At 40.0% G+C, this 72,089-nt stretch overlaps 1 protein-coding gene across 2 annotated transcripts; it reads left to right on the top strand.

The window, feature by feature from the left end:
- The first annotated feature begins 18,136 nt into the window (after window positions 1–18,136).
- LOC131225780 (COP9 signalosome complex subunit 4) lies at window positions 18,137–63,217 on the top strand. Of its 2 annotated transcripts, none has more exons than XM_058221377.1 (14): window positions 18,137–18,450; window positions 18,554–18,705; window positions 36,943–37,046; window positions 37,154–37,214; window positions 37,314–37,364; window positions 37,513–37,613; window positions 48,665–48,767; window positions 49,326–49,370; window positions 49,538–49,606; window positions 49,704–49,795; window positions 49,884–49,926; window positions 50,805–50,864; window positions 51,221–51,280; window positions 62,761–63,217. In XM_058221377.1, exons 1-14 carry the CDS (start codon window positions 18,321–18,323, stop codon window positions 62,833–62,835), a joined length of 1,146 nt encoding a protein of 381 aa, XP_058077360.1. In that variant the 5' UTR covers window positions 18,137–18,320; the 3' UTR covers window positions 62,836–63,217. The 2 variants fall into 2 exon arrangements, with proteins under 2 accessions (XP_058077360.1, XP_058077359.1); XM_058221376.1 differs by having other exon boundaries at window positions 18,142–18,450; window positions 37,314–37,406.
- Window positions 63,218–72,089: the final 8,872 nt, after the last annotated feature.

Here is a 72,089-nt window from a genome sequence, read left to right as displayed (position 1 = left end):
ATCTTTTGAATGACCATTTTATGCATGCTCCATGAGGTTTTAATGTGTATATGCACGCTTGTTACATTCCCTTGTTAGTATGTGCTTATTAATATATGTATGATTTATAAAGCTTTTCATATTTGTTCTTATTAGTATATATGTGATATTGGCTCTTTATCATTTATTGACAAAATTGGGGAGAAAATCAAGATCCCACCAAAACATGTGTGTGACTTTGTTTTGCAGGTTCACTTTATTATGGGGATTTAATGGACTCAGGGGGAGCATTGTAGTGTGTCCACATGTCATGTCACATATTTAATTTGAAATCATTATAATATTTGACATGTACTTTTTTAACTATATTGGTTTATCATTGGTGATGCACCATGATAGGGTCTAGTTTAATTTTGTCACATAATTAACAATGGGAAGATTGTTAGTGCCTCAGTTTATCAGTGACGTATGCTAGTGTGTCTTGAGTCGGTTGAGCCCCCATTAGAAGACATTGTAAGATAAAAGACTCGAAGACTTGTAGCATCAACGCTTGAAGACACAGGTAAACTTGAGATGCCTTGGTGAAACTAGCCCTAGACCCTTTAGTTCTAAAACAACCTACCTCTAGATGATACGTTCAAAATAGGAAAATAGTGTCTCTATTATTCTAAGCCTATAGCTTTAAAATGAACACACTTAGCTAGGCTCACAGAGGTTTAGATTTGCTGAGAACTAGAAAATAAATTCAGTAGAATTCTGAGAACTGTCGATCGAATCAACAGTCCATCGAATTGACAGGTCTTGTTGATTGAATTGACAATCCAATTAAGAACGACCAAAATTGTCCGGTGAGCAATCTGGACAATTCAGTGAATGTTTAATCGAATCGAAAGTCCAATTGATTCAATTGAACTAGTCCTTATGTGTCCATTAGAACTTTTTCTCTATAAAAAGAGCACTCAAACCTTTGAAAAAATGATTTAAAAGCCCTAGTATATCCCACTATTTCCCTTTACTCCTTGGTTATCACCTAAAGAGATTTTTTCTATCTTCTTTGTGTTTCATCACTCTAATGAGCATTCCAAACTCTATTTAAAGATGAACAGTGTACCTTGCATTCTCTAGAGATTAGACATCAACCTTATAGGTAAATATTCATATCTATCATCCATTAGAATGCTCATCTAGGCGAATTCCTAATTGCAACCAACTATCTGTTAGTTGTAGAAGATTCCACTTCCATTCCATCACTTGTCATCCTCATAAGTACAACATTGTAAGGTAGCCGATAATTAGAGCTGAAAGAGATCAACATCAAAGATTGAGAGAGAAAAGAGAGGTCACATCAAGATTATTCGAGTATCTCAAGACGTTATCAATGAGGCTCATCCAAGATGTGTAAGTTTTAACTAAAATCAATCAAGTTTGAAACCTAAACTCGAATAGGTCCTTGTGTAGGACTGTCTCTATCGAGAGTGTACGTAGGTCCTTGTGTAGGGCTGCATCAATTATTGATTAGCCTATAGAAAACTTTGTGAGTCTTCGAGGGAGGCACCGACATGGGTGCATACATGTAAGTTATTGTGAGCCTAAGAGCCTCCGATAGGAGCTTACATAGGTCCTTGTATAGGACACCTCCAATGGAAATATTCGTAGATTAGTTCTTTTGTAGGACTAAGCATCGGTTAGTGGTGAACCTGTTTAAAACCATCGTACAGGTTAACAATGAACCTATAGAAAACCATTGAGATAGTGACGTTTGGTACACTCAAGCTTGAGTGCGTTAGTCGAGAGTGGAATAAGCATTTAGCCAAACCACTATACATTATTAGTTTTACAATTTTTTGTGTGGATACAATTCTATTTATGCTTATGAATGATTTGTTTATGTTGTTGTATTTGATGTCTTAAATCGAGTCAGATACAGGTCTGTCGATGCCATCGACAACCTGTTTGATGACATCGAATAGTCCTCGATCCCATTGATGTTTTCTAGATTTTCTTCAGTTGGTCGCTGGACAAACTGGGCACTTTTTTCGATGCCATCGATAAGTGTTCGATAGCATCGACAAATTAGTTTCAATGCTATCAGTAGGTTTTTTATAGCATCGACAAATTCTGCGTAGATTTTACACAAAACTGTGAATTTGTGGGATTTGTTTTCGATTTTGTTTAGGATTCTTTCCAAAGCTATATATGGGTGTAAGCGGGATTGGGAGGTATTCTAAGAGTTTCTAAATAGTTCTAGGGTTTCAAAGGGTGTAGCAAGGGTGAGATTCGAGGTTGTTCGAATTGGATAAGCCTTCTCTCTTTGTAATATCTGCTTTCATAGTGCATTTTATATCTCTGTGTCGTGGTTTTTTTCCCGAAAAGGTTTTTCCACATTAAATCGTTGTGTTCTCTTTGTGTTTACTTGGTGCTTTTGGATTATTATCCTAGATTCATCTCCATGTGCTTCCGCGATCCCCCAACAAGTGGTATCAAAGCTAACGTTGGGGCACAGGCTTGAATCTGAAGGATTAATCTCAATGGGAAACACTAAGTATGATATTGAGAAGTACTCAGGGAAAAATAATTTTGAGTTATGGAAGGTTAAGATGATTAGTCTTTTAACTAAGCAAGGCAAAGATAGGGCTCTTGAGGAGCGATCACTATCTATGACTGACGAAGACTGGAATACTCTTAATAAAAACGACTTATCCTCTATCCGATTGTGTGTCACGGATGAGGTTCTCTATAACGTTCTGAGAGAGAAAACCGTAACGAGTTTGTAGGCAAAGCTAGAGGACTTTTATGCTAAAAAATCCATTAAGAATCGCCTACACTTGAAGCTGTAGTTATTCAAATTTCAGATAGTAGAAGGTGGAGATGTGGAGGCCTACATCAGTAGTTTTAATACATTGATTTACAAGTTGCTGGACATGGAGGAAGTGGTCAAAAATGAAGATCATGTATGTATGTCATTGAATTCTCTTCCGGCATCGTATAAGTCATTTAGAAACTCATTGTGCACTGGTAATAAGTCCATGAGTGTGGACACCGTTATCTCATCCCTTCAAGCAGGACAATATTGTCACATCTGATGAAGAGAAAAACATATGTGAGGTGTTATCTGTGTCTATGATCGGACACTTGCACGATGATCATAAAGACGAGTGGATCCTTGACATAGGAGCTTCATATCACATGACTCCTCATCGGAGTTGATTCGCCAGTTACAGAAAGTGCGATGGTGAATTGGTCTTTATAGGCAATGACCATGCTTGTAATGTTGTGGCTATTGGTACAGTGCGCATTAGTGTATATTGACTAATGTCAGGCACATTCCTGATATGAAGAAGAGTTTGATTTCTCTCGATGTACTCGAGCCTATAGGGTGCAAGTTCACCCGTGTTAATAGTGTCCTTAAAGTTTCAAAAGGGGCACTCATAGTTATGAGAGCGCAGAGGTACAAAAACTTTTACAGGTTGATTGGAAGCACTTCAGTAGGTGGAGTGACAATGACTATTGCGGATTCCATATCTGCACATATGTGGCATGCTCGTTTGGGCCACATGAGCGAGCAGGGCATGAAGGTACTTTTTGATCGATATTTGATTCCAGCTTTTAAAAATTATGATTTAGATATATGCGAGCATAATATATATGGTAAACAATCTAAATTATCTTTTAAATCTGGAAAATATGTATGTAAGGGGGTGCTTGATTATGTGTACTTTGACATATGAGGGTCATCGCCAGAGGTTTCCAATGGAGGGTCGTCATGGTTTGTTTCATTCATTGACAACTATTACTGGAAAGTTTGGGTTTACTTCATGAAATGTAAATCTGAAGTTTTCACCACATTCAAATAATGGAAGGCAATGGTGGAAAAATAGTTAAGGCAAAAAATAAAGGTTTTAAGGACGAATAATGGTGAAGAATTTACTTCTACTGAGTTTAATGAATATTGCAAAGATGAAGGGATCATTGGGCACAACACGATGCGCCACATGGCCGAACAAAATGGTGTAGTTGAACAGATGAATCAGACCCTCTTGGAAAGGGCCCGATGCATGTTAAGTAATACTGGGTTGAGAAAGGACCTATAGATTGAGGCCGTTAACATAGCTTGCTCTTTGGTGAACTGGTCTCCTTCTATGGTAATTGAATGTAAAATCCCAGAGGAAGTATGGAGTGGTCATATGATGGACTACTCAGATTTGTGCATATTTAGTTATAAGGCTTACTCTCATGTACCGTTAGTTGAGAGAGATAAGCTAGACCATAGAACCAAAATATACATCTTTGTTGGCTATGGTGTTGGTGTGAAGGTTACAGGTTCTTCGATATGGTCACACGCAAGGTCATCACTAGCTGTGACGTCAGATTCGATGAAAGCTCCCTATTCCGTAAGAATGATTAAGAGGAGCAAGATGAACCAGAGAAGTTGATCATAGACATCCAAATTGACATAGATGATACTCAAGCAAAGACAGATGCATAGACAGAGAGGTACAGGAGCAGGTGGAGCAGCCACCCCTAAGAGGAAACCCACCGCGTGATCGCAGGTTACTGGCAAGATACAGGGATGACTCTAATATCGGATATGCCTTCAATACAGATGAGGGAGACTCATCTGCTATTCAGGATGCTCTTAATGAGCCTAATGTAGAAAATTGGAAGGCGGCTATGGACAATGAGATGGACTTGTTGTACAAAAACCATACATGGTATCTGTCGGAGCTTCCACTGGACCGAAAAGCGATAGGATGTAAGTGGCTATTCAAAAGGAAACAGGATAGATATAAAACAAGGCTGATAGCAAAGGGTTTTACTCAAAGAGAAGGAATTGACTTCACAAAGATATTCACGCCGGTGGTTAAGCAGGTATCTATTAGATTCGTGTTGGCACTAGTTGCCCAATGCCATCTCGAACTGGAACAGATGGATGTCAAGACTGTATTCCTACACGAGGAATTAGAAGAGCAGATCTACATGAAGCAACCAGATAGCTACAAAGTTAAAGGGGCAAAGAACAAGATTTATAGGTTAATGAGGACATTGTACAGCCTAAAATAGTCGCCTAGGCAGTGGTATAAAAAATTTGATTCTTTCATGTTGAGTCAAAATTTTACTCAGAGTGAATATGATCACTGTGTCTATTACAAGACATTGAATGATGGCAAATTCATCATCCTACTATTGTATATTGATGATATGTTGATCGCCAATCATGATATGTCTGAAATCGACATACTGAAGACTCAGATACCAGGGACATTTGAGATGAAAGATTTGGGGGCTGCAAAGAGGGTTCTTAGCATAGATTGTCACGCCCTAAACCTGGGAACCGGGCTCACAAAATTCTCAATCACCGAATCCGGTGTCGACAGCCTCCGTAGTACTCCATTTTCAGCTCCCAGTGCCCATACACCAGATTCCGATCCTGGGATCCTACAAGGAGGATTTTCAGTGAAATTTTTTATAAAGAAGCATAACCACAAGTATACCCAAATCACAAGAACAACATCATCACCACATATCCACTAATATAAATATTAGAATACAGTATTGAAAGGGAAATACATAAATAACAAAATCTCTAAAACGATCTTCCACAAGCTCCTACCTCAACGCTGTTATGACCTAACGTCATCTGCATGCAACGGTCATGCATAAGCTTACTAACAAGCTTAGAGGGTGGTGCGTGTGTGCGTAATACATGTGCTAAGCACACAAATATCAGAGTAAGCGAAAATACTGGCAAGTCCATGAATACTATCAACCATAGCAAGGCTATGTGATGCAAGACATAGTATGTTAAATGTCATATGCTGAGGATGGAATGCAATGTGTAAATCCTGACAAATTCACGAATTCCATCAGCCTTATATAGGCCATGTAATGTAAAAACATAGTAAACCAAATGTCATATACATAGGATGCAATGCAATATACAATGCAAAAGAAATGACAAAGCTGGAGTGTGTAGTCGGGATGATAGTACGTGGTATCACAAGCTGTGGGGCTCATCACAGGGAACTTCTATCCAAACCAGTCTCATACCTAAATTTGGATAGCTAGACTCAATGTGGTAAACTCCTGATCTCAGGTTGGTCACGCACCTAACCGAAATCCTAGCCATTGTGAAGGTATACCTAATGATTCGGTTGTGCACCACTAGCCCGAGTGGATAATGAATGAATGAATGAATGAGTCAAGTGCTGAGTACATAACTCCTGCTCAGTAAATTCACATATACCACCACAACGCTTCCGATGTGGGAAAGGTTCTACCTCACTGTATGCACAGTAGCCTACCAGCACAGTAGCCTACCAGTACAGTAGCCTGCCAACCACTGGTAGCTCGCCCAGGCCCTTAGGCTCCACCCACATCAGTATCTGCCCACGTGTGCAACAATGACGAGGCATCACAATATCAGTACTGTACATCCTTGAGATATCACCGGGGTCTAGTACACTCCACACTGACTGCCGCCTCCCTAGCCACGCAACCAGCAAGAGGAAAGGACCTAACTATCCGCTTAATTAGTGGTCTGTCAATACCTACCAGGCTCGTCAATAGCGGACCCATTTACGAGTTGGTCATACTCAGCCTAGCTTATAGCCCCCTCACTCGGGCGGATAAAGTCACACCCCCTTCCAACCGACCATGACACAGTGGGAGCCGCGGCCTACTGGTATTCAGCACTCAGGTGCTCATGTATCCACTTGATCTAGACGTTGGAGCATCCCCTGGCCACGAAGGTTTAGAGATTTTCACCCACGGCCATCCAAAGTGGCCATATGCTTAGTCTCAAACATATCCAGTGTCCCACCTGGTCATCCATGATATGCCTATAAAGGCCACAGCCCTTGTGTCATTAAGGCGTACAGTGATCATGTAACACAAAATGCGAGATCCACAAGTGATACCATCCAGTCATGCATCAACCTGCGCGTACCGCGAGATCATGTGGGGAAACTCCGTCTCGCAAGGAGTCCCCTAAATAACTCAGCCCAACTGCAATGTTATGATCAAACACAAGGACATACAAGTGATGCGTATGAACATGTATCATGATATAATACTAAGCATGGCTCAGTGTGTCCTACTAGACTAAGTACACTAACATGATTATTAGATATAACAGGCGATGATCGGCCTTAACTGGTATGTGACTTACAAGAATAGGGGCTAAACGATACGCCTCACTAGACATATAGAAGTCTATATGGAATGGTTCATGTTAGACTATCATAACCTACTCAAGGTACTAGCATAACATATATCCTAAGGCAGGGTCCACTAAAAGGACGGTGGATCTAACCCATGCATCAAGGTAGTCTCCACACAGTGGATATACCAAATCTGATACCAGATATTCTTCCATCTACGGCAAGGGGTGATGATATACTCTCCTCCAGATAGCGGATGGCCTAGATAACACACTAACGCCAAGGGTGGACCTCACACTCATCTTAATAAGGAGATGGACGGTGTGGATGATATATACATATTACGAAGTTGTAACAAATGGGATACAAAGGTAGGATACATTTCTTGTGGTGAGTCAAGTGGGTATACAATGAGGTGAGTTCACAGGGTGAACTAAAAGCGTGAATAATTAGGCTTCCCCAATCTCTTATCATGAATAAACCAGGCTTCCTTATGGGGCCCGATACATACATAAAGTGGGCTTGGTAGAGTTCATACATCTAGGACAATGTGTCCTTTCAAGCAGATTGGGTAGCTCGCTTAACACCTAAGTGGGCTTTAGGTATGGTCACTAAACTTGGTCAGAACATGTATCTAAGTGGGACACATTGCTATGGAAGGCCCGATATGAACATAATGTGGGCTCCAAGGTTTGGACAATCCTACAGGGCATGGTGGGAAGCACCATTATCAATAAGGGCCCAACGGTTTGGGTTAGCCCAATGGGTATTATTAACATAAGTAGGGACCCAACGGTTTGGGTTAGTTCACTAGGGTATCACTAACATTAGTGGGAGCCCCATGGTTTGGGTTAGCCCACTAGGGTATCGGTGAAAATGGGTTTAACAATAGGCCCTAGAAAAGTTTACAATGGTGGACATTTAACCACCATTGTCCTAAGGTGTGGTTCATTTGAGATAGAAATCAGAATCACAATGGGGCCCTCAACCCTCCAAATATATAGAAAACATATAGACAGAGTGTGCACATCACTCATGCATGGTGGGCGTCACTCATCATAATTGGGCCTCCCACATTACAATGACCTTACACATCACAATGGGCCTCACACAGGGACCTCATATACATCACAATGGGCCTCATTACATGGGTCTCATATACATCACAATAGGCCTCACACACAGGCCTCATATACATCACAAGGGGTCTCATCACATGGGTCTCATATACATCACAATGGGCCTCACACACGGACCTCATATATATCACATAGGCCTCATATACATCACAATGGGCCTCACACACGGGCCTCATATACATCACAATTGGGCCTCACACACGGGCCTCATATACATCATAATGGGCCTCACATACATCAAGTGGGCCTCATCACATCACAGTGGGCCATACACGTGTAGCAGGTGGGCCTCACACGTGCAGCAGATGGGTCGCACCCGTGCAGCAGATGGGCCCTGCCCACTAGACGACGTGCATACAAAACAGATACATCAGGTGGGTCCCGTCCCAGCTGGATGGTGCAGATAAAATACATACATTACGGTAGATCCCACTGTCCTGTTGGACGGTTCGGATACAACATATACAGCATGGTAGATCCCATTGTCCTATGGACGGTGTGGATGAAACACAGCACGGTGGATCGGACGTCCCTTGTTGGACGGTGTGGATGCCACACGTGCAGAGGGTCCCACCATCCATTGCCGGACGGTGCGGATGAAATACATAAATCAAGGTGGGTCTCACCGTCCACGTGGCTGGACGGTGGATAAAACGCATACGTTAGGTGGGTCCCACCATCCTCTGCTGGATGGTGTGGGTACACCACATCATGGTGGGCCGCTGCAACTACTGGACAGTAGTCCAATAGCACCCCACGAATGGTGTGGGTAAAACAGATACATCAGGTGGGTCCACACGTGTGGCCCACCAGCTTGGATGCAAGCTGCTATTTGTATTTTCCTTCATTTGAGCCTGTCCAAACGGACAACCAGGGTGGGCCGGCTGGATGCAGCAGCAAGGTGGATCCCCAGTTTGGATAGCGGATGTGGTCCACTAAATGGACAGCGTGGACAAAATACTTACCTCATCAAGTGGGCCATCATACAAGGGAAAGAGAGAGAGAGAGAGAGAGAGAGAGAGAGAGACGTGTGGTGATGGAGGGAGCTCCACCACTATGAGCTCCTTTGAGTCGAGAGAGAGAGAGAGAGAGAGAGAGAGAGAGAGAGAGAGAGAGAGAGAGACATGTGGTGATGGAGGGAGCTCCGCCACTATGAGCTCCTTTGAGTCATATTACATTGATCAAGATGGGTCCCAAGAATATGTGGGCCCTTAAAACAGCAAATCAAGGTGGGGATACCATCCCCACCATGAAATCAAGGGTCAAGATGACCTCTGCATATTAATCATCAAATAAACATCATGTTGGGGTCCATGGGGAATGGCCCCATCATGGATTAAACATATGATTCATGGTGGGCCATTGGCCACACCTTGGGTCCAAAATAGAATCCATACCATCAATCGGTAGGCCCCACTTGGCGCACCACTAAAATTACAATCTAATCCTATAAAACACCCACTTATGGTCCTCTTCTTTAACTCCTTGGAATCCTTGGCTCCTAAGCTCTCTCTTTGATAGAGGATGATGAAGATTGAAGGGTTAAATGGTGAGATTTAGGGGTAGGAAAGTGGGCCTTGATCTTAAGTTCTTTCTCTCCTTAGAATTTTCTCTCTTAGTTGCTTAAGATTTGGGTAGAGAAATGGGATAGGATGGAGTGAAGGATGGGAGAGAGGGATGATGTTGTGTAAGAAGGATGGGTGGTTTAAGAGGAGTGACATGAGAGGCATGGGTTGTGTTGACTTTTGGGGGCATGAGGTGGCATGGGGTATGGGTTATCTTACATTGTTGGTAAGAGAGGGATGGGCTAGGTATGAGTTGTACTTGACTTATACTTAATTAATTGATGTGATAGATTGGGTAGAGATTCTCTCGGGATTCGCAATGTATGGCGTTTCCTTGAAATATATGCGAGCCCACTACTCCTAGTCCAGGTATCGCATCAGTGTGTAAGACGCGACATTGGAACCGTGGCAACGGCGCGGTCGCTAGGGTATAAGTCTCAGGTCGAGTCGACTCAAATGTACAAGATGCGACTTAGGGTCACGTGTAAATGTTGTATACAGGTTGCGGGTCGCTGGGATTCGACGGGGAGGATCGCGGGAGTCTAAGGAACAGTACGAACTAGGATACATGCCTTACATAGATATTCATAAAGACAGGAAGAGAAGCAGGTTTTAGTTATCATAGGTAGAATACTTTAAAAATGTGTTAATCAAGTATGGGATAGACCAAGTAAAGCCGGTGAGCATTCCCCACGTGGCTCACTTTAAGCTTTCCTCAGAACAATGTTCCAAAATAGATGAGGAAAAGCAGAATATGTCTATGTACCTTATTCAAATGCGGTTGCCAGTTTAATATATGTCATGGTCTGTACAAGATCAAATATTTCATAGGCAGTCGGTGTTGTGAGCATTAAATGTCAAACCCCGACAAGCAACATTGGGAAGTGGTGAAATGACTACTTCGATACATTTGAGGTACAAAAGACTACGTCTTAACTTTTGATAAGACAGGAGCAAAGTTGGTTGGGTATGTAGATTCAGACTACGCAAGTAGTGTGGATTCCAGAAAGTTGACGTTAGGTTACTCGTTTGTACTAGCGAGTTGAGCAATTAGTTGGATGTCGAAGCTTCAGTCTATGGTGACTCTTTCCACGACCGAAGCAAAGTATATGGTAGTGATGGAAGCATTTAAGGAAGTTGTTTACTTGAGAGGCATGATAAATCAGTTGGGGCTTCATCAGGAGGTCGTGCCAGTTAATTGTGACAGCGAAAGCGCTATAAATTTAGCTAAAAATTTTGTTTATCACTCTCATACTAAACACATTGATGTTCGTCACCACTTTATCCGACGGGTGCTTAAAGATGGTGAAATTACAATTTAGACCGTTGTAGTAAAAGTATGGAATAGTCCAAGAGTCCTAGAGGGGGGGTAAATAGGACTTATCAATTATTATGCTTATTTAAAACTTTTAATTGCCTAACTTAACCAATCCTTCAGTTTAAAGCAGGTAAGGTAATATAACTCTAAAGGCTTCCAAGCCAATAAAGGTTTCAATCACATAGGCTACTTAAGATATGTAAATTAAGTGACTAGCCTATAGCATAGTGAACATATGTGTGTGGAACATGTTACCTATTAATCTTAGACATTCATTTAATCATGTATAGATAATTAAGCATTCAAATCTTATACATAATTTAAACAGATGCAAAAATGACAATTCCAAACACAAGCATGTATAGTGGTTCGACTACTTGCCTACTCCACTCCTAGTGGACGCACTCTCTCCTAGAGTGTACCAGATTTCACTATAAATGATTTTAAATTAGGTTTACCATTAACCTTTACAGCCCTACACAAAAGACTCACAATTTATGCTTTACACACGAGCAAAGGTCCTACACTAAGAACCTACGTTTAGATCCTATGACCAAGGTCCCATACAAGGCACCTACGTTTAGGCCCACCAGCCAAGGTCCCACACAAGGCACCTATGTTTAAGCACACAGGCCAAGGTCCCACACAAGGCACCTAAACGAGTTTGTGGATAGCAAACTCTTAGCCTCAATCTTTCACAAGGAAAGAGGCTAACTTGTGGACTCTTAACATTGACACTTACTTGTCAGAATAAGTCCTCTTTTGTATCTTGTTTGGGTTGCTTAATCTTCGCTTTCTCGTACTTGAATTAGCTCCCTGATGCTCCCTTAATCACGATACTGTGATTTTCTGTTGTATCAGCTTCAAAATCAAGTACCTTGCATATGATGTTCCTATAAAGGTAACCAAAGTAATGGGAGTGGGTTGAATATCCTATCAAAGATTATGAATGGATTTCCTAAGAGATTCAACTAATGGATGTTCTAGAGTATCATGGAGATAAAGGATTTACCAATGGGTTTGGTCTCTATACTCTAAAATAGGCTAGAGATCATGTTCTTCATAATAGGAGTTTTGAATGCTCATTGAAGTGAGAAATCACAATGAAGGAACTTAAATCTCGTGTGGATAGAGTCCAGGATGAGTAGGATAAGCTTGGGATACACTAGAGACTCTGAAATGCTTAAGTCCATACTTTTCATAAAATTTCGGGTCTTATATTTATAGAAAAAAAAAGTCTCAACGGATCTATAACGGCTAGTTTTCGGATCACTCGGTGGTACCAAATTAGATCCTAAAGTTGCTGGATGAAAATTGTTACTTTCGGTGGCACCAAACATTGTACTTCGATAGGAGTGAATTACCTTTGATATGTTACTGGACTATTTTGAGCACTTTCGGTGGTACTGAAGGTGCCATTCGGTGGCACCTTATCCAACTGAATTGGGACAAATTTTTCTGTTTTAAATTCTTGTCCATTAAATCATTCAATAGCTTGGAACTTCCTAAAGCCAAGTCTAGAGGGGTAGAAAATATGAACTTAGAATGGCTTGAATAGATGATCTAAGTGGGTTTTCCCATTTAAGTTAGGATCATCTATAGGCAAGGTCAAGATTGTAGAAGCTTCTTTATACTTTAAACTTGTAGCTTGGGCTTCTGCTCTAGTTGCATCGCTGGTCTTCATTTGCCAAGGACCCATCCAACTACTTGACACAACTAGTCACGTGATTGACAAACATGTGTGCATGATGAGTGCACTAACAGAAGGGGGTGTGACTCTGGAGAAGATTCACACCAGCGTGAATCTGGTGGACATGCTCACCAAGGTCGTTCCTAAAGAAAAGTTCAAGTTCTGTGCAACTTCTTTGGATTTGGCGATGGCGTAAAAGGAAGACAATGTGCACGAGAAGTGTCGATGGAGCTATGATGCAAGGCAGAGATAAGAAGAGTGGACAAGAAGCTACACATGTAATGTTTGACATAATAGTTGTAATAAGCATGTTTAAATATATACTTTGCACGAAAATGATGAAATTCCAAGTCTCGAATGGGCCATAAGCACAAGATCACATCCGAGTGACTAGCCAACGATATTTATCCATTGATTTACATGGACAATGTTTGGACAACATAAATCATCATATTAAAGTAATTATAGTGATGCAATTGATAATCTGATTGTTTTGGGATATCATCAGTGGGTCATGTGCCTAATAGATTAATAGCCCAGTGACACACATGTTACACATGCAACTCTTGGAATGATTTTAGATGTAATCCAAGCTTTCACCTTGGATTTTAAACCCTTAGTTACTTTAGGGCTTGTTTGGTAGCATGGATTTGGAATCCCTTGGGATTCAGAAACCCCTAGATTTGGAATCCTCCCATTGTGTTAGGCACCTGGAATTTAGAATCCCCTCTAATTCAAAAGTAGCTATGTATGATATATTTACATGGGTTTGAATTTAATTACTAAATCAACTTTAATATCTCTAATTAGTGTATGCATGTAATGTTTGACACAATGGTTGTAACAAGCCCATTGAAATATATAAGTTTGCCTGAAAATGATGAAATTTCAAGTCTCGAATGGGCCACAAGCACAAATTCACATCCGAGTGACTAGCCAACGATTTTTATCCATTGATTTACATGGACAATGTTTAGACAGCGCAAATCATCATATTAAAATAATTATAGTGATGTAATTGATAATCTGTTTGTTTGCAATATCATCAATGGGCCATGTGCCTAATATATTGATGTAGAGTGGGTTGCGAACAATTTCATGGCTAAGATGGATCAAAAAAGGCCTGGCGACGACAAAGTGATCCAAACCGTCAGACCTTAGATCGGGCGTATCTCGCAATCCAGAATGAGTTATCGGCGTAAAATATATGATTTTGGGGTAGAACGAGATACTTTAGCCACCCAACCCTACATTGCCGGGTTACGCAAGCCGAATTTGTGAAATACCCCCGCATCGATTGTCATTTCCTTATTTTAATTCCGCTTTTACTATAAATAATAAGTTTTAGTTTGATTATAACTCTTCATCCATTGGGCTTTAGGAGTTGCGCCCAACGTGAAAAAAGCTTAGAATAATTAGGAGAACAGCTTGGTGAAGCCAAATAGGACACTTACTATTTTAGGCTGAAAACCTTGCACACTAGTAGACATTACGACCATCTATTTACTATTTATAGTAAGTTGCGAATTGTAGGAGTTTTAGTTATAGTTTGCTTCTGATTTCTCTCTCATTGCTTGGTATCCCTATTTAAAAGGTTATGAACTCGTTTATTTCATTCATCAATCAAATTACAAATTTATTAGAATTTATTTCTATTCTTCTTGTTTTCTTTCCTCGTGAATTCGAGAAGCCTCTGTGAGGAGTCCAGAGAAGCTCTGTGGATTCGGAGTAATTATCCTTGAGGAAGACGGTGATCAACCTCATCACGTTCATCCTTGCGTCATAGATTAATAGCTTAGTGACACACATGTTACACATGCAATCTTAGAAAGGATTCTTGATGTAATCCAAGCTTTTACCTTGGATTTTAAAACCCCTCTTTGAGGGGATTTAAAACCCCCTGGATTTGAAACCCCTAGTTACTTTAGAGCCTATTTGGTTGTGTGGATTTAGAACCCCTTGGGATTCAGAACCCCCTAGATTTGAAATCCCCTAGATCTAGAATAATCCCATTATGTTTGACATCCAGAATTTAGAATCCCCTCTGATCCAAAAGTAGTTATACGTAGTATATTTACAAGGGTTTGAATTTAATTACTAAATCAACTTTAATATTTCTAATTAGTGTATGTATGTAATGTTTGACACAATGGTTGTAACAAGCTCGTTGAAATATATATTTTGCTTAAAAATGATGAAATTCCAAGTCGCACAAGATCACATCCAAGTGACTAACCAATAATTTTTAACTATTGATTTACATGGATAATGTTTGGATGGTGCAGATTATCGTATCAAAGTAATTATAGTGATGCAATTTATAATCTAATTGTTTTGGGATATCATCAGTGGGCCATGTGCCCAATAGATTAATAGTCTAGTGACACAAGTGTTACACATGCAACTCTTGGAAGGATTTTAGATGTGATATAAGCTTCACCGTGGATTTTAAACTCCCTCTTTGAAGAGATTTGAAATCCCTTCAAAACAGTCAAAATCCATGGTGCCAAACGACCCCATATGGTGCCAAACATACAAGGGGATTTGAAATCCCCCCAAACCCACCCAAATCCATGGTGCCAAAGAACCCCTTATGGTAAGGGCATATTTGGGAGCGTGGATTTGGAACCCTTGGATTCGAAATCGTTGTGTTTGGCACCGTAAAATGGGAATCAACTTTAATCCAAAACTGGTTATATATGTTATATTTACAAGGGTTTGAATTTAATTACTAAATCAACTTTAAGATTTCTAATTAGTGAACTAATGTCATGTTTGACACATTGGCTGTAATAAGCCCATTAAAATATATGCTTTGCTTGAAAACGATGAAATTCCAAGTCTCTGATGGGCCACAAGCATAAGATCATGTACGAGTGACTAACCAACGATTTTTAATCGTTGATTTACGTGGAAAATGTTTGAATGACATTGATCATCATATTAAAGTAATTATAGTGATGCAATTGATAATTTAATTGTTTTGGGATATCATTAGTGGGCCATGTTCCCAATAGAAAAATAGCCTAGTGACACATGTTCCACGTGTAACTTGTGGAAGGATTTTAGATGTAATTCAAGCTTTCACCGTGGATTTCAAACCTCCTCTTTGAGATGATTTGAAACCCCCGTTACTTTATAGTGCCAAAAACTGGGGGATTTGAAATCCCCTTAAATCCCCTTCAAATTTTGCAAATCTATGATGCCAAACTACCCTTAAGAGTGGATATGATAAAAAATTTATGTAAATTAAAAAATGATGTTATAATTAAGTGAGTTATTAAAAGTGAAAATTCAATTTCTACTAGTGATAATTCACCTGATTATACACATAAGCCTAATTGTTTTGTTAATTATGAAAATTATTGTCAGTTTTTAAGAAATAAAAAATAATAAAAATTGAATTTTTGTTACCTTGCTTTGGCTCAACTTTCAAGGTGTAGTTGACTTGCTGACATTTAGCAGCTCCTAAGTATTAAAAAAGGAGTGGAAATTGAATTACCTACTGTTTACTCGGATCCCCGTACATATTGAATCCTTGCCCATTGCAAGGACACATGGGAACTTTCAATAATAAAAAAGGAAGTGGAAATTAGATTTCTGCTGCTTGTTCCATGTGACATTTGGATCTACTTCACTTTTAGAATCATGTCTTAAAATCAGCGGGCAAAACAAATGAACAGCACAGAGGTACAAAATATACATCAAAGTGGGCCATGGTCAGGGCCACACCATCTCGGCACAATCCGCTCCAGACACTTATCCACCAAGGTTAGTGGATCCTTACTATAGGTTCCATTGTGATGTATTTGTCTTACATTTACTCTTTTAATTTGTTTTTTTCCAACTAATTTCATAAGGTAATCCAAAAAACTAGAGCAGATCTAAACATCAGGTGGACTACACTAAAGAAAACAGCTGTGTTTAACCATTAAAAATTTCTTCGGGCACAAAAGTTTTGAATCAAGCTGATATTCGTGTAGTCCCCTCATCTAGGACAGTGTGACCTTATAAATAGGTTGAATGGCAAATAAACATTCCAGTGGTTACCAAGAAGTTTTGAATGATGAGCCTTCAACCAGGGCTGTTTCTCGTGGTGCGGTCCACCTAATATTTGATATTTGGATCAGCTGAATGTCCGGCTCATGCCACAAAATGAGCTGGTGAAACGGATCGACGGAATGGATATAAGACACGTACATCACGTTGGCTTGGCCCCACAGCAACGGATTCACCGAAGCCGCGTCCATCCGCTCCCCTCTTATCAGTAATATGTCACGATGGGGACCATCTGTAACAACGGCGCAGGATCACCACATGGAGGGACACGGATTACGTCCTACCCAGCCCGTGTCCAGCTGGGAATGGGCAGCAGCTTTGAGTGGCCACCGTGATGTATGGGTCTTATCCACACCGTCCATCCATTTTGTCATATTATTTTAGTTTAAAAAAAAATATAAGGCAAATCCAAGGCTCAAGTGAACCACACCACAGGAAGCAGTGGTGATAATAATTCTCATAATTGAGACTTTCACGGCCCACCGTGATGTTTATTTCCCATCCAACCTATTTATAAAGTTAAGTAGAGCTGGATGAAGATATATCACAAATATCAGCACCATCCAATACTTATGTGGCACCAAGAAGTTTTCAACGGTAAGAGTTTAATCCCCATTGTGTAGTCCACTTCAACCTTGGCTCTGCCTCTATTTTTCTATCTTATGCCCTAGAATAATACGAAAAATGGATGGCCAGTAGGGATAATACACACACATCCAGGTGGCACTCGAAGTTGCTGCCGGACGCGGATTGCGTACTACTGCACCCACCCCTAGCTCCGAACGGGCAGTTCTGTGGGCGGGTCCACCGTGATGTATATGTACATTCAAGCCATCGATCCCTTTTCTCTGATTATTTTAAGGCATGAGCATAAAATTGAGGCAGATCCAACGCTCAATGGACCACACCAAATAATAAGCTTGGTTGTATTTAAATGCACAAAGATTAATTGTCAGTTGCATTAAATGCAAGAGTTATCTGTGGTGTAGTCAATTTGACCGTTGGATCTGCCTCATTTTTGTTATGATTTCTTAAAATAATCTGAGAAAAGGGATTGACGGCTTGGATGTACAGATACATCACGGTGGGCCCGCCCACAGAACTGCTCGTTCGGAGCTAGGGACGGGTGGCGGTAGTACGCAATCCGCGTCCGCTGCTGCCCGTTCCCAGCTGGAGACGGGCGGGGGTAGGACGCAATCCGCGGTCCGGGGCCGAAGAGGAGCAAGCCTCCCTAGCAATTTGCATACTCGCATCTTCAAAACAGAACACTAATAAGAACTGGGAGAGGGAGAGGGAGAGAGAGAGGAACTGAGAGAGAGAGAGAGAGAGAGAGGAACTGCGCAAACCTCTCTTTCTTCTCCAAAACTAGGGTTTCAGATCCCAAAACGAAAAGGCAAAGCAGCAGCAGTAATGGAGAGTGCACTGGCTAGCGCCGCATCGATCACAGACCAAAGGCAAAAGATCGAACAGTACAAGCTCATCCTCTCCTCTGTCCTTGCTTCCAATGACATCAGTCAACCCAAGAAATTCATCGACCACAGTAAAACTCCATGATCCCCACCTTTTTCCTGGAGATCAGATTCCGTTACTCTTCGGTTTCGATTGTGTTTCATTCATTTTTTTTTTTGGTAAAATTCATGCAGTGGTGTCGGACGACGTTCCTTTGGTGGTCTCACGGCAGCTGCTACAGACGTTCGCTCAGGAATTGGGAAGGCTGGAGCCTGACACGCAAAAGGAGATTGCCCATTATGCCCTAGCTCAGATTCAGCCCCGAGTTGTTTCGTTTGAAGAACAGGTCCAGTCCCCCAAAGTCTCTCTCTCAGTTTCACTTTTTGAGAAGGAGAAAATAATAGAAAAAAAATAACAGTTAGAATGATATCTTGGGAGTAATTTATCTGGCGTTGGGTACTTTCTGAATATATCTATAACTATATCTATATGATCATAATCATCATCATCTAAGCTTTATCCTAACTAATTGGGTCAGCTACATGAATCCTGTTCCGCCATTCCACTCTATCATGGGCCATTTCGTCAGTTAATCCATATTTAAATCCATATAATATAAGAAAACCAAAATAGTTTTTCACGTTTATTATATTTTGAATAATGAATTTTCTGTAATATGTGATGAAACTGCCGTTATTTTCAGCCATGTAGGTTAAGATTGTAAATTTGATATATCAAGCACTCAATCTTCACACATATGGCACATGTTACAAAAATTTAAACCATCTGCATGTTAGGCCCAACATTGTATGGGATGTAGCCTGGAAATCACACTGATTGGAAAATTAAAGTCTAATATTGGTTATTGAATTTGGGTCCTTGACCATTTTCATTTCAACCATCAATTTGATGGCCACCAACTGGATAGTTAGGATAATCTAACCATAGTGGTTTCCATAGCATGCTTTGTCCACAATGGGGCCCACAATCTGATTGGTTTTGATTGACATCAAATCGTGCCTCGTGTACCATGGATAACTCACCATCATCTAAGAAATGGTGGAGAACCATCGGAGTTCCTTGGTGACCTCTACACGTTAAGAGAAAACTTTGATACAATAGCACAATGTGATGCTACATATGCATGTGTACTATACTTCGAATAGTTATGATTGCCATAGCAATGTTATTTGGAGCTGTGATCCATCTACAACTGGGCCATGTTTTAGGCTATTGATTGACTTAGACATATCCTCCAGTAATTTAAGAGGTTTTCCAAGCCCACACATGTGCATAGCCTTGCATGCCGGAACATGTGCTAGTATGACACATGCGTGAAATACTAAAGTGGTTTATCAGGTCAGCCAGTTTGTGGAGATCTTCTAGACAAAAACATTAGGTAACTCATAAGGTGTGCCCTACTATATATTTTCTAAATAAACAAATTAGGCAAATCTACTCATCAGGTGGCCACGAAGCATATGAAACCAACCATCATCATCTAAGCCTCTTCGCAATTAATTAGGGTTGGCTACATGATTCTTGTTCCACCATTCCACTCTATGAGGGCCATACCTTCAGTTAGACCATAGGTTTATCAAGCCTTTTTTAACTACCTCCATGTCCTTTTGGGCCTTCCTCTTGCCCTTTTAGAGCCTTTAACTTGTACCAACTCACTCCTAATTGGCGCAGTTCTTAGTCTCTATTGCACATGACCTACTAGCTAAGTCTACTTTCCCTCATCTTATTACCTATTGGTTCCGCTCATAAGTTCTATTGGTTCCGCTCATAAGTTCTCTTGAATGAATTCGGTTCTAGTTCTTTCTTTCCTGTCTTGCCCCTCATCCATCTCAACATTGTTAGTTCAAATACAATCATTCTATGAACATGTTGTTCCTTAACTGCCCAAGATTTTGTCCCCTAAATCATGGCTGGTTTTATAGCAATCATATAAAACTTCCCTTTCTGTTGAGTGGTACTTGACAAGACAATCACATAAAAGTCTAGAGGCACATCTTCATTTCTTCCACACAGCTTGAATACTATGAACGACATCCTTCTCAATCTCTCCGCTCCAATGAATTACTGACCCAACGTATCAAAAGTGGTCATTTTGGGAAACTACTTGGCCAACAATGTGAACTAATTTCTCGTTTTCACTCCTATTATTACTGAAATTGCACTCCATATGCTCCTAAAATTGCCAGGCACATTGTTTCCTATCATTTAAATATTGTTGGTGGAAAGTTATAAGCATTTCAAAATATGACTTACTTCTAAAATCGTGTTAAGAGTTTGACCCACACTTGTTGGATAGTTTTGGTTATGTGTCCACTCTCTACACATCGTGTATAGAATCCTTCCCCTTCTCTTTATGCATTGCACATTCCTTGCCAAGTCACATTCAAATGCACATGCATTTTCCTAGTAGTTATAATGTCTTTGAACTTGGATTCATCATGGTGTGATGTGGATGTGTGGAGGCGATTGATTTTATTGATAGAAGGCTAGGAAGGATGCACAAGTGGATTGAATTGTAATCCGCTTGTTGCGGTTAAGGTTAAATTTAAGAAAAAGTACCATTTCAAGTATATGGCTGAAAGATGAAGCCATGACTTCCATAGTTTCTATCTTGGGATGCAAAATGGGTCATATTCCGATGGTATATTTGGGGTTATTGATTGGGGGCAACCCAAATGCAAATTCTTTTTTGGACCCAAGGATTTGTTATGGGCTTCACATTTGTTCGAATGGAGAAGATGGAGGAGGTGAACCAGGCTGTTGCTTCGTTAAATGGCAGAGCGTTTGGGGGAAGAAAGCTATTTGTAAAGTAAGCGCGATATGGATCAGAGGTGGTTAATAGGACATCCACTGAAAAGAAAGAAAGGGTGTAGGTGTTGTGAGGGACCTCAGGAAGAGAGAAGGTGTAGGTGTTTCGGATAAAATAGGGGGAAGGGAGCCTTGGAGAAGGTGAGGGTGCTACCAGGAAGCATGGGGGGAAGGTGAGCAATGGAGAGGGTGACAGTGCTGCCAGGAACAATGGGGGGGAAGGTGAGCAATGGAGAGGGTGAATGTTGGTTGACGGTCTAGAGGTGAGGGTCCGTTCGGAAGACCTAGAAGGCCTTATAGTGGAGCTTGGTAGCTACTGTCAAGAAGGGTGCTTCCATGGATGATTAGGGGAATGGCTTGCTAGATGTTGTAGTTTGGAGAACGAAGATTGGATCCTCAAGCCTCTTAATAAGTCCAAGATTTGGATCTCTCTACAGCCAAATGAAAATCTAGACAGAATCAACCGTACGAGCCATTTGTTCAAGGGCATGCTATTTACATTTGCAAGTGGCTTGAGTGGTTGGACTTCGATTGTGAAGACATTTAGATTTAGTTTCATATTACGTGGCAAACGCGTAGCAACCCCTACTTCACCTACCTAATTAGAGGGCTACCCAAGACGAAGTGACTAATGCTCAATTTGGAGTGGCCTCTTCGGACATTTCACCACATATCCTTCATCATGCTATGTTTGGAATGACTCCAGTTGAGCTTAGGCCATGCATCTGATGTTGGTATCCTTGCAGGGAGTAGATGATGTCTTGGAGGATTTCTCACCACAAAGCCTGCAGTTGGGTCAAGTCAACGACAGGGAAGTGGTGGTTAGTGATGTGTGTGCACCTCGGCTGTTGGGATGGGGGTTGACGACAAGCTGGTGTCAGAGAGTGGGACATGTGTCCTTGGTGTGGCTCGAGGCTAAACTCCATCTCCATTGTGCGAGCTCTTTCTCTCATGTTACGTGTGTGGGCAATTCTTTTAAGTCATCACACATGCTTGGCATCTCCCCTTTTATTTGCCATCTGTGTCTAACCTTCGCACCCTTCTCTCATTGCGGGCTTGGTTCACTATGTTAAGGAGCTGGGAGATGGTTTGGATCTATGGCTGATACCAACGGCTTTTGGCTCTTATCAGGCTTCTCTAGCCGGTGGCATTCCCCCCTTTATGGATCGCTCATTGTCTTTTGGAGCAACTGCCGATCGTGATTTTCCTAGGGTTAGAGACTTCTGACATAGAGAAGTGTGTTGATTTGGTAGCTCAAGATCTATTTCTTAATAGGGGAGCCATGACGGAGATTTTGGATACTTCTCTACTTCAATTAGCTTTTGGAGGAGGTGGGGGTTTGAGCGAAGGTTCAAAGTTGGTAGCTCCAATTGGTGGTTTGTTTGCATAATTAGAAGGGGGCTACATGTCGATGGCCCAAGGATGCAGGTGGATTAAAGACGCCATTGGGTATATCGGGAAGGTGGTTGGAGTCTCTTTTGGTGACCATGAAGAGGATTTCATTGCTTGTTGTTTATATATATTGCTTGTTTATATATATAAATTTTTCAATTTCAATTTGTGGAAGGAGGCAACCGTAAATCCCAGGCATAGTTGTCAGCCATGGAGATCTCCCAAGGGCCAAAGGGAATTGGATAGACTTGTTTGTTTGGTGAATTATGAAGTATGGTCTTCTTCCAATGTTGGGAAGCTAGGAAGAGGGGCAAGGATGGTGAATCAATGAAGACACTTCGAACGTGAGGGGGTTGGCCCACATGAAGAAGAGGTTCCAAATTAGGGATATTTGTATGCGTTTTAAGGCTTAGCTTGTTGTGATGTAGGAGATAGAGATTCAATGCATGGATAAAGGCTTAGTTGACTAAGTTTGGGGTGGTAAGTGAAGGGACTAGGTGGCTCTGGATGCAATGGGAGCTACGGGAGGGATTGCGGTAATTAGGATGCAAAGGCTTGCGTGAAATAGATTGGTGGGTTGGGCAGAACTCGATTTCATTTGTGTTAAAGGAGGTAGATTTTGTGTGGAAGTGGGTTTGCACAACAATTTATGGTCCAAATTAGCTAGATTAGTGTGCCAGGCTTTGGGAGGAGCTGGACTCCATTTATAAAAGATGGAAGGTCCCTTGGTGTTAAGCAGGAGAATTCAATGTTATTAGATTTTCCTTTGAGAAGTCTAATGGGGGCAAAATTATGTGTAGCATGAAGGAATTCTTAGAGTGGGTTATTAGAAGTGAGATTATGGATATTCAGATGGGTAGGGTTAAATTCACTTGGTCTAATGGGCTAGATAGAGTTATCAAGTCTAAGCTAGATATATTCCTGGTGTCTCAAGACTATGGAAAATATCTTTTTGTTTAGCAAAGGGGTCTTCCGAGACCATTATCTGATCATTGCTTGATTCTTTTGGAGATCTAGGACGAGGACTGGAATATGAGGTTGTTTAAATTCGAATTATTGTGGTTGGAGGTTGAGGGTTTCCCTAGTTTGGTCAAGGAGTGGTGACACTCCTTTTTGATCGAGGGCCATGTGGTTTTCAAGTTATTCTAAAAGTTTAAGCTCCTCAAAGGGTAGATTAACAAATGGAATGAAGAGGTGTCCAAGTTATTGCTTCACTATAGGAATCAGCTGAAAGAGGAAGAGATCAAGTGGAGGCAATGCTCTAAAGCCATATGGCTTGAAGAGGGTATAAAAACACGAAGTTCTTCCGTGACATCATGAGTGCGCAGGCTAGGGCAAATAGGACTTGGTGCGTCTTAATTGACAACACTAGTGTTGAAGAGAAGTTAGAAGTGTGTGGTTTTTTTTTTTTCCCAAAATATTGCAAGAATTTATTAGAAGCACTAAGAAGCTAAAAAGCACAACAAGACACAAAGAAAAAGAAAACAACAAAACAAAAGAAAACAACAACAAGAAAAAGCAAAATGAAGTAGAACAAAAACAAAAACAAAAACAAAAACCTAGCTCAACTATACAACAAACATAAAAAACCTAGCAAAACTATACAACTCGAGATTAGGCAGAACCCAACTATAGAACTCAGGCTAAGGTGGAACCCAAGCCATACCAACATTAAAAGGGAAGAGCAGGAGAATTTGAGTCCGTGAGGCTAGACACCCAATTGACGACATCACGAGAGATTAATGTCAACATCTTGTGGCCATTATGCTCTCTCCAAATCTCCTGTAAGACAGCCAAGATGAGTAGGCTCTACGATGCTTTAAAGAGAGATAAGGTAGTGGATGCGTTAAAGAGAGATAAGGCCCCAGGTTCAGATGTCTTTCTCTTAGCATTTATTAGGTATTCTAGAGGTTGGTTAAAGGTGACTTCCTTAGCTTTATGTGTGTGTGCGCGCGCATGTGCGTCCGCGGGCGTGCGTGCGTGCTTATGTGGAGTGCTTGGAGGATTTTAGGCCCATCAATCTTATTGGGTGGTTCTATAAAATTCTAGCCAAAATTTTGGCGTTTAGATTCCGTTGGTTTTATCTAAGGTTATTTCTATTACCCAAGGTGTTTATTCTCATTAGGTAGATCTTGGATAGCATGCTGATAGGCCATGAATGCACTGACTTGAAGCATAGGGAAGGGAAAAAGGGAATTGTCTACAAGCTCGATTTTGAGAAGGCCTGGGATCATGTCACTTAGGACTTCCTCGACTACACACTGGGACGACTAGTTTGCGGGCAAAAGTGGAGGAAATAGACGTTAGTTTGCATTCGATTTGCCATGATTTTTGGTTTTTGGTGTTGGTCAACGGATCTCTAAAAGGCTTCTTTAAGGCCTGGAGAAGCCTTCGTCAGGGGACCTGTTTTTGCCCTATTTTTTGGTGGCGGCGACAAAGGCCATTAGTAGGATGTGGGACAAGGGGTGATCCACGGGTCTTATCAGTGGCTTTAAGATGGTGAATTCTAAGTTTCAGAATAACACTTCGGTTTGCTGATGATACTATCCCCTTTTGTGATGTCTATGAGGGGATGATGGACAATTTGAGTAAGGTCTTGAGATGTTTTGGGGTGGTCTCGGGGTTGAAAGTAAACATCCTTAAGAGCAAGTTATTGGGGTCATTCGTATGCCGAAGGAGAAGGTTCCGGATTCATTGAGGTGTTTGGATGCCGCACAAGCTCGTTTCCTTCTTTTTGTCTTGGTCTCCCTCTCCGTATTAGCAGGCTGACGAAACATTTGTGGGATAAGGTTGTTGGAAGGATAGAGAGAAAGTTATTGAGATGGAAGAGTCGTCATCTTCAATGAGAGGTAGGTTAACTCTTATCAAAGCGGCATTGTCTAACATGCCACTCTATTTGGTCTCTTTTCAAATTCTCAAAGTCTATTTTGGGAAGATTGGAGAAATTGAGAAGGGATTTTTTGTGGCAAGGATCTGAGGCTAATCATATGTTTCATATGCTTAGTTGGGATGAGGTGTGCAACCCTTTTGAGGAGGGGGGGAGTAGGAGTTGGGAAACTAGAGCCTATGAATCTTGCTTTGCTTGGCAAGTGGTTGTGGATGTTTGGATTTGAAGATAGTAGATTATGTAGAGAAGTCACTTCAAATACATGGTCAAGGTGGGGTTGATGGTGGACTAAAAGAGTCTTCTCTATATAAGGCCTCTACAGCATGGAAAGGAGTTGCTAGTGTGGCTTGTAAGTTCAAGGAGGGCATCGGTTTCCTTCTTGGGGATGGGAGTAGGTTTTGGTTTTGGGAGGACAATAGGCTGCTGCTTTGTGCTGAGTTCTCAAGGCTCGCCAGATTATGCTTGGAAAATAATCTTCTCATCGATTGTGTTTTCTGGCTCTGATGTTGATGCGGTTTGGGCTCCCCCATGCCGAAGAAATTTGATTGATGAGGAAGCGGAGGAGTATATTATGTTTTTGGCTCATCTTCTCTATCGGGGTCCATCTTCGGGCAATTGTGACGCCTTGATGTTGGAAAAGGAAGCATCAGGAAGGTTCTTGATCTGGTCCTTCTATCAGTTTATTATTAAATATTCCTCTAGGAATCGCGGTGTTCACACTTATTTCTTATGACACAATGGGGCCCTTCCCAAGGTGGCGGCTTTCACTTGGTTGTTGGGTAGAAAGAAGGTTTTCACTATGGATAACCTCCAATAGAGGGGAATGGTGATCCCAAACATTTGTGCTGTGCATGCTTGATGAGGAATTGATCAACAATCTCTTCATCCACTGCTTGTTCACCAGAGGGTGTGGGTGCACTTTTTCAAAGCCTTCCAAATGTCATTGGTGATGCCGGGTTCTGTTGACAATCTTCTCCTAGCATGGCATGGGGGAGGGGTGGGGGGAAAGGACAGGACGCTTTGGAGGCTTGCCCTTTTGTCTAGTTTCTGGGCATTGTGGGGGGAAAGGAATAACATGTGCTTTTGAAATTAGGGAGGGATAGTATTAGATGTCTTTTGTAGGGCTAGTTTGATGTTTTAAGTTGGGTGTCTTGTCCTCATGCCCATATGGGGTCTCCTTTGTCCTTTGTGTGTGTGTGTGTGTGTGTGTGTGTGTGTGTGAAGATTGGGAAATATCACATGCATTGCATTAAGTATCGTTGTTTTTGGGAAACATTGGAAATTAATCTAATTTTTCAATGAAACTTCAGTAAATGTTGAAAAAAGATATTATTACACACTTCGAACTCAAAGATCACAAAAAACAGGCACACATAATAAGTTTCCTTTGTATAGGGTCCTAGACTATGCACTAACTTGCAAAAGTGATGCAACTGTATTCAAAATTAGTTCAATGTACTAAATACATAGTACTAATATTTCTATAATTCATTAGCACATTCACTATGTGAAAATACTTGCACTAAATCTGTCCTACAATGTATGTTGCATTTTTTTTATTTTAAAAAAATATATTTTTTAAAATATTAAATATTTTTTTTTAATTTTTTGAAAATAAATAAATGAGTATGACTGATGTTAACATTAGCATATACTCATAAATATATAAATATTAAGCACAAATAACATTGGATCAATCTATGATTTTTTACTTAAAAATACAAAACTTCCAAAAAGTTCGTCAATCTGTAAATCAGTCTCGAAGCACTCAAGTAGATTTTTCTACACTTCAATTGCAAGTTGAACGGGTGAAATAAAAAAGAAATTTGGATTTTTCCAATATTTCCCTCTTTTCCTCAAATTCGAAAGTTGATGTTAAAATTCATAATTGAGCATGTAAAACATATAAAATCATAGATAGCTAACTTCATTCCACTGGTTACAAGCTATTTAAACAAGGGAAAATAGTCAAATAAGCAAAACTCAGCAATTAGGTTTTGGGAACCGCACACATCTTGATTTCCATACCCAAATCCCATTGTTGCTCCACACAAATTAAAGGAATTGGTCGAAATTCCCTTAGGAATGTAATCACAACAAACTTTTCTTTTTAGAGAAAATTGTTTTTTTTTTTTTTTTTTTTGGATTTTGGTGATTTTTCATTTTTTTTGTATGGGGGCTGACGCAAGAGCGATATTGTCGATACATATCGCATGTATCAACGATGCCTAGTAACTTAGAACAATGATATTTTCAAAATATTACAATGTATTGATATATCATTGAAGCATTGCGATATTTTCCAAAAAATTGACCGATGCCAAGAATTTTGACACCTTCAACTCAGTTTTGTATTGCTTTTGTGTGATACCAATAGTGTTGGCTTGATACTATCGATATTTAAATCGCTACTTTTAGAGGAAGAATCATTTTAATTAATGTACTTTATCGAACATTCCATCATATTATCTCTCTTTTCAAGTTGCTGGCCTCTATCATCAAAATAAATAAATAAATAAATGAGAAGATTCAAAGAGATTTTCTTTAGAATGGTAGAGACGAGGGTCAGATGTTTCATTGGAATGAGGGTAGTCTAGGTTTGGGGAGGCTAAAAGAAAAAGAAAAATAAGAAAATAAAACTGGTCCTTGCTTGGGAAATGGTGGAGAGTTAGGGAAGAACCAGAGGCCTTATGATAGCAAATATCCGTGTCAGATTCTGAAGAGATATTTGGCTCGGGGAGACGTCATTGGATGTATTTCTCTTCTTTGTTCGCTCTACCCTTAAATAGGGAGTGCTGTGAACTTGATACGTAATTTGAATGAAATTGAGATAGGTGATTTTACCACCACTATGGAGACCTTTCATGTGGTAAATCTTGACAGTTGGAAACTCAAGAAGTGTTTTGCTAGTGTTCCTTTTTTTTTCCTGCCAAATAGTTGATGGAAAAGCAATCTGTGACAATGGTGGCACTCATCAGCCCTGCACTTTTATTTGGAAAGTGCTCAACTGCCCATCCCCCAGAGAGTTTAGGCCTTGTCGTGGATTGCCATTGCAAACTGCAAATTTGGAAAGAAGAAGAGAAGATGGGAATATGGATTGGAGATTCGTATCTCCCCCTCCCAAATAGTTGTATTGATAAAGAAAAGGTTACTGGGAATAATAACCCTAGATTACATAGATAAGAACAATCCTAATTAAATCTAAATTGGAGGATATCTTTAAGTATGGTACGCTACAGTTGCACAAAAGTTGGTGTTTACCAATGTCTTAAATATGGTGCACTGCAGGTGCACAAGGGTGGGTACACTAACACTCCCACTAAGCTGGTGCATGGATATCAGACATGCCGAGCTTGTCATTGATGGTCTTCAGACATATGGATGAGGCCTTGATGAAGATTTCTGCTAATCAAGGTGTCCCGTATCGGTATCGGTTGGCGTAACGGTGACCTCCAAAACCGATACGGATACGGGGGCGTAACGGTGATACGGGGGCGTAACGGCCCGTAACGGTGCAAAATTTTTTTTTTGTCAAAAAAATATGAAAAAATATGGATTAAATCCGGAATATTCTAAGCATTCCAAATATGCATTCATTTATAAATTGGAACATGTTTATGGTGGTGTAACGGTCCACTCTTTGGTGAGAAGTTGTATCGGACTGTCTGATGAATTTATGAACCAGATAACCTGAATTTGACTACAAAATTCATATATTTAATTTTCTAACTATCTACTATTAATGATAGATATATTAGAATGAATGTAATATGAAAATATCTTACATTTAGGTGTTTGCAATTATTTTTGAGGGCCAAAATTCATGCGTAAATAGAAAAAAATATAAAAAAAAAATATAAAATGGCACCCCAAATATATAAAATGCACATTAACATGTTCTACTATGATTAACACATCATATGACATCATTAAAACAGCAAAAGAATCATTAAAAAATGATTTTTCGAATATTCAAAAAAAGGGCCGAAAAAAATGCGTAAATAGAAAAAAATATAAAAAAAATATAAAATGGCACCCCAAATATGTAAAATGCACATTAACATGTTCTACTATGATTAACACATCATATGACATCATTAAAACAGCAAAAGAATCATTAAAAAATGATTTTTCGAATATTCAAAAAAAGGGCCGAAAAAAATGCGTAAATAGAAAAAATAAAAAATAAAAAATAAAATGGCACCCCAAATCTGTAAAATGCATATTAACATGTTCTACTATGATTAACACATCATATGGCGTCATTAAAACAGCAAAAGAATCATTAAAAAATGATTTTTCGAATTTTCAAAAAAAGGGCCAAAATAAATGCGTAAATAGAAAAAAATATAAAAAATATATAAAATGGCACCCCAAATCTGTAAAATGCACATTAACATGTTCTACTATGATTAACACATCATATGATGTCATTAAAACAGCAAAAGAATCATTAAAAAATGATTTTTCAAATTTTCAAAAAAAGGGCCAAAATAAATGCGTAAATAGAAAAAAATATAAAATGGCACCCCAAATCTGTAAACTGCACATTAACATGTTCTACTATGATTAACACATCAAATGGCATGATTAAAACAGCAAAACAACCATTAAAATTTGATTTTTCGAATTTTAAAAAAAGGGGCCAAAATTCATGCGTAAATAGAAAAAAATATTAAAAAATTATTAAATGGCACCCCAAATCTGTAAAATGTACATTAACATGTTCTACTATGATTAACACATCATATGACATGATTAAAACAGCAAAACATATTAAAAAAAGTATAAATACCTATTTTTGATGAATTTCTGAAAAATGACCCACCGAGCTTTGATTCAAAAAAATCTGTGATATAATGTATTTTTATCTCAAATACCTAGCTAAGGTTGGTCGAAATTAGTAGTAGAAGGAGTGAAAAACAGTTTGGAAGCAAGAGGTTTCCAAAAAACAGCAATAAATGAGCTAAAAATGAAAAAAAAAAAGTTACCGTTACGGGCCCGTAACGGCCCGTTACGGCCGTTACACCCCGTAACGGGCCCGTATCGGCCGATACGGGTACAAAAAATCGTATCGGCCGATACGGCCCCGAAACGGGTAACGGTTCGCACCGTTACCGTTACGTATCGGCCGATACGGCCGATACGTAACCGATTTGGCACACCCTGCTGCTAATTGATCTTGAGAGCGAACAAATGGCACATGAATAAACTTGGTGGTTAATTTTTCCTGAATGAAGTGGTACTCGACTTCAATATGCTTTGTTCGTTCATGGAATACTGATGCAAGGTGTTTGGCTGCTTGATTATCACAAGCAGATGAATCAGGGAGGATGTGGTGAATCCTATATCCTAAGAATGGATTGCACTCATATTAATTCACAAGCCACGTGAGCCATGGTATGATATTAAGCTCCAGTAGAGGAGCAAGCAACAATAGACTGCTTCTTGCTTTTCAAAGTAACCAGATTTCCACCTACAAATGTGCAATAGCTTGTAGTAGAACATTGATCAGTGGAAGAGTTGGCCCAGTCATTGTTGTAAAAGCCACTGATATTTAGGTAGGTACTTGTGCTTCGAATAGAGAAGACTACGACCAGGAGTAGCCTTTAAATAATGGAAAAATTCGATAGACCACTTCAAGATGATGTTGGCACCGTCTGTGCATAAACTGGCTTGCAATTCCAACAGCATAAAAGATGTTTGGATGGGTAAAACTGAGATAAATTAAATGATCCATTAGGTGACAATACATGCCTAGATTATCAATTTCATTTGATTGTCGCTTTTGCACCTTATGATTTACTTCAATAATTATATAAATTGGACGGGCCCCAAGTAAGCCAGCTTATGAAAGAAGATCTAGTACATACTTTCGTTGCGATAAAAAGATTCCATTTTTTGAGCAAGCAACCTCGATTCCTAGGAAATATTTCAGTAGCCCTAAATCCTTTCAAATGACAAAGCCGAGAATTTCTTAACATGCTCTATCTCAATTGTGCTTTTGGTAGTTAAAAATAATACCATTAACATACATGACAAGGATTGTCGTGTTGCCATACATATGTTTTACAAACACAATGCTCAAAGGCACACTTTTTGAATTGATGTTAGAAATCATATTGCAAACCTTTCGAAACCAAGCACAGGGTGATTGTTTGAGACCTTCAAAGCTTTCCTAAGTTGGTAGATTTAGCTAGTCTCCCCCTTCGACTGAAAATTGGGAGGAAGGGCCGTATATCCTTTGTGATAATCATCGTGACGGAACGTGTTTTTGACATCAAGTTGATGTAAAGGCCAATTTTAATTACTTGCCATAGATGAGAAAGTGGACTGAGTTTAATTTTGCTACCCTGGTCCATACTTTTGTGTGAATCGCTTAGTAGCAAGACATGCCTTGTATCTGTCAATGGATGCATCTACTTTGTATTTGATAGAAGATACGCATTTGCACCCAACAATGTATTTGTCTGGTGGGAGAGTGACCAAGTCTCACATTTTTTGTTTCTTAACAGCAAACATCTCTTCAACCATGGCTACTTTCCATTTAGGGTCACTCAGGGCATCTGCAATCTTGGTAGGGATAGACACAGAAGATATAGATGAAAGTTATGACTGATAAGAACGAGATAGGGATTTGTAGGGTCATACTTATCAATGGGATGATGAGTACAAGACCGAGTTCCTTTACTAAGAGCAATTGGGAGATTTGCTTGTTTTGGTTTTAACGTTGAAGATGGGTGGTGTTCGGGAAGAGTTGGATTTTTCTTTCAGCTAGAATAGACCTCGAGTTTGTTGGTTGGAGCAGAACTTAGGACCTCTTCAATGTGAGAATATCTATGACTGGAGAAGGGAGGGGTGCAGTTAGAGATGTTGTAGCATATAGTGAATTGAAATAAGAGCCATCTTCAAAGAATGTAATGTTGTTAGAAATGTATCTTTTCCGAGTCATAGGGCATTAGCATTTATACCCCTTTTGAGAGTTAGAATATCCTAAAAACGCATACTTCATTGACCGTGGTCCAGGGTTTTTTCGAAATGGTACAAGAATGTGAAGAAAGTAAGTGCACCCAAATGCCTTTGGTGGAAGAATAAATAGAGACGCGTGGGGTTGTAAGACTCGTTGAGGGTATTTACCTTGTACTACATCAGTAGGAATTCGATTGATTATATACGTAGTAAGAAAAATAGCTTCATACCCAATATACTTTAGGTACTAACGTGCCTATCAATAATGACCGGGAGACCTCCAGTAATTGTTATTATTATTATTATTATTTTTATTTTTATTTTTATTTTTTAATGTTCAATTGTGCCATTTTTTAGTGTCATATACCGTTAGGATTATTGAAATTCTGCACCATGGTCAGCCAAATACTTCTGTAACTCATGTTGTAAGTATTCTCGAGCATCAATAGATCAAAAGATTATAATTTTATCATCATATTGGGTAAAAACCATCTATAATCAATGGAACTTTTACATGACTTTTTAACAAATAAACTCAAGTACAATGTGAAAAATCGTCAATAAATAATAAAAATATTTAAAGCCAAATATGGAGACAAGCAGAGTAAGTCCCCACACATCTGAGTGAATAAGTTGAAATGGATGCATTGTTTTGTACTACTTAAAGGAAAGGTAGTCGTACAATGTTTGAACAATTGAGGTGTTTCACATTGTAAATTCTCACTTTTATTGAACTTTCCAGGAAACAAAAGAGAAAAGAATTGTAATGATAAATGACCTAGACGGGTGTGCCAAAGAGTCACTTGATTTTTATTATTCACATTGGACGTAGAAATGTGAGTAGAACTAGGTCTTTCTTGATTAAGAAGATAAGGCCCTCGATCTTCACGACCACCAGGTCCACCACCAATCATTTTCTTCATTGCTAGTTCCTGGATAACACAATGTGATGGGTAAAAAAATCACACATCAATTCAATTATTTGGTTAGGGCACTTACACAAAGTAAATTAGATGGAAACGTGTGAACATAACCTACATATTAGATGGACAAGGAATCAAAGATGCAAAAAGTTCCCCCTTTTCAGAGCATTATAAAGGGAGTCATCAACCAATCTAATATATCTAGAAATAAGGGACTAGGAAATATACCCATTGGTCCTACCTGTCATGTGGTCAAATGCTCCTGAATCAATGATCCAAGATGTCTCAGGAATTTGATTCATAGATGCAAAATTACTTGATTGCCCTTTTTGGTTAGTAGCGGAAAGAGAGGCTTGAAGTGCAACCACTTGTTGTTGATGATCACTACTAGTTTTCTCCCTATGGTATCCATCATTATTGGCAGAAGTCCCTTCTCTAGTGCTCATGTTGGCAAAAGTCTATGACCGGAGGTCCTTTGGATGAAGATTAGGACGAAGAATCCAACAATGATCTTTTGAATATAGTCTTTTGCCACAATGATTAATTGGAGCTTATCTTTGTCCAAGTTTCCTTGTTCAGTTCCTTGCTCTTTAATGGATTTTGATTTTTTTTTTTTTTTTGTCAAGGATGCCCATTCTGAAAGGGCAGAGTGAGAAGCATTCTGTTGTCTAGCTTTGGCATGTATGTAATTATATACAAATTCTAAGGAAGATAGGGATTCTCTTCCAAGAATTTATATCCATTGTGGTTTGAAGTCCGAATGGAGGCCAGCTAGAAATTTAAAAATCTAGAGTTGTCTAATTTTTCAAATCTTCTAAGTATAGAATAGTTGTTTGACAATTATCCAATTCTTCCCATTTTGATTCAGGTTAGCAAAATATTCTTCCATTGTTCCATCACCCTATTGAAGATTGTTGATGTCGGTGTAAAGTTAATAGAGATGGGCTAAGTGTTCCTGTTGGGAGTACATTTTGGCTAAAAAATCCTAGACATCTTTAGCGGTCCTTAAGAGATAGAGACCTCGACTAATTTTGGGTTGCATGGAATTGAGTAACCAGGACATAACTAGCCAATTTTTACCTTCCCATTTATCATAAGTGGGATCATCAGGTATGGGTTGTTTCTTGGTCCCTGTAATGTGTCCGAACCTTTTTCGAGCTGCAATATACATTCGTATTGCTTGGGACCACTCCATATGATTTGTGATTAGAGGTACCAAAAGAGGCGAGCAACTGCTGTCCCTAAGGCGGAACAACGATCAACTACTGAAAGAGGTGGCCCAGGGTCAGGGATATCGTCTGACCTCTTATTTTGGGCCCTAGAAGAACTCTCTGGAGACTGGCTGATGCATGAAAGAAGATTCTGGTAGCTATTTTTGGCTCTAGGGACTATGGCAGCAATCGGGGGTACACGAGGTAGATTCGGTGGTGGATGGAGGTCTGCACGTCAGATCTGGCAGTGAAGGTTGTTCTGACAGTAATTGATGGTCCACATGCAGATCCGTCAATGGCTGGAGGTCCACTTGTCAGAGACGATGACGCTAGGGTCCCCTGGGCTTATATCTGATGACGAAGATGTTGTCAATGGTCGAATCCAGTGACACAGGAAGCAGCGGGGTTCAGATGACAGTGACGACAACGTCAGAGCTTAAATCCGAGGGAAAACACGTTGGAAAACCTGCTGGAAGTAGAATCCGGCAATATTAGAGGTTTCTAGACTTGGATCCAGTGCCAGAAAAAGTGGAATCAATGACAGTTAAGGGCTGCCGAGAGGTCCAGTAGAGAATACACACTTTCAAATCCAAAGCAAGAGCTCAAGGATTCATTGGATCCAAGAGGAAGCCCTGTATGATGATGATGGGAGAAAATCATCCCTCTTTCATTGTCATAAATAAATTTGGGAAGGCAGGCAGAGTTGGATGACTCAAATCAGAAGAAAAGTGACGGAGCAAGAGTAATGAGAGAGATTAGAGAAAGGAGGGGAGATTACAGAATATGGCATCGGATACGCTCCGATACCATGTGAAATTGGCAAGAAGAAGAGGAGAAGATGGGAAAGTGGATTGGAGAATAGTATCTCCCTCTTTCCCAAATCCCTTGTAGTTGTATTTATAATAAGAGAAGCTTACAAGGAATGAGAACCCTAGATTACATCGATAAGAACAATCCTAATCAAAACTAACTCAGAGGGTATCTATAAGTATGGAAACCTGCAGATGTACACAAGTCTGTGTACCAATATCTTAAATATGGTGCACCGTTGTACAGAGGGCTGTGCACACCAACACAAGCAAAATCCTTGCAATTGATAATCTCACCAAAGGCATGTTTCAATCCTGAATATGTTTGTCAAGTGCAGAAACATAGGGGACCACCTCTTCTTGCATTGTTCGCTAGCTAGGGAAGTTTGGATCCATTTTTGGCAGCTTTTCAGGATTCAGTGGGTTATTGGTAGTTCTATTCCTTAGGTTATTACAGGCTGGCCAGCCAGGTTGTTTTCAAAGCGCCAAAATCTTTTGTGGATGCTGGTCCTTTTCACGATCCTTTGGGGGTATTTGGAGAGAAATTCGAGAATATTAGAATAGGAAAGCTCTGCCTATGGGCTCTATTGCACGAGCCATTGGCTCTGCTTTTGGGTGGGCCTTACTGTTGCTGGATTTCAATGGGATTGTCATGTTGATGCTCGAGAGAGACTGGGTCTCTATTGTATTCGGATGATTGGTGCGCCTGTGTCATTTTGGTCACCCTGTTCCTTTTTATTTTTCTTTGCTGTGTCGCTGTTCTTTTGTTGTCTTTTGGGCAGGGTGACAGGAAGAGCACTGTTAGTCCCTGCTTGTATCGCTTCTCTTTGGGTTAATGGATTTTAGCATCTTTAGAAAACAAGTGGATTGAATTGAAAAAAAGAAGGAAAAAAAAAGGCGTTTCATTGTATCTGTAACAAGAAGTAGCCCACAAATTACTGTTATTTTTAATTGTTGTTGGAAGCCAATCCCTCAACATCAATGCTAATGGAATCATTGGTTATTTCGACTATGTAGATTAATAATCTCTCGATTTGATAGTGATATATCATTGTTGTAGCAAAAGTTTCTTTTGTGATGGTGATACCAAGCTCCCAACTGCCCATTCCTTGGAAAACTGGTCCACCTCTCTCGATCCCAGACCACTCGGCTGGCAGGCTCCATTTTGGGTGCACCATGCAAAAATTCTCCTCTGTTTGACATTCTCAACTGTCTGATTGGTGTGCAAGTTGACAATCTAGAAACTGTCACAAACAGTGGGAAAAAATAATTCCAATGATTGCTCGAGGAAGATTTTTCAATGGGGGAGTTACTGAGGAATGACAATTTGTGATGGGGCCCAATGTATGAACTGTTAAGACTACACAAAGGCATGACTGTATGTAAAGTCGTATAGTTCTTGGCCTTTAGAATGTTATTTTGCTTGGTTGAGCCCTGCCTATTTCCTCCTTTAATTTAAACAATTACATGCCTCTACCTAGGAACTTACTATCTACTCCTCAAAAATAAAAATAAAAATAAAATAAAATAAAAAGATCTTACTCTCTATCCCCACACTTGCAGGTGTTAGTCATCCGAGAGAAGCTTGCTGAGCTGTATGAATCCGAGCAACAATGGTCAAAAGCAGCACAGATGCTTAGTGGCATTGATCTAGACTCAGGAATCAGGTCTGATAGTAAGCTTCTCAGTTTGGGCTTCTTGCAATACTGTGTTATAGTTTATTGCGTCCTTTTCACTATGTATTTATGCAAGTGGTTTTATATTCTATCATCAGAATGATGGATGAGACGTACAAACTGTCCAAATGCGTCCAAATCGCACGCCTCTACCTCGAGGTACTTCAACTGTATCATGCAACGAGATTTTCTCTGGACATTGATGAAGTTTCTAGCTTGGCAGTCATGCTGATCATTTCTTCTTGCTTCACCCAACAGGATGATGATGCTGTAAATGCAGAAGTTTTCATCAATAAAGCTTCGTTTTTGGTGAGCAATAGTCAGCAAGAAGTATTGAATTTACAATACAAGGTGAAGTTTTTCATACTGTTGGCGGCTAGAAACCCATTAAAGTGCTGAAATCATTGGAATTAAGTCTGTTATTAAATTATCTCTTTTTTCTTTATTTTTTTTTCAGGTTTGTTATGCAAGGATCTTAGACTTAAAGCGGAAGTTTCTGGAAGCTGCACTTCGTTACTATGACATTTCTCAGATTGAGAAGCGGCAAATTGGAGATGAGTATGTATACCAGGACGATTTTGCTTTCATGCCCATGTAGTCATTCTATAGGAGGTTTTGAAGTGTTCTTGGGATTAGGGATGGTTATGCAATCTTTCATACCTCTTACCTCTTTCTAGTCTCTAAAGTTTTCTTGAGTTATGAACAACCATTGTGTGGCAAGGTTCTTTTTATTTTACATGGATGATATCACTAAGTCTACTGCATAGTTCCAATCCCTCCTCACATAGCGTGCCTTTCACTCGTGAAACTTCCCTAGCTAAAGCCTGCAGTTTATGATGTTAATGTTAATTAGGAGGTTTGCTTCAGTGAGGAGTTTGGGATGTTTAGACTAGCTATCAAATTGGCCCCTTGTATATGATGTAGGACATAAAATTATCCATGGAGTGCAAGAAATCAAGTTTGTAATTATGCCAATATTAAACAGTCACAAAATTCCACATCCTACATACTATCAAACATTCAAGAAGGGGAATCTATGGGGGTCCAAGCCTACACAATCATTAGGGCTGGATCAAATGAAATTATAAGCCAAACAAGCCTAAAAGAGTGTAAGAATCACGCATTCTTGCATATGATTGTTCCCAACTCAAGAGATTCCCTAAGTTTCAATTTGGGGGAAAATCTAGGGTTTGAAAATTGGGGAAAATTGAGATTTGGGACCCTTTTGGGTTATGGATTAATGGGGGATCCTATGGGGAGGTTTTAAGCCAAAAAAAGGAAAGAAACAGAGGAGAAAAGAGGACCTGGGATGGGCCACAGAAATTGGACAACAGGTTGACCTTGATGCACGTGTGTGACTGGACGTTTGTACGTGTGTGGGGCCAACAAAATCGGGAAAGGACTCCTAGGCTAGGATCGGCCAGGGTTGGGTTGTTTCCATACCAAAAATCACTTTGATCCGGCACATGGTTTATGCATAGTACTTCGCCGAAGTTTCAGCCTCGTAGATGTGCCGAAATCTGAAAACCTTCTTGTGCACGCTGTAGGAGAGGATTTTGAAGCAAAAATTGGTGAATCTGATGGTAGATGAGGTGTTGAGGATGATGGATGAGATACAGAATAAGATGGTTATGATTTAGAGTAGGTATGGCTTCGCACCACGGTAGTTAACCCTTCGAGGAAAGGAGGGCTTCACACCTAATTTGATCTTTCAACTCAATGTGAGAGAGAGGAAGAAACACAAATTTTTTTAAATTCATAATATCACGAGTCTATACATGGGATTGCTTTATTTATAAGAAAACCCTAAATCCAAAAAGACAACTACACTTTGCACCATGTGTGCGCACTAATACCAAAACTAAAATAAATAAAATAACTAATCCAAGCAATCAAAGCCGTTCATGATGTTTCTAATAATAAAAATAATCAAAACTCAAAATCCTAAATCATCTAAAGTAGTGGGCCACGATCATGAGATCCGATGGTAGGATCTATGTGATGATCGGGTCCACTCCAATGCTCCATAACGCAGCCCCCTAATTATGAGGTCCTCCAAAGATGTCGTTGTCGATCCAAATCGAAAGTGGGGCCCCCCTCCTCGAATACGTGCGTAGTGCATGATGTCCCCATCAACTCTCCCTGGTTGTGAAGGTTTCGCCACTGATGAAATAAAGCTCCTGAATCGCTCTAAGATGTTTGGATCAAGTCTCTGAAGCTACTCCTCAGTGAGTCACGTATTGTCTAAAGCTGAGCGTGATTTCCACTTGAAAAGGAACTTTTGAAAACCGCCGTCCATCATCGATACAATCTGATGGTCTAGAATATCCTCTATTTCCTCTCTGGATGTGAGAAGGGCGGGTATAGGAGGTAGAGGCTGGGAAGATGGGTCGGGAAGAGGTCATGAGTCAAGGGAAATGTCTGAGGAACTGTGACGGTTAGGTAAAAGGCTGGACAATGTGTCAGTGGTCCCCTGAAATGAAACTAGATCCTCCACATTGAATATGGAACTAATTCCCATAGAAGGTGGAAGATCTACCACATACGCATTGGGACTGTTTCATTTTATAATTTTGAATGTTCCAGTGCTACGCCCATGTAATTTCTGAACGGTTCCCTGAGGATACCGTTCTGGCCTGATGCGGACCATCACAGTCCCCTACATTGAATTCCTTGAATCGTTTATGTTGGTCTGCAGAAGTATTGTTTATTATTAGAATTGATCCTTCGCCTAGTTTCTTGATGCAATGAATGAATATGATGTGCAAAGGACTCTGTAGACTGATTGCGTATAGTACAGGGACAAGATCAATAGGCTTTCTAGGTTTATAACTAGTAACGACTTCAAAAGGACTTAAACCTGTGGATCTATTGATAGAACTATTATATGCAAATTCGGCGATAGGTAGTGCAATGCCCCACGTCCTGGTGTGCTCCCTCACTAAACACCTGAGCAAATTTCCTAGGCTCCTATTGACTACCTCAGTCTGACCATTAGTTTGAGGGTGGTAGGCAGAAGAAAATTGGAGCCTAGTACTCATCATATGCCATAATGTCTTCCAAAATTAACTCATGAACTGCACGTCACGTCAGACACTATGGTTTTGGGTAACCTATGAAGTTTGATAACCTCACTAAAGAACAATTTGGCAACATGGGATGCGTTAGAGGTCTTTGAACAAGGGATGAAGTGGGCCATTTTAGAAAAACGGTCCACGACAACAAATATGGAATCGTGTTTTCGAATAATCATAGGGAGCCCAAGCACGAAGTCTATATTGATGTCCTGCCAAGGGCCGAATGGAACTAACAAAGATGTGTATAGCCCCGTATTCTTCTTTTTCTGCTTTGCTAGTTGACAAGTACGACATTGCCTTATAATTTTGGCCATGTCTCGCTTGAGACTTGGCCAATAGAATCTATCCTTCACTAGGGCAATGGTCTTGTCTTGACCAAAATGACCTGCGACCCCTCCTGAATGTAACTCTCAAACATGAAAATCGCAGAGGGAGGTGCGATGTATGCACAAACGGTCGCTCCTAAACAAATATCCGTTCAATATCAAATACTCACTGCTAGCTCTTGATGGACTCTCTAACAACGATGCGTACACAACTCCAAAATCTGGGCACTTAGAATAATCCTCTCTGACATGCTCGAGCCCCATGACTTCGACACTCATGGAATTGAGTAACGCGACTTGACGACTCAACGCGTCAGCAAGCTTATTCTCTACACCGGCGTTGTGCTTAAGCACAAAAGTGTACTCTTGAAAGAACTAGACCCACTTGGCTTGCTTAGGGTTTAATTTCTTCTAAGAGTTCAGATATCTCAAGGCCTCGTGATCTGAGAACATGACAAATTCTTGTGGCAATAGATAATGACGCCAGTGGCGCAACGACTGCACTACTACATAGAATTCTTTGTCATAGGTGGAGTATTTTTGCTTCGCCTCATTCAGTTTCTCACTGAAAAAGGCGACATGGTGCCATTCCTAAGTATTCCTATGCCAACTCCTGACGCGTCGCATGTGACCTCAAAAACTTTCGAAAAATTTAGGAGTCGTGTGATTGGAGCCTCGGTCATCTTGGCCTTTATCTCCTTGAAGGTCTTCGAGGCTGCCTTTGTCCATCGAAACTCTTTTTTTTTTTTTTTTTAAATGCAATCTGTGACGAGTGATATAATAGAACTGAAGCCTCGAATGAACCGCCTATAGAAGGTGTCCAAGCCGTAAAAGCTACGCACCTCGTGAATACTGCTCGGTTTAGGCTAATTGATAATGGCTTTGACCTTCTCGGAATCCGTCGACACACCCTCAGATGAGACAATAAAACCTAAGAAGATAACACTGCTAGACAAATGCACATTTCTTTAGGTTGGCATATAATTTTTCGGCTATCCCACAAACCAGCCTTAAATGGTTGAGGTGTTGTTCCTTGGTCATGCTATAAATCAGGATATCATCAAAGTAGACGACTAGGAACTTCCCAATGAAGGGCCTCAACACCCGGGTCATCACACGCATGAAGGTACTCGGGGCATTAGTCAGCCTAAAAGGCACGACTAGCTTCTCGTATAGCCCATCCTTTGTCTTGAAGGCCGTCTTCCACTTGTTGCCAGAGCATATACGGATTTGGTGATAACCACTTTTGAGGTCAATTTTCGAGAAGATAGTAGCGTTAGCCATCATATCCAACATGTCATCGAGACGCAGTATGGGAAACCGATACTTGATTGTGATTTTGTTGATAGCCCTACTATCAACACATCCTCCATGTGCCATCCTTCTTAGGTGTAAGAAGGGCGGGCACGACATATGGGCTCATGCTCTCTCGAATGAAATCCTTTTCTAGGATCAACTTGCTTCTTTAACTCTGCATGCTCTTTCGGGTTCATTCTGTAACGAGGGAGGTTTGGTAGAGTTGCCCCAGGAAATCAATGGCGTGCTGTATATCCCTTATAGGGGGAAGCTCATCCGGTAGATCATCAGGAAAGACATCACGAAACTCATCCACCACCGGAATAGCCTCAGTGGGTAACTCTACACTTGCCTCTGGTGCACTCTCGCTAGCCATAAGGGCATACACTATCGAGTCGGACTCAGACTCTCGCTTAAAGTCTTTGGCATTTAGAATATGGAGAGGCTTAGAGTTGGACTTCGATTCCTTCAATTCCTTCGAGCCGCTCGTACCACTCTTTGTGGTGGATTGCTTTCCAGTTGTGTTCTTCGGTGGGAGAGGATTTAACTTGACTTTCTTGCCCTCAAACCAGAATGTACACACATTCGAACGACCAAATATGGTGACATCCCTCTTATAGAGGCAGAGCTTACCTAAAATGATGCAGCCAACATCCATAGGAACAACATCACACTAGAGTGTCTTTATATGATCCAAACTGAATATGAACAAGACAACAGTGCGAGACTGGAATAGAAGTCTCATCAACCCAAGACACTCTATAGGGTTGAGGATGAGCTATTGGAGGCTCCCTCAACCTTTCTTTCTTTCGCTCCACAGTAGCTCAAAACCTCTTTGCTTGGCCCACAAGCTTCATCTTAGTAAATCGGACTCGGTGAGCATTCGACATGTCGTACCACTCAAAATAGTAGTCCATATCCACCAACCTATCTAAAAAAGCTTTAGGGTCCAAGTGACTATTAAACGTACGGGCCTCTACCCTAACTCCTTTGAGGAGTTGCGCATCTGGGTCATAATGATCACGATGCCCCTTGCAGGATGGGTGCACAGGTGCGCGCACATTACCATTTCTTTAGCTACTCCCATTCCCTTGTCTATCCTCTTGACCACCTGCCTGAGATTGGGTATCTTCCCCAACAGCGGGGTTTGCCCGGGTGGAGGTCTCAACTTGATGGTCGTGTGCATCTAATTGGTCCAAGCGAGTATTAACCTGCTGCGAGGATGTCTTGATGCTTGCATCCATGGCGTCCAACTTTTGGGTAATTTTCCTAAGAGACTCGGTAAGCTGCTCGGTGTTCATGATGTGGTGCAAACCAAAGCCGCGTCTAGTATGTGTGGGCATGCACTACACAACTCAAGGGGTCCTAAGATGCAACTATACGCGCCTAGACTCTACTATATGCACCCTAATGACATTAGATGAACCTATAAGATGCTATATGATCGAAATTCCGCCACTCTACAAAAATCCAGCAATATAGTTGTCAAAATAAATGGACAACAGAAAATTCAGCAATGTGAATTGCTAACTTTCTGATAATAGAAATTTCAGCAGCCTATGTCATGAATTATGGATCTCTAAATAGCCCTAAATGAATGGGTGTGGTGCGTAGTAAAATAAATACGAACTAACTCCTAATCATGCAATGTATTCCCCTATGACAGACCATGCTCTGATACCAAAATTTGATGCAGAACATGAAATTAACCATGGAGTGTAAGAAATCAAGTTTGTGATTATGCCAATATTAAATAGTCACAAAATTTCACATCCTACATACTATCAAACATTCAAGAAGAGGAATCTATGGGGGTCCAAGCCTACACAATCATTAGGGCTGGATCAAATAAAGTTATTAGCTAAACAAGTCCAAAGGAGTGTAAGAATCACCCATTCTTGCATAGGATTGTTCCCGACTATAGAGATTCACTAAGCTTCAATTTGGGGGAAAATCTAGGGTTTGAAAATTGGGAAAAATTGAGATTTGGGACCCTTTTAGGTTATGGATTGATGGGGGATCCTATGGGGAGGTTTTAAGCCAAAAAAAAAAAAAAAAGAAAAAAAAAGAAAAGAAGGAAAGAAACAAAGGGGAAAAGAGGACCTGGGATGGGCCACGCACGCTGGACAACAGGTTGGCCTGGATGCACGTGTGTGACTGGACGCCCGTATGTGTGTGGGGCCCACAAAATCGGGAAAGGACTCCTAGGCTAGGATCGGCCAGGGGTGGGTTGTTTCCATACCAAAAATCACTTCGATCCGGCACATGGTTTATGCGAGTACTCTGCTGAAGTTTCAGCTTCGTAGATGTGCTAGAATCTGAAAACCTTCTTGTGCACCGCTGTAGGAGAGGATTTTGATGTGAAAATTGGTGAATCTGATGGTGGATGTGGTGTTGAGGATGATGGATGAGATACGGAAGAAGATGGCGATGATTTGGAGCGGGTGTGGCTTCGCACCACGGTAGTTAACCCTTCAAGGAATGAAGGTCTTCGCACCCAATTTGATCATTCAACTCAATGCGAGAGAGAGAGGAAGAAGCGCATGATTTTTGTTTTTATTTATTCATAATATCATGAGAGTCCATACATGGGATTGCTTTATTTATAAGAAAATCCTAAATTCAAAAAGACAAAATTACCCTTGCGCCATGTGCACGCACTAATACCAAAACTAAAATAAATAAAATAACTAATCTAAGAAATCAAAGCCGTTCATGATGTTTCTAATAATAAAAATAATCAAACCTCAAAATCCTAAATCATCTAAAGTAGTGGGCCACGATCATGAGATCTAATGGTAGGATCTATGTGATGAACGGGTCCACTCTAATTCTCCATAACGCAGCCCCTTAATTATGAGGTCCTCCAAAGATGTCGTCGTCGATCTAAATCGAAAGTGGGGCTCGCCTCGTCCTCACATACGTGCGTAGAGGGGGCGTGTGCATGATGTTCCCATCAGTATAAGAGCAAGAAGTTTGGCCTCAATAGCTGACCTCATATCTGGACCATGATAGTGCAGGAATCTTCTTCAATGAGGGGTTTTGGGATGTTTAAACTAGCCATCATCTTAACTTCTAGTAGAAGAGAGAGTTTGACTTCAATAGCTGATCCCAGAGCTGGACCATGATAGCCTGTGATGAACTGACCTTTGTTTTATTTTATTTTTTGAATGGCAACGAAGGAATGTTATTAAAGAAAGGAGACGAGGAAAAGTGAGGGGAGCGGGATGTTAAGAAATCATCCCACTTCAGCCTCATTTACAAAGCATCATTGCTTCCTAATAAACCATAGTATCTTCCCAATACACCCCTTGAAATGTGGATTTCCCATAGACCAAAACATGTTCCTCCTTTTCTCCTTTTGGATGAACTGGGGCTTTTTAGGAAGTGTCGACCACACCACGGTTGATCGGTGAGATGCGCATCCTTGAGTGAATCTGTTTGTCATGGGTCTCTAAAGGAGATAGAAAATGATGAGGGGCAGCATAAATCTCAAAGACAATTGCAACTGACATTCTAGGAAGAGTCTTGGATATGCTCGTGCCTCAATGACAAGAACTTTGCTTATCCCAGTCAATGATGGACAGTTCTGGTGATGGTGATCCAAGCCTTTTCAACCCTAACCAAGCCATTTGGGAGAAGGGCCTACCACTGTGCAATAATAGTTGGGTAGAGGAAATGGAAGTGGAGGCCACTGAGACGGGAAGTGATCTCCCTACCCCACTGATTGAGGGTAGAAATGGTTAGGAAGACTCTTGAGTGGATTAACCAAATGGTATAGCCAAGGTAGGGAAGACTAGGAGCTTCTTTCAATGCAATGGAAGTTGAATCCCATCTACTTCAAGAGAAGGGCAAAGGTGTGATCATTCTATATTTCCAACTGAGAAGTTGACTAAGGTTGGATGAAGGTCCTCAATTTAGCATCCTCTATCAGTTTCCTCTATCAGTTTTGACAGGTGCCAGAACCAGAGAGGAGACAGGTGGAAACTTAGAATCAAAGGGCTAGAGCGAATGGGACCTATAACTGGTTTCCAATGATTATCTTTTTGTGGAACATAAGGGGTTTGGGCTGCCCCATGAAAAGATCAGAGGTCAAGCACGCAGTCAGATCTCAGAAAGTGCATATCTTCGCAATATAGGAAACAAATGGAAGATCCATCCAACTCTCTTATCATATCAGTTTTGGGTGGTGGCAATAAATGTGTTTCGGTTATCCTAAAGTGGGAAGGGATTTTTTTAGCAATGTTTTATGTATTGTTATCAATGCATGTATCACACCCTTGGGATACGAAAACATATCGGCCATCGCATGGGCAATATCGGATGCATTGCGTTAATCTATCATTGTTTTTGCTGTTTTTGGGAAACATGGGAAAACATTGGAAAAATGGTTGGATTTTTCAATGAAACTTTATGAATTGTAAAAAAAGAAGAGAGACATCAATATACACTTAGAAATCCAAAAACCAAGTGCACATAATAGGTTTCATTTACATTGGGTCCTAATTTGTGTTGTTTGACTGAAGTGATTCAAGTATATTCAAAGTCAATTCATATCATTTATAAATGTAAGAAGACATGTATGAAAACACAAGCAATACATTTAAAAGCAAAAGAAGTTGAAAGCTAGAAATATACTTGTAAATGATGTGTATGGCTATGGCTCAGATCCACATAGAGTTGTGCGGTGGCTCAAAATCATCATCTCTATCTCGACAGGGTAGAGCATAGTACTGCTCCCACAAATCGACAATACTATGCCCAAGTCATAGTAGAGTGATAGCAATGAAGGTACTCTTTGACATAATGCTGGTACTCATCCTCTTCAAACTGGATCAGTAAGCCCATTTGTGGGTACCGTGTAAATGTTACAGCCTGTGGCTGATATGAAGCTAGAGCTGGATACAGAGTGGGTGCATGCGAAGCTCCTGAAGAGCCATACTCTTGCCCATAGCCACATTGTGGATATCCCTGCTCATATGCGGAAGCGTACTCCTATCCGTAGTTGAAAAACTGTACGCCATAACTGCTGGAGTTGCTCACCACATATCAACCAGGTCCATGTTCGCCATATGATTCATATCCATGCTATGTCTGTGGCACAAAACTAGAGCTACCTGTGCTCTGTGCTAAGAGCTCCTCCTCAAAATCAGTCAGCTATTGGGTTTGCTTCTTCTTCCCAAGAGTGCGATGAGTGTATGCCTTACTAAATATAGTACGGTGCCGTGGTTCCTATGGACGAGAACCATGGTCTTTGTCCTCTGTGTTGTGATCAAAATCTCTCTCTCCAATGAATGGGCTAAATCGATATGCATTAGCCATATTGGCCCATACAAGCCAATACACAATGGGATGTCAATTCTGACAAGTGGAGCCCATGTTGGGTGACCAAAACACCAAAACACTGATTGGATGTGTTCCTCCATGGATTGACCATTCCCCCGAAAAAAAAATCATCCGTACTGCATTCTAACCTTTTGATTTGTGTCCAATAGATTGTAGGGCTTCAACTTGGGTTTGGGTTAACCTGAACCTCATTGACCAAACCCGAGTTTGTGTTGGGTTGGGTGGGGTTGTCAAGGTCCTTGGGTTGGAAAATGCCAACCTGATTTGAATTCACGTTGCGTTAGGTTGGTTTGGGACTTGGGAATAATCACACATGTATTTTGGGTCGGGTCTGGAGGACTTCAGGTTGGGTTTGGGTTGGGCACCTTGTGTTGGAATTTGGGTTGGTTGGTTAAGGTTTGCAGGCTGGGTCCTCTTAAGGTCGGGTGGGGCTTGGGTTGACCCTCAACCTGAACCAACCCGCGCAAATTGCACCCTTAACAGATAGACGGTTGAGAATAGAAACACAATTATTTATAATAACTGATTTGAAAGCTCTCAATCTAAAGTATTCCTTGGGAATCCAGTGGGACAACTCAATACAACCTGGATTGCTCTAATTGCCCCATCTCATAATTCGTACCATTTGATAAAAAATAAGGGGTAAATTTAAGGCATAATAGGCTAGATTCTTCTGATAGTTATGGACCATTTAAATAATGGTGGTGACTCTTCAATGTACACACGGCATAGATGTATGTTAGTACTAACCATAAAAATCATTGATCCAATCCTGTATGAAACATAACCCAAAATTTACACTGAGAAGTTTATTGTAACTGATTGATTTTAGCATTGGAATTTGGACCACTAACTCTTTTTTTTTTTTTTTTTAAACCATCTCTTTGATAACCATGAATTGCATGGTGAAGATTGCTTGATCAATGTGATTTTAGTTATATGTTGCATCTGCAATGGGACCCATAACTTGTATGGTTTGGATAGCTGTACATGACTGCTGCATGTGAAGAGTACAAGTCATGATCATTTTAATCCCTTATATTTAATCAACTGAGTTGCATGCCCATGTGTCTTTCCAAATTGCCCTGGCTCTGAGGATACGAGCCAATTCGGATAAGTTAGCCCTAGTTGGGCCTTTTCAGGGTTCATTTTGGCTTAAATGTGGGTGTACCTCATCATTAGGTGCTGAAACCAGTACAACTGGGCAATACGTTCTGCTTTTGGAAAATATTTTAAACCTTGATTATTCAACCATCCTACACAAGACTGCTGATTGGTACATGGTCCAACCAATTCCGGGCTTATTGTTTTTCAATGCATCTCTGAAGGAATAGCCTTCTTTCTGCTGCCTCTCTGGTGGATATTCTTTGTTTTTTTTCCTTCTTTCTTCCTTGGGTAGCTTGGGTCTCCTTCCTTCTCATCTGTGATTCGAACATCTCCTAACCAAATATTCTTTTTCTGTGACATTTTATGATCCACTAATATATCTTAAGCACTTCTTTGTTCAATGCAGATGCGTCTTTTGCTGCCTTCTATTGATAGGTTGTGTCCTTTGTTGTTTCAGGTTGATCGATGAGGATGCACTGGCTCTTAGTGCTGCTGTGACCTGTACAATTTTGGCCGCTGCTGGTCCCCAACGTTCCCGTGTTCTTGCCACCTTGTATAAGGTGCTCACCCATTTTGTAATTGATCAGAAATGGAGCAATCATCACTTCATCATTGCCATAGCCTTGTCCCAGTTATTTGGGTTCAGGAATAAGAATATTCTCATTATTACTTGGAGTTCAACGACCAGCTACCTACTTGACATCAACCCTCCTCTACCCATATTTGGGTCTGTTAGGCGCTTTGCTACCTACAATTAAAGAAGTAATTTATAACCATATAAATAACATAAGAAACTGAAATACCTATTTATATTTACTAAAAACCATAGAAATTAATGTAAAAGGTGCAGTTCATATAATTATCAAAAAAATCAAAATCTATATTCTGTAGTTTCAATGTATGATTCTGTTTATCTGATTCAATGGCATATTTGCTAGCTTTACTAATGTTTACAGGTTACCCACCTGCTGAAGGCTGTGTAATGCATTAGGACGAATTTATTAGAGATTAGTGAAAATAATATATTCATATACCTCTGATTGTGTCCTTTCAAAGTACAATTCTATATCCACAATATGACATCATGTTAACCTGGAAATATGGGGGTTTGTTACCAGGATGAAAGGTGCTCCAAATTGAAGATTTACCCGATATTGCAAAAGGTATCATGTATATTATTTATTTTTATCATTAAACTGCATTTTTTATTAAAGAGTTTGTGTTTTTGCTGGTTCAAATTGTGTGATCTGTTGTTTTTTAAGTATATATTAAGTTTCATTTTCTTTCCCTGTTCTGAAGGGTGAGTGTGCATTATATGAATATTTACCAGGTGTATCTGGAGAGGATTTTGCGTAAACCAGAAATTGACGCATTTGCCGAAGAGCTAAGAGCACACCAGGTTATGGATGTCTTGTTGAAATTCAACTCTTCTTTTCAGCCATTGCTTCTTATTGGTTGGCATTGTATGACATACTAACATAGCGGTTTTCCAACAGAAAGCTCTTTTACCAGATAATTTCACCGTGCTGGATCGTGCCATGATTGAACATAATCTTTTGAGTGCAAGTAAACTTTATACAAACATAAGGTTGGAGATTGGACAATACATATTTCTGTACGTTCTCCCACTTCACATATTTTTTCTTTAATTTGTCTTCAATCTTTTGTGTGTGCAGCTTTGAAGAACTAGGAACTTTACTTGGTATTGCTCCGCAAAAGGTACGTTCCTAATGTATTTGTTGTGTGAATGCTTATATAGTATCAATGGGTGTTATCATGGATGTACTAGCCATCTAGTTAAGGGGATTCCATTTGCGTACTCCTGGTCATCTGGACCCATCTGCATGGTTGTGCACTTGTGCTTCAAATGAAAGTGGCTATTACTTAGCAATTTGACCCGTAGAAGTGATGTCGAATGAAGTCAAATCCACTGATACACTGCTCTTGAGTGGTGTCCGAAGGCTACTTAAATGTGAAAATTAGACACGTAATCAAAGCTATAGCCATCTGGTTTTGACAGCATATTTCGACTTACTTCTACCTAACCTGTGAGTTACTGCAACATTTCTCTGTTTTATGTGTTATTTCGGACTACTTTCAGATTTTGGACATTGGTTATCACCCTACTAAGTTGGGTATCACTTGAAGATGCACTAGACAATCATGGGGTGGACTTTTGGTAGTTGCATATAAGATTAGAGAGTGTTCTTAATGACTCGATTTAGTTTTGTCTAGTTGAGGAAGTTTTTGCCACGGAAGAGTAGCTGACCTCAATTAGTTGGGGTAAAGTGTAGATGATGATGATGATGATGTTTAGTTTTGTTGATCGATCTTGTTGCCATTGCTAAACACCCGTATTTTCATTGGTTTTCTGACAATAGGCAAGCATCAATTTTTCTGAAACCTGGCAGCTAAAGTAATTATGATTAGGTCAAGGAATTCATGCATTTTTTTATATTATGGATCTATCTTCTTTATTGATTGACTTCTGTTCTATAAAGTAGATGTTTTTATCAGTAACATGCTTTATTCTTAAACTTCTCTTCAGTTGCAATGCTTGAGGGCTTTAACAAGTTTCAACTTATTGTTCTTGGCAGGCTGAGAAGATAGCTTCGAGAATGATTTATGAAGATAGAATGAGAGGATCCATTGATCAGGCATGCCTCTCTTATCATGATTTTGCTTATTTTTATTGATCATTAAAAGAAGACAATTTCCGGAGTTCCTGTTGGCCATGTTCAGCTGAAATAGATTGACTTCACTGTCCTGAGAAAAGCTTGCTAACCGATACATGTTTTCTTGGAAAATTCTGTGTCCTTTTCACCTCTTAAGAATGTCTCTCTTCTTCGAAACTCATTTTTGTTGTTGCTGAGATTATCTTTGTTTTGAAAATCCTGATAGTTTTGGCCATACTGCTTCTGACCACAAAAACTAAGATGTGTTGCGACATTGAATTTCATGTTTGTTTTGTTATTGGGTCGATAAGCGGTCATGGCTAACATTTTATTTTCAGGTTGAGGCAGTCATACATTTTGAGGATGACACGGAAGAGCTGCAACAGTGGGATCAGCAGGTAAGTCCAATTGCTCCCTCATGCAGGCTGAATTGTTATTCAAAATTACTAGTATTGTTTTTCCTATGCTCGAACCATCAAACGTAATCTAGCGCATCATCTGATATGTAATGGGGTTTGGGCTGCTGGTTAATATAAAATTGTAATCCTTGTAAATCTTGAGAGTGGATCGTCTATGTTGAAGGCACAGGAAATTCCAGTGTCATTGCCTCTCATTGATCCACGTCATTTTCGATGACTCTAGTTCACAAAATACTCCGAATTTCTCTCCTGAATAGATTGCATGCTACACAATACAACTTTTAACAATACAACTTTTTAATGTGTGGAACTTTTCTGGGTCCCACCATGATTTGTGTTAGATCCACACCGTCCATCAATTTTCCCAGATAATTCTAGATCAAGAGCTCAAAAATGAGGTACATTCAAAGCTCAAGTGGACCACACCACAGAAAGCAGTAGGGATTGAACAAACTACTGTTGAAACCTTCCTAGGGCCAACCATGAGGCTCATTTGCCATCTAACCTGTTCATAAGGTCACACAGACCTGGATGGAGGCAAAAAATAAATATCAACTTGATTAAAGCCTTCTGTGGCCCCAAGAAGTTTTCAACGGTTGCATCAATTCCTAATGTTTCTTGTGGTGTGGTCCAGTTTAGCTTTGAATTTGCCTTGTTTTTGGGCTCATGTCCTAGAATAATCTGAAAAATGGATGGACGGTGTGGATCTAAGAAATACATTATCGTGGGGCCCACATAAATTTCACACGTCAAGAAATTTTGTTGCTTCCTGTGTGGTGCAACACATTCGAGGGAGAGAAGAAAACTGGAAGTGTTGACATGTGGAGCTTCCATGGGCCCCATGATGCGACATCACATCACCACTCCATACATATCAGAGTCGTAGGCGTCGACGAGCTACATCGGCACTTTCAATTTGGCTAGGCGACTAATGGTGATCACCAGTGGTCATCGATGAGCATTAGAAAAGCATGGATGGCATAGATCATATTTGGATATCATCTCACCGTTGATCATGGTCTACATGATTGTCCATCTATTAGATCGTCTTGTGTCCCATCATGGGGCCATCCGATGGTTGGATTATGTTAGACCCCTTTGTTAGTTAGTTCTTTTATGTTATTTGATATTTGGATATTTTAGTTTTGTGATTGGACAGTGGACATCTATTTGCTACATAAGATTTTTTTTTGGGAGGGTAGATTAGACTTTTTACATTTTAGGACATAATAGGTATTTTGCTTGTGTTACTAAAGGGGTAGAATTGTCGTTTCAACAAATTTTTGCTATAAAATAAAGCAAGAGGAGTGGGGACGTCCAACCCTATTGTGAATTTGGAAAAAAATCTGAGGAGGTCTTGGGGGAGTTCCATTCTTCTTCCTTCATCATTGTGAAGGCTAAATCTTTGGATAGAAGCCTAGAGGGTGGTGTGAAGCTACTCTATCTTTCGGCCCTAAGATCCTTCCTCTTTCACTTCGTGCTTGATGAATCGTAGGTGGTAAGTCCTTTTGAATCTTCAATTCTAAGGTAAAATCTTTTCGTTATTCTTACTTCGACCTTATTTTACTTGATCCTATGGGTCACCTATACCCATCTTCAATCATTAACGGACCCGACCCGTGCGTGGATCACACAATCAACCCACACGTGTGACCGTTCGGCCACCTGTGTGATTGCCCCACACACGTGGGGCCCACTTGATCTGATTTTGAATTGGTTGTGTTCCTTTGTTCATAAAAGGCAGCTTAATTTCAATCGTTTGCATTCAAACTTTCACCTATTGAACCCGTATTATTCCTATGTTAGTTGGAAGATTTTTATCTTCTTTGGGCCCTATTTTCTGAGTGCTTTGATTGGCCAAAGGGCTGATGACTGTGATTTGGCCTTGAATCATACCTGTCATCTCTTGGGCTTCACATTGTTTGCATGTGTATCACACTTTGGCTTGGTGATTTTTATATATTCCTTTGATTTTAAATTAAGTCTCAGTCATGTAGTTAGTTTTGCATCATTTTACATCACCCCATCATGATGTATGCATCAGATCCACGCTGTCCATCCATTTTTCCATACCAATTCATGGTATGAGACCAAAAACTAGGCAGATTCAAGGTTCAAGTGGGGCACACTACATGAAACATTGGGAATTTGACGCCTACTGTTGAAAACTTCTTGGGCCATAGAAGGCTATGATCAAGTTGATATTTATGTTTTCCCTTCATCCAGGTCTGTGTGACCTTTTGAAGGGATTAGAGGACAAATAAAAATCACAGTGGCCCCTGGGAAGGTTTCAATTGTAGTCGTTCAAACTCCGTTGCTTTCTATGGTGTGGTTCACTTGAGCTTTGGATGTGCCTCATTTTTATGCTCATTCTCTACAATGATCTGGGAAAATTAATGGACGGTGTGGATCTAACACATAAATCATGGTGGGGCCCATAGAAGTTCCACACGTTAAAAGTTGGATTGTGTACTACGTAATTTATCCATGAGAAAATCAGCGTGTTCCGTGACATGGTGTCATCAGCGATGATGTGGACCAATGAGAAGCGATGGCACTGAAATTTCTTGTGCCTTCAACACAGACGATCCACACTCGTAAATCTTCCAAACACTCTGATTTTTCCTCCCTCATAGCCCATTTCCCTCTCCGTTGTCTCTCAGTGGTTTTGATAAAATTGATGATGGATTCCTCATCATCAATGATGGTTCTTCTACTCAGTAGGTCTTGATTGAACAATGTTTTTTGTATTGGTATCAACTGATGTATCACACCCTTTGGATATGGAATCATATAAGTTATCGCATGAGAAATATCAGAAGTATTGCAATTTTTCACTGTTTTTGGGAAACATTAGACAATTGGTTGAATTTTTCAATGAAACTTTAGGGATGTCGAAAGAGACATCAATATAAACTTAGAAATTAAAAGATCATAAAATAATTTAAAAAAAAGTGCACATAATAGGTTTCCTTTGTGTACGGTCCTAAACAATGCGCTGTTTGATAGAAATGATGCAACTATATTCACAATCAATTCATATAATTTATAAATCTAAGAAGACGTGAATGAAAACACAAGCAATGCAATCAAAAGCAAAAGAACAAAAAATATACATATGATGTGTGTGGTTGTGCTTTATATCCACATCGAGTTGCTTTGTGGCTCAAAGTTGTCATTACATCTCGATGGGGTTGGCCGTAGTATTGCTTCTCCACAAACTGGCAATATTGTGTCCAGGTCATGGTAGAATGATACTAGTGAAGGTACTCTTTGACATAACACTGGTACGTGTTATCTCCGAAGTGGATCAGTACGCTCATCCGTGGGTACTCAATAATTGCCACCGTCTGCGGTTAATATGATCTAAAGTTGGATATCACTACCCATATGCAGAAGCAGTAGAGTAGTCTAAAAACTATGCCGTAACTGCTCACTTGTCACATATTCATGAGGTCCATAACTGCCATATGATCCATATCCATAATGTGCCTGTGACACAAAACGAGAGCTACCTTGCTCACCCCCGATGTCCATGGATCCCATGCTTCGTGCTAAGAAGTCAAAGCCACTCAATTATTGCTTCTTATAACAATGACTACTATAAATTTTATTTTGGATCAGACTAGGACGAAGATGAGAACTATGGTCTTCGTTTTGGGTGGCATGCTCAAAATCCCTCTCTCTAGTGAACAAGTAGAGGCCCAACTCCTAGCCTTAGTCTCATTTTGACTCCCAAGTTAGTCTCACTCTCGACAGGTACATTAGCGTTGCTGCCACCCCCGTTGCCACCATCATCATATTACAAGATTCGTCCTGTCCATCGCTCTTTATATCACTGTCATTGTTGGCTAGTGTGGTCACCACATGTCCCTTGAGATGGTGATTGCTACAGGTTCTCCTGCATTTATCGTCAATGGGTTGAAAGCTGTAAGGGAGATCTAGCCTCTACAACCGCATCAATGTCGATGCCTTGTGACATTGCCTCTTCTACTATGTTCGGCTCAGGTAAGCCATTTACTTGATCCAAGTCATCTGATTTAACCCACTTTTAAAGTGGATTCTCTACATCTTCATGGTATGCATGATGGCCGATCATCATTAGATTCAATGGGTCCTCTTCTGCTTATCTTGTGCCTTCTGCTCATAGCAACCTCTCTTGAAGCTTCATATTGTAGTGGCAGAACACTTAAAGCTTCTCATAACCCAATCTGTTCCACTTGTTCATGTGTATGAGAGAGATGTGCTCCAATTTTGCTCACATGGTGATGAAGATACCGTTTGTGCACATGGATAACTAGTCACTGCAATGTCTCGCAGTCACTTCGGTACATGACCCTCGATTCGCCTGCGAAGCTTATCATTTTTTTTTCCTGTTAGTTCCATGTGTAATTATAGAACTTGAAAAGTAACTTTTTAACTCTTTAAGTTTTAATTAATAAAACAAGTTACATGGTATCATCGTCTTCTTCGACAATCTTGCAGCCTCGCTTCCAAGGTATCCCAAATTGGTTATGTTTTGGCTGTAACGGCCGATACGTAACGGTAATGGCATCAACCGTTACACGATTTGGCCCCGAAACGGGGCGCCTCTGTTTGTTGGGTTCGTAACGGCCGTTATGGTACCGTAACAAACGTTACGGTCCATAACCCTAAAGAAAAATGAAAAAAAAAAATGGTAAAAAAAAAAAAGAAGAAAAAAACATACATTTTTTTTTTTCTTCTTCTCCTTCTTCTTCCTCTTCTTCTTCTTCTCACCCAGCTGCGGCTGCGGCCCGGGCCTTCTTCTTCTCCTCCTCCTTCTGCTCCTCCTCCTCCTCCTCCTCCTTCTCCTTCTCCTTCTCCTTCTTCTTCTTCTTCTTCTCTCTCTCTCTCCCCCCCCCCCCCTTCTTTCCCTCTTTTTCTTTTTGGTTTCCCTCTCCCGTTTTTTTCTTTTGAAATCGGAAGCAGTTTCACTGGTGTAGTATAGCTGCTATAGGTACGTGTCATGTTAAGACGAGCGCTGACACTCCTCGAGCTTCGAGTTGTACGAACGGTTCAAAGGATATCAATGTTACATGGGCTCCACAGCGATGTATTTATTATATCTACACCGTTCATCTATTTTTAAATATCGTTTTAGAGCATTAGCCAAAAAATGAATCGTATCCACAGATCGTTTGGACCACACCAAAAATAGCAGCGAGATGATGATTTTCACCGTTAAAAAATTCGTAGGCCCACCATAACGTTTATTTTCCATCCAATCTGTTCAAAAGGTCAAAAAGACCTGAATGAAGAGGAAAAACAAATTTCATATTGATCCAAAAGTTTTGTGATCCCAAAAAGGGTTTCAATGGTAGACGTTCAATCCCCCACTGCTTTTTGCAGTGTGGTCCACTTGATAATTAGATCTGTATTATTTTTCGTGTCAAGCCTTAAGACGAGCTCGTCAAATGAATGGACGATTTAGATATAACACATACCTCATGATCAGACCCACAGGACTTGCTTGCGTCAAATGAATGGACTGGTACGCGTTACGCAACACGTTGCACAATTTAATAAAATGTACACGTGCCACATGGGCCCCACCATGCTGTACGTATTTTATCCATGTCGTCCATCCATTTTGCCACATCATTTTAGGTTATGATTCAAAAAATTAGTGAGATCCAAATCTCAGGTGGACCACAGCATAGGAAACAGTGGTTATAGAATGCTCACCATTAAAAATTTCTTAGGGTCCACTGTAATGTTTATTTTCCATCTAACCTGTTAATAGGGTCACACTAACGTGGATGAAGGGAAAACACACATGTCAGCTTGATCTAAAACTTTTGTAGCCCCGATAAATTTTTAATGATAGTCGTTTAATTATTATTGTTTCTTATGGTGCGGTCCACCTGATCTTTGGATCTGCCTCATTTTTGGGCTCATGCCCTAAAATTATTTGGCAAAATGGATGGACGGTGTGGATATAACACATTCATCACTGAGTGGGGTCCAAAAAACTTTGACACTCGTGTGCTACACTTCACAATCTGAGTCCTACCTTATTCGGGCCCTTAAAAAATTGTACACGAGACATGTATTAACTTAAAATTTACCAATTAAATTATGGATTGTAATTGCTAACTAAAAATGCCAAAATCAAATTGTTTGAATAGTTTTAATTGTTAATTTGTGGACGTTTATTTTTCAAAATAGGGCCTTTTGATTTTTTTTTTTTTTTTTTCATGATTCACTATCCAATAAATGTCCACCAATTCACAAGTGGGATAATGCCAATAAATTGCATGAATTTGAGGCTGATTTGGGGCATGGATTGGTCCTCCAAGTCAGCCCCAAATTGGCAACGCGATCTACCTGAATTTAATTTCATTTTTTAAAAGAACTATTAGGCGAAATGATATCAAATTGTTAAGTATATAAATTAGATATTTAGAAAATTAAATATATGGATTTTGTACTCAAATTCAGGTTATCTGGTCCATAAATTCATCAGACAGTTCGATACAACTTCTCACCAAAGAGTGGACCGTTACACCACCATAAACATGTTCCAATTTATAAATGAATGCATATTTGGAATGCTTAGAATATCTCGTATTTAATTAATATTTTTTCATATTTTTTGGGTAAAAATAAAAATAAAAATTGTGCCGTTACGGGCCGTTACGCCCCCATATCGCCGTTACGCCCCCGTATTCGTATCGGTTTCGGATGGACGGTGTGGATATAACACATTCATCACTGAGTGGGGTCCAAAAAACTTTGACGCTCGTGTGCTACACTTCACAATCTGAGTCCTACCTAGTTTGGGCCCTTAAAAAATTGACACGAGACATGTATTAACTTAAAATTTACCAATTAAATTATGGATTGTAATTGCTAACTCAAAATGCCAAAATCAAATTGTTTGAATAGTTTTAATTGTTAATTTGTGGACGCTTATTTTTTAAAATAGGGCCTTTTGATTATTATTATTATTATTTTCATGATTCACTATCCAATAAATGTCCACCAATTCACAAGTGGGATAATGCCAATAAATTGCATGAATTTGAGGCTGATTTGGGGCATGGATTGGTCCTCCAAGTCAGCCCCAAATTGGCAACGCGATCTACCTGAATTTAATTTCATTTTTTAAAAGAACTATTAGGTGAAATGATATCAAATTGTTAAGTATATAAATTAGATATTTAGAAAATTAAATATATGAATTTTGTAGTCAAATTCAGGTTATCTGGTCCATAAATTCATCAGACAGTTCGATACAACTTCTCACCAAAGAGTGGACCGTTACACCACCATAAACATGTTCCAATTTATAAATGAATGCATATTTGGAATGCTTAGAATATTTCGTATTTAATTAATATTTTTTCATATTTTTTTGGTAAAAATAAAAATAAAAATTGTGCCGTTATGCCCCCGTATCGCCATTATGCCCCCGTATTCGTATCGGTTTCGGATGGACGGTGTGGATATAACACATTCATCACTGAGTGGGGTCCAAAAAACTTTGACGCTCGTGTGCTACACTTCACAATCTGAGTCCTACCTAGTTTGGGCCCTTAAAAAATTGTACACGAGACATGTATTAACTTAAAATTTACCAATTAAATTATGGATTGTAATTGCTAACTCAAAATGCCAAAATCAAATTGTTTGAATAGTTTTAATTGTTAATTTGTGGACGCTTATTTTTTAAAATAGGGCCTTTTGATTATTATTATTATTTTTTTCATGATTCACTATCCAATAAATGTCCACCAATTCACAAGTGGGATAATGCCAATAAATTGCATGAATTTGAGGCTGATTTGGGGCATGGATTGGTCCTCCAAGTCAGCCCCAAATTGGCAACGCGATCTACCTGAATTTAATTTCATTTTTTAAAAGAACTATTAGGTGAAATGATATCAAATTGTTAAGTATATAAATTAGATATTTAGAAAATTAAATATATGAATTTTGTAGTCAAATTCAGGTTATCTGGTCCATAAATTCATCAGACAGTTCGATACAACTTCTCACCAAAGAGTGGACCGTTACACCACCATAAACATGTTCCAATTTATAAATGAATGCATATTTGGAATGCTGAGAATATTTCGGATTTAATCTATATTTTTTCATATTTTTTTGGCAAAAATAAAAATAAAAATTGTGCCGTTATGGGCCGTTACGCCCCCGTATCGCCGTTACGCCCCCATATCCGTATCAGTTTCGGAGGGCACCGTTACGCCAACCGATACCGATACGAGATACCTTACTCGCATCCAAACATACCCATTGTAACCCGGAAGGAGATAACCTATTAATGGCATTTAATAGTAATTTTTAGTATAAAGTGTTCCAGGAAGTTAGGAACCTAGACTGTTCTTCAACTGGGACACCCCTCTGCTTTTCGACATGCGCCCATGATAATTGCACCTTGACCAAAATCGATTGTTGAGCAGCGGGGTTGTGTGCTACCAGTCAATGTCAAGTTGCCTCCATAGCATAATAACTGCCTGATCAACCAAGAAATTTTCTAAAAAAACAATTTTTTGATATTTTATTTTATTTTATTTTTCAAAAAATTCAAAAACCTTCGTCAATCTGTAAATCAGCTTCTAACATGTCTAATGTGATTTTTAAATTTTTTTTTTTTTTTTTCATACTCTAGTTGCAATTTAAATGGGTGAAATGGAGGAAATTTTGAATTTCTCTAAATTCACAAATTACTGATATTAATATCAACAACCACTCATAAGCACCTGCAAATTAAGGCTAAATAACCACCGATGAAACTGGATTTTTTGAAAAAAAATATTTTTAAATATTTTTAAATAAAAATATTATTCTTTTAAAAAAAATTTACAAACCTCCATTAATCTGTAGATCATCCTCGAAACATGAAATTTTTTTTTTTTCATATTCTAATTGCAATTTAATTTGCTGAAATTTGTTAAATTTTTTATTTTTCCAAAATTTCCCAATTCTCCAAATCAAATGTTGAAATCCATGATTGAGCATGCAAAACATGCAAAATCAATTGGTTTCCATCTTAGCTCTACTGATTCCAAGTGATTCACACACACACACACACACACACACACACACACACAAACAGACAAAAAAGCTCACTGTTTGAAAATCGGCCCACCTGTTATCTGATCATGCACAGTTTTTTTCCCTCCAAATAGTCGAAGTGGGTTGGTCGGTTCAGCTCAAGAATGGATTAGAGGTGGGAGATTTGACAAAAAAAAAGGGATTTTAGAATGTTGTCGATACAAATTGATTTATCGTGATAATATCATCGATACAATGTGATATATTGCGATAATATCGTCAACTCCAAAAATTTGAACTACATATCAGGGAGGTGTGATCCCGATAATACCGATATCGCAATCACTGAATTCATCAATGAAAGGAATGCTTCTTGTCCATCTTCAAACCCCTCTCTATCACATCATCATAATTGACTCCTAATATATTTGGAGCTTTTATCGAAGAAATACTTCTCATTTTGTTGATCTCTCTCTCTCTCTCTCTCTCTCTCTCTCTCTCTCTCTAAGATCTCTCGTCATCAACTCTTTAAGAAATTTAATCTCTCTCTCTCTCTCTCTCTCTAAGATCTCTCGTCATCAACTCTTTAAGAAATTTAATCTCTCTCTGTGGTGTTGGCTTTTTTTTTTTTTTTTGCACAAGAAATATTGGGAAAATGTAAAATGCGATGGAAGTTATGACATAAATTTGATGCTGGCTGCCAATCTGATGCAACCCACCTTTATTTGGGCTTTGGGACCAGCAATGAGAGTTCAAAACTCCCACAGGTGCAGTGTAATACACTATTACATAGGTTGATTACAATTAAGCGCGAACCTTTGCGAGAGAGAGATGATTCTCCCAAATGTTTGCTTAATGTGTTACCAGGATGAGGAATCGGTGGATCACCTTTTTGTTCATTGCTCGTTTGCAAATAGGATGTGGAATTGCTTCTTCAAATTGTTCGTAATAGGTTGGATCCTTCCAAGGTCCATCAGTGAGTTTTTCTTGATGTGGCATGGTGGTGGTATAGGTGAGGTTGGGAAAAAAGTTTGGTGTCTGCGTTTAGCAGTGGGAATCTGGTTCCTTTGGTTAGAAAGGAATGATCGATGTTTCAGGGATCAGGATGAGTGAGTTTCGGAGGTATTTAGTAGGGCTGAGATGCATATAATGGAATGGGTCAAAGGGGTGATTTCATCAAAGGTTATTGCTTGGTTCCCCTATAGCTGGATAGAGTTGTAGTTTTTCTTTTCTTTTGTTTCTTTGTATTCTTTTGGCTGCAGCCTTTCATAATAACATTATCAATGTTAAAAAATAGTCTAGTACACAGGTTGATTGCAATTAACGAGTAAGAAAAGACTTGATGACATAGGATCTAACTGAAGTTCTAGCCCTTCATAGTGGAATGGCGGAAGAGGATTCATGTAGCCAACCCCAAATTTATTGGGATAAGCCTTGGATGATGATGAGTGAGGAAAAATGTAAAACATCAGAATCTGTCTTTTTTGTTGTGTGTTTCTGAAATGTATTTAATGGTGTATCATATGATTCTTTGATAAAAATGCCTTATGTCAAGTTGAACTGCTAAAAGTCAACCAAATAGGTCCTAATCAAACACAAATCAAGCATGATTTGGTGGATTAGTAGGCCTAGCAACGGCCATGCCTATGGATGGTTCAGGCCTGTATTTTGAACTGGTTGGGCCAAGACCAAAATATTGATTTTGCATGGTGTAGGCCCAGCCCACTGCCAAATCTATGGATTAAGGCCCATGTGCATAAAACAAAATGAAGAAAAAAAATTGAAAAAGTGACGGTTTACCCCTCTCCAAGTATTTCCTAAAATGGTGGACTCCACTTTGATTTGTTGACTACCATTCAAATCTTGTGTTTTGGTCCTCAAGTAGGCTCATATTAGTTTCTAAGCTTCCTTCATGGTTTTTTTTTTTTTTTTTTTGGAAATGGAGAAAAAATAGGAAAAATGAGACTATGTAAAAAATAAAAATAAAATCAAAGTGGGGCAGTTAATGCCCTGTTTTCTTTTTGTGGTTGAAATGGAGAAAATAATAGGAAAAATGAGACAATATATAAAAAATAAATAAATCAAAATGGGGCCGTTAATGCCTTGTATTGGTGCGTTCTTAACAGACCAGTTCACACCAATACCACGTAGTGAAGGTGGTCCATATGAGTACAATATGACCATATAGTAATGAATATTTAAAAGACCATGCTCCCATCATTGACTCTTAACATTACTTGGATCTCTCCTCTCTCATAGGCATACATATTGACACATACATTAATTTTCTTTTTATATATATTGCATCTCCTCTCCTCTGTCATTGGCATCATTATGGACGCTTATGCTATTTGAAGCTTTTATTGTACTGCAGTCTTCTTTTTTCTTTTTACACATTTTTGTTGTCAACCTTGCAGATTGTGGGGCTTTGCCAAGCTCTTAATGATGTTCTTGACAGTATGGCGAAAAAGGGCCTTGCTGTTCCAGTCTAGAAACTGCATCAGTGGCAATCCCTTATTTTTTTGGTGGGGGGGTATATAGGTACAGAAATGGTGTTCATATTTCTGGATGATTTTGTTAATGTAATAGCGTCACCTTTGGTTGGTAGATTGGTCCTCAAGCTAATGGGCGTTAAGAGTTGTAATTCTTTATTTTATTTTTGAGTCCTATGGCTGGGAGATCTCTGAGGGACCTTGTACCAGGGTGTGGGTGGGCTATCCTGTAGTGATGAACTTCCAGGGACAGCATGCTTGGTGACAATTTGGTAACAAGTCTACGAGGGTTGGACAGGCTGAAAATCAAGGCTCGCAAATTAAATGGGATGGGGATGTTGCATTTTTATTGCAAGATCTGATGACTATGTTTTGACCCGAACTTGAAAGATGTTCTCGTTGGGCAGCCCAGCCTGTCATGTCTGTTTTTATGAACCATGCTGGGCCAGCAATTGTTGGCTGCATGCTCAAGTTTAAGACTGCCCATTTGCAGTTCCACTAGGTTCTAAACAGTATATAAAAAGAAAAAAAAAAAGAAGACCTAGTCTTGGAACGTATGTACAGATATGTGCTCATGATGAAAGTTGGATGCCCACCTTAAACCAGGCATGTGTCAGTCTACACTGCACATCCCGGACCACATTGGAAAGAGAATTCATAAAATCATGTTTCATAGGCCATGTATGGCCCATGGGCCAAGGACCTGACTCCAGGCCTGAGGAAATTATGCTCTTGCCCTTCAATGAAATACTCAGTGCACCAAACATTCCATGTGGATCTCTTTAGGAAGATGCATAGCCAGGTCGAGCCATATTTCTTATTGTGCCTAGAATTCAGGCCTAAATCCAGCTTGGAGTCTTAACCCCCAACTCCACCTTTTACCTTAGTTTGACTGGATGTGTAGTGACAAATCTAGTTCTTGGCAATTTCTAGGCCCATGAATTTATTAAGAGATTTTTAAAATTTGAGGTTTTCTTGAGGTATTATCAGGAAAGTCTTGAAAAAAATAAAAATATTTACTGTAAATTAATAACTAAAGTGAAATTAAATGTTCATTTGTATAGCAACTCCTGAAGGTTTTTACTTTTTTTTTTTTTAAAAAAAGTTTATATCGTGATAATTTATCATGATGTTTTAAAATCTGGGAACATTTTGAAATCTTGTGGTGTATTTTTGCGACATTATTGTGATATTTTCATAATCTTGGCAATATTTGTCACACCACCTTGAAGTTCAGTTGGGTTAGGTCGAGGCTACGTAGTTGTTATCTAGTTAAAAGAAATTGATTAAATATCCATTAGACAGCATTCGGTGTGCTGGTTGGATATGTCAATTGATTTTAAAGAGGTCTCTGGTTCAATCCTCCTCTTTAATAAAATCGGTGGGTCACGGCTTGAGTCAGCACGACATGTCTCGCAGGGTAGGGACTCTTTGACTTTCCAAATCTTATTGAGTCGATCTAGTCACACAGTTTTAAAATTATGGCATGGACAGTCCAGATGGAACTTGGTTGTGTCCCATCCATAATGGGCCGTGACCTGAGTTATTTAGAATGAATTTGGGAAATGCCACGTTGCTATTTATTTCAATCAGCCCCATCCAAGTTGTGGGAGGAAGAAAATCGGTAGTGGGCCAGACCTGTATTTAGCAGCGGAACCATCCTTTAAGCACATCCGTACCATGCAAATGCAAATGATTAGAGGGTCATATTAAGAAGGTCACACCAGCTGGATGATGGGGTGAGTCTTATCATGTCAACCAGATCAGGGCTACCATTTGCATTTGCATGGTACGGATGACGTGCGAAAGTGTCGCGTTTGCTGGAGGTGATCCTCTCTCATAGAGAGACATGTTACAAACGGTCCAATTTAAAATAAACGTGTGTTCGGATGATTACTGAATCATCTTAGTTTTTAGGGCTGCATGTCCATGATGGAACTGGTTTGGCTCAAAATTTGGTCATGTGTACCTGCCTACATGCTAGGCATGCCAGAGTCTTTTATATCTTGATATGAACCAAATGTCTTTGACCCAGGTGTCAAGATAGACAAAAAGATGTAAGTAGTTGTCTATGATCGAAAGGTAAAATAGTTCGGCTATCTATTTGACCACTTGTACACGCAATCAAGCAATTTGTGAAGGGAAGGGTCCGTCTTTTTAACGAGTTCTTTTGTTTTTCGGATAAAATAAAATTTTCTCATTGTAATAGTAGAATGATCTGATATATATAATGCATGCGTAAAAGGAACTCAATTGTATTAATTGAAAAAAAAATAAATTACAAAGATAATCCCTTTGTGATCTAGCATTTGTGGCATATATAGCGAGGCCCTAGATCTACTAAAACCAAAAGTAAAAATGTTCCATGCAATCCAACGCTCGGTGTAGATGAAAGGGGATTACACTAATCCTATTCTAAGTTGGTCCAATTTAGTAGCGTGGATGGATCTAATCTAAGACCGATCCAGTGTAGTAGCATAGACAGGTTATCTTATTCTAAGATAAGATAAAAGATAAAATTGATGGCAGCGTTGCGCATTAGATTTGATTTGATGTGTTCTTTCATCTTCCTTTTATTTATAGAACCCTAAGAATGGTTGTAAGAAGAGATCTTTGTGGCCACTTCTCATGTCTACTAATATGGAGATAATCGTTTATACCTATAGACAATCGTGGCTTAGCAAACAATGCTGCTTGTGCTAGTCATTTGCCACAGATCGGCCATTGGTTATACATACGTCTTACTCTTGTTGTGTGGACGGAAGTTTCTCTTGAGCTGCCACATGTGATGATAACTATATGCCTCTCCGTACAAATGTGAATGATGCACCATAATATTAGGCCAACTTTGTGCAATTGCTACTCTGTTCCTCAAATATCTTTGGCCGTAGGAACCATGCAACACACCATGGTGGGTTAGCCCAACTTATCGCTTGGTGTGACCGTGTTTTAGTGAAAACCCAACTTCAGTCATGAGGCCTTTGTGGTGAATAGTTGGCTTTACTACGTGTATTGGATATGCAACATATGTATCATTGCTGTAGCCAGCTAAACTCACCATTTTTAGGCCACTCATGACTTTACAGATTCTAATCTTGTTTGATCATTGATGTAGAGCGGGTCGTGGACAGTTTCATGGCCAAGATGGACTAGAAAAGGCCCGGTCGATGACAGAAGTGATCCGGACTGTCGGACCTTAGATCGGGCGTATCTCACAATCCGGAATGAGTTATCAAGCATAAAATATATGATTTTGGGGTAGAACGAGCTACTTTAGCCAACCAACCTTGCTGCGCCAGGTTACGCAAGCCGGATTTGCGAAATACCCCTAGATCAACGGTCGTTTCCCTATTTTAATTTTGTTTTGACTATAAATAGTAAGTTTTAGTTTGATCATAACTCTTCATTTGCCGGGCTTTAGGAGTTGCGCCCAACGTGAAAAGAGCTTAGAATAATTAGGAGAATAGTTTGGTGAAGCCAAATAGGACACTTATTATTTCTTGCCGAAAACCTTGCGCACTAGTAGACATCACGACCGTCTATAAATAGTAAGTTTACTATTTATAGTAAGTTGCGAATTCTAGGAGTTTTACTTGTAGTTTGCTTCTGATTTCTCTTCCATTGCTTCGTATCCCTATTTAAAAGGTTGTGAACTCATTTATTTCATTCATTAATCAATTTTGAATTTTATTAGAATTTATTTCTATTTTCTTTCTTTCTTTCCTCGTGGATTTAAGAAATCTCTGTGAGGAGTCCAGAGAAGCTCCGTGGATTCAGAGTAGTTATCCTTTAGGAAGATGGTGATCGACCTCATCACGTTCATCCCTACGTCAATTGGTATCAAAGCGAGAATTCTTCTTGGGCCGATGGCAAACAATGAAGCTACGAATCAAAATCCTATGGACGGTGATTCAGGGATTCGTTATCTTTTGGAAAGAATGGAAGCTTTCCACCGGGAGAGTCAGTTGACCATGCAAGGGCTATAGGTAACCCTCGATTGTCTTACGGATGCACTACTTCCGCCCCGAGCCCTAGGCGGTGCCCCACCACCTATGGTTGCTCTACCACCCGTGGTTGCTATACAACACAACCCCGATTTTCGTAGATATTGCATATCAGACCCCAGTAATTACCAGATTTTACGTATATGATAATGCTTAATGGAGTATTTTAATTGTATTTTTGTTATAGGATGAAGTCAGGAGCGTTAACTGAAAGATGATGTTAAGAACATGGATTTGGCACTCCAAAATTACCAGAGTACGGGATGGACTCCAGAAAACCAATAGTGAAGATTTTACACGCCTGGGATTGAGGAAAGCAAGGTAAAAGGGGTTCGAAAAGGGTCCAGAATGCAAGATCACATGTTCCCCAGCCATCCGATCAACTCGAAACTTCATACACGTGATGGGGACCATAATTTAACCGTACATATTAAATTTCAGCCATTGAAGATCTCGGGAAGTGGTCTAACGGCCAGATCAGCCCCTTAATTCATTAAGTGGGGCCCGCTGGATATCTGGATATACATCAATTTTGGTCCTGACGGTGGAAATAATATGATAAAAAGGATGGACGGTGCAGATTTCTCAAAAGTATCACAGTGGACCCCACCTTGGGTGACATGTGCATGGTGCACATGTGCACTGCATGTGCACCGAACGAGCATAAGTCGGTCAGCAGCGCTGACCCGACTTCATCCCTTCAAAAACAAAAACTCCCGTTTCTGGCGCGTGTAACAGACGAAGGCGTTTTTACGGACCGCTGTGGGCCCCACCGGTAACACGTACGGCCGATCCGAGCCGTCCATCGTGTAGATGGGTTCGAGAACTACAAAACCATGCTGATGTTCCACTCCCATACGTGCACACGTGTTCGGTACAGAGGACACAAGCAAGCTGCCCCATGACGTCCAGAACGAAAACAGCATGATTCCTTCTTTGGGCCGCGTCCACGCAAGTTCAAAACCATTCATCTTTGAACGAAATCTCGTCCTCTATCCAATGGACGGGGTGGATTTCCCAGAAAACGCTTATGTGGGGCCCACCGAGCATCACAACGCCGGACGTGCGAAGGCTTACGCACGTCCGCGAAGAGCTGACTTCCGGGCGGTTGTGGCCCACCATCTTCGATCAGATGGAAGATCTGATCCGTCCATCGTGTAGAAGGCTTCGAGAGCTTCAAAACCATGTTGATATTCCTCGCCCATGCGTACACACGTGTGCGGTACAGAGGCCAAAAGTAGACTGCCCCGGGACGTTCAAAACTGAGTTTTTTGAGATTTCTTCTGTGGGCCGTGCTAACGAACCTTCAAAACCACCCATTCTTGACTGAAATTTCGTCCTGAATCCAATAGACGGGGTGGATTTTCCAGAAAATACCTCTGTGGGGCCCACCGATCACGGCTGCGAAAATTTGTACTCCGAGTCCTTCTACGACTCTGCCACCGACCCCAGCCATCCAGCAGCTATAAAAGGGGAGTTTTGGACGTGGGAAAGGCATTCAGAACCAGGGGATTTCAGATCTGGAGCAAGGGAGAGAAGAAAGAGAAGAAAGAGAAGAAAGAAGAGAGAAAGAGATTGTTTGGTTTGACGTTTCTTTTATGAATTTTATTTAATATTTTTTATGGATTTTATGGGTCACTAATCTCTCAGCTAGGGCTGAGATGAAGCCCCTAATTTGATTAGCTCTTGTATTGGTTGATTTACTTTGAATTTCAATTAATTTGTTTCTTTCTTTAAGTGGGCTTTATGGGTTTAAATTCTATACTTCTCCATCTATGAACTTGATTAAAGTATATATATGGATGTTGTTTGGATGCTTATTATAGGTACTTGTGTCTGATCAAGAACAAGTTTCCTATAGAGGAAGAAACAGGGTGCTTTAATGAATGTACATTCCATGTACCCGACCAAGGATATGGGATATGTCATTCATGGCATTGCTTAAAGGAATTAGACAGTTTGTATGCCCGATTAAGGACACAGATTGTGCTTTCTCTGTATAAGTGGTATCAATCTAGATCAAGGTGAATCAACAGACAAAACAAGGTTAGAATAATTAGGGGTGGATTCGAAAGTCCTAGTGCTCTCTCTCTGATTGAAATTTTCTTCCCTGTTCTTAATTAATTGTTTTTCATAAAATTGTGCTTAGTAATTCATTCCATTATTTGTTGGATTAGTTAAGGAGAATCATAGATTTGAATTGTGACGACCAGTCCTCGTGGGAACGATCTCGTAATACGTACCGTATCTGCATCTGATTCGTATACTTGCGAGTTTAAAAATCATTTAAATCGTGTTGGTTTAAATAAAACATCAACAACCCCGATTTTCGTAGAGCACTACCAGTGACAAATCGTAGGGTTACACCAGATGATTCAAGTTCTAGCGACAAGGACCTTAATGAAGGTTTTGCCCGATGACTAATCCATGGAAGCGATCATTTAGATCGTGCTAAAAGAGATTATCGAGGTAAGGCTAAACTTCATAGTTTTAATGGTTTATTACGTATAGAAAATTTCCTCGATTGACTAGCCGAAGTAGAGAGATATTTTGATTATATGGGAGTGTCAGATCATAAAAGGAAAAAATAGGTAGCGTTTAAATTAAAATCTAGTGCTTCTATATGGCGAGAACAATTACAACTCTCACAAACCCGGCAGAACAAGCGCCCATCTCATCATGACCACGGATGAGACATCTTCTTCGATCACGATTTCTCCCCAGTGGTTATGAGCAGATATTATTCCAACAATACTAAAATTGCCAACAAGAAAATCGAACCATCACGGATTACACTGAAGAATTCCAGCAGTTGGCTACACGAAACAATTTGTCAGAATCTGAGTCACAGAAGGTGGCACAATTTATAGGTGGGTTGCGACCGACAATTTAGGACCAAGTTCAGATGTACCCAGTCGGGACCGTGGATGAAGTGGTTCAATTGACGGGTAGGGTAGAAACACAACTTGCAAGAGCTCCTGCTCGTCCGTATCCTTCAACTCGACCCCCCGTGACGAGTCCCACGCAGGATCCAGTGCTGGCACGAGGAAAAGATCCAGTAAGAGAACGTCCTCGACCTCATACAACCGCAAACCGTGATACGGGGAGCGGCTCAACCAGACCTCAATGTGTAGCACCCACAACAGCGGGCCCGAGTAGGATTCCAAATCTTTATGCTTGGCCAAGGTCAAACAACTGTTACCGCTGTGGCCAACTAGGCCACTTATCAAACACTTGTCCTCAATGTCTCGAAGCACACTTGACTATAAACGAAAGGGGCACTGAAGATGAGGTCGCAGAAGAAGACCATGGCTTTGATGAATATGAACAAACCACTGAAGAAATAGTAGGTGGCGTTGAAGTGACGGGCGAGGATCATGTCGAATTTCTAGTTGTGAGGCGATTACTATATGCCCCACGAAAGGAATTACATCCATAGCGACACAATATATTTCGTACTCGATGCACTGTCTACTACGTGTATTGGATATGCAACATATGTATCATTGCTGTAGCCAGCTAAACTCACCATTTTTAGGCCACTCATGACTTTACAGATTCTAATCTTGTTTGATCATTGATGTAGAGCGGGTCGTGGACAGTTTCATGGCCAAGATGGACTAGAAAAGGCCCGGTCGATGACAGAAGTGATCCGGACTGTCGGACCTTAGATCGGGCGTATCTCACAATCCGGAAGGAGTTATCAAGCATAAAATATATGATTTTGGGGTAGAACGAGCTACTTTAGCCAACCAACCTTGCTGCGCCAGGTTGCGCAAGCCGGATTTGCGAAATACCCCTGGATCAATAGTCGTTTCCCTATTTTAATTTTGTTTTTACTATAAATAGTAAGTTTTAGTTTGATCATAACTCTTCATTTGCCGGGCTTTAGGAGTTGCGCCCAACGTGAAAAGAGCTTAGAATAATTAGGAGAATAGTTTGGTGAAGCCAAATACGACACTTATTATTTCTTGCCGAAAACCTTGCGCACTAGTAGACATCACGACCGTCTATAAATAGTAAGTTTACTATTTATAGTAAGTTGCGAATTCTAGGAGTTTTACTTGTAGTTTGCTTCTGATTTCTCTTCCATTGCTTCGTATCCCTATTTAAAAGGTTGTGAACTCATTTATTTCATTCATTAATCAATTTTGAATTTTATTAGAATTTATTTCTATTTTCTTTCTTTCTTTCCTCGTGGATTTAAGAAATCTCTGTGAGGAGTCCAGAGAAGCTTCGTGGATTCAGAGTAGTTATCCTTTAGGAAGATGGTGATCGACCTCATCACGTTCATCCCTACGTCAATTGGTATCAAAGCGAGGATTCTTCTCGGGCCGATGGCAAACAATGAAGCTACGAATCAAAATCCTGTGGACGGTGATTCAGGGATTCGTTATCTTTTGGAAAGAATGGAAGCTTTCCACCAGGAGAGTCAGTTGACCATGCAAGGGCTATAGGTAACCCTCGACTGTCTTACGGATGCACTATTTTCACCCCGAGCCCTAGGCGGTGCCCCACCACCTATGGTTGCTCTACCACCCGTGGTTGCTATACAACACAACTGATCAGGGTCAAATATTGCATATCAGACCCCAGTAATTACCAGATTTTACGTATATGATAATGCTTAATGGAGTATTTTAATTGTATTTTTGTTACAGGATGAAGTCAGGAGAGTTAACTGAAAGATGATGTTAAGAACATGGATTTGGCACTCCAAAATTACCAGAGCACGGGATGGACTCCAGAAAACCAATAGTGAAGATTTTACACGCCTGGGATTGAGGAAAGCAAGGCAAAAGGGGTTCGAAAAGGGTCCAGAATGCAAGATCACATGTTTTCCACCATCCGATCAACTCGAAACTTCATACACGTGATGGGGACCATAATTTAACCGTACATATTAAATTTCAGCCATTGAAGATCTCGGGAAGTGGTCTAACGGCCAGATCAGCCCCTTAATTCATTAAGTGGGGCCCGCTGGATATCTGGATATACATCAATTTTGGTCCTGACGGTGGAAATAATATGATAAAAAGGATGGACGGTGCAGATTTCTCAAAAGTATCACAGTGGACCCCACCTTGGGTGACATGTGCATGGTGCACATGTGCACTGCATGTGCACCGAACGAGCATAAGTCGGTCAGCAGCGCTGACCCGACTTCATCCCTTCAAAAACAGAAACTCCCGTTTCTGGCGCGTGTAACGGACGAAGGCGTTTTTACGGACCGCTGTGGGCCCCACCGGT

This window comes from Magnolia sinica, chromosome 14 (genome assembly GCF_029962835.1).
Source record: "Magnolia sinica isolate HGM2019 chromosome 14, MsV1, whole genome shotgun sequence".
Lineage (NCBI taxonomy): Eukaryota > Viridiplantae > Streptophyta > Magnoliopsida > Magnoliales > Magnoliaceae > Magnolia > Magnolia sinica.
Note: the sequence above shows the minus strand (reverse complement) of the source record. Positions and strands in the feature narration are given on the sequence as shown.

Excerpts from the sequence above, each read along its gene's own strand:
- LOC131225780 (XM_058221376.1), top strand. The coding sequence starts at position 18,321 with ATGGAGAGTGCACTGGCTAGCGCCGCATCGATCACAGACCAAAGGCAA. Across the intron at positions 37,047-37,153 it reads GATCTAGACTCAGGAATCAG|AATGATGGATGAGACGTACA; the intron begins GTCTGATAGTAA and ends TTCTATCATCAG. Across the intron at positions 49,371-49,537 it reads TTTACCCGATATTGCAAAAG|GTGTATCTGGAGAGGATTTT; the intron begins GTATCATGTATA and ends AATATTTACCAG.